Source organism: Dendropsophus ebraccatus, chromosome 5 (genome assembly GCF_027789765.1).
Source record: "Dendropsophus ebraccatus isolate aDenEbr1 chromosome 5, aDenEbr1.pat, whole genome shotgun sequence".
Classification (NCBI taxonomy): Eukaryota; Metazoa; Chordata; class Amphibia; order Anura; family Hylidae; genus Dendropsophus; species Dendropsophus ebraccatus.
In genome coordinates, this window is record NC_091458.1 from 45,440,849 (window position 1) to 45,503,807 (window position 62,959).

At 41.7% G+C, this 62,959-nt stretch overlaps 1 protein-coding gene across 2 annotated transcripts; it reads left to right on the forward strand.

The window, feature by feature from the left end:
* Positions 1–17,690: 17,690 nt before the first annotated feature.
* Positions 17,691–54,165, forward strand: HTR2A (5-hydroxytryptamine receptor 2A). Of its 2 annotated transcripts, none has more exons than XM_069972123.1 (4): positions 17,691–17,867; positions 18,778–19,523; positions 30,189–30,389; positions 52,710–54,165. In XM_069972123.1, the coding sequence occupies exons 2-4, from the start codon at positions 19,073–19,075 to the stop codon at positions 53,489–53,491; spliced, it is 1,434 nt and encodes a 477-aa protein (XP_069828224.1). In that variant the 5' UTR covers positions 17,691–17,867; positions 18,778–19,072; the 3' UTR covers positions 53,492–54,165. The 2 variants fall into 2 exon arrangements, with proteins under 2 accessions (XP_069828224.1, XP_069828225.1); XM_069972124.1 differs by having other exon boundaries at positions 18,778–18,954.
* Positions 54,166–62,959: the final 8,794 nt, after the last annotated feature.

The following is a 62,959-nucleotide window of genomic DNA, read 5'->3' on the forward strand; positions in this document are numbered from 1 at the left end:
AAGTTCAGGTTAGTGACAGACCATGCCCCCCTAACATGGATGAAGCTTAATAAGGAGAGAAATGCAAGGGTGACTAGATGGTTTCTGTCCCTACAAAACTTTAATTTCAGTGTGGAACACCGGCCAGGAAAATTACAGGCAAATGCTGACGCCTTATCAAGGATACACTGTCTGTGGGGACAAAACGCTCAGCCCTCCGGTCTGAAAAAGAGGGGGGGGATATGTAGACATGTCACTGGTAAAGTCTTCGAGGGGATGTACATCTCACCTAGGTTGCTTCATAGCGTGAGATGGTAAGTCCAGGAGGGATCTGTGCTCAGCAGTGTTATACTGCTGAGCTATTATTTACTGTTTCCGGGCCTGGATTTACTGGAATGGCGGGTAGGTTGGTAGTGGGACCTGCCATTCCTTCCCCCCGATCCAGTTTGGGTTTTGCCATCAGGTGAGCAATCAGCCTGAGAAGATAAGAGCTCCACAGAGCTGCAGGTGATGGCTCTCAGCCAGGGGTGAACCGCCTGCATGCTGGTTCTCCTGGGAGCAAGGAATACTGCCGCCGCTGGGGCCTATTCATACCCTGCGATACCGCCTATTGAAGCATCAGATAGGTAACCTGCCTGTTAGTAAGTGCCCAGACAGGCAAGACATTTTTGTTTATTTTTGTTCATGAAAGCACAGTGTTGCTAAATTTCTGTTTGCTGGACTGTTTATGCTGCAAATAAACGCCAAGCTCCTGTTTTATAAAGCCAAGTCTGTTGTGAACTGTGTCCAAACACACCATCCCCCGGGAAGATCCCTACAGTATGTATATATATATATATATATATATATATATATATATATATTTTGCAATGCATCGGGATACGTGAAGCAACATTTAAATAAGTGTCCCTAGCCCTATAGCACCATGACGGCAGATTCATGTATACATGTATATACAGCACAAAAATGACATAAAAGACAAGCTGTTTGTATAACAAATGCTTTAACTAACTTCTATAAAGTGAATGTTATAAATGTAAGGTGAAGTAAGTTCCACGCCCAGCTGTAGCAAGCTAAACCACAAATTAAGCGTGAGAATTAATTTCCTGCATACACGATTGCTTCTAGTATCTACCACTATTTGTACGACAGTAATTACACCCCAATTATCATTAGTATCTGTGTAGATTGTAAATAGGTTTTACTGTACAAAGCAACAGAGTAACATAACTCCTACACTCCTATGAGGAGATCAAAGGCCAAATGGTTTGTGTTAAGCATGTGAATATTTGTAGACAATACAGGGGACATTTATGAAGTCCAGCGTTTTTTACGCCAGGCTTACAAATGTCCCCGCAGCTCCGGAGCTCAGGGGATTTATGTAGAGGCACATTGCCTCTACATAAATCCCGAACGCATGGAGCCCGTCCGTGCGAAATTCTTGAAACCTATGCCAGCTCGGAGCTGGCATAAGTTTCAGTATAATTTTTCCACTAGAAAAATGAAAAAGGCGGCGAACGCAGAGGCCGCACCCCCTCTGCGTGCTGCCGCACCCCCCATAACGCCCCCTCTCGGCCCCACTGGCGAAGGTGGCGCAGATGGGGAAAAATATTCGCAAAAATCCCCTTTGCGAATATTTTTACGCCGATCTGCCCCATCTGCACCTAAAAAACTAATTTACGCCTTTTCATACATGTCCCCCTATGTGTACTTACACTCAGTGTAGGAAGTGGCTTTTGTGGGTATTGGCAGTGGTTTAGCAATACAGGTGGCAATGATGGCAATATTATAGAGCTGTGCTTCTAAAGCTGGGGGGTAAACCTCACCAGTCAGCCCCCTATAGTTGTTGAAGTGCGGCAGGGAGGCAGTTTTTACAAAAAGTTGTTAGAAACTGATATACGAAGGCTGCATTCACACATCCGTAAATTTTGCGGACCTACAGACGGTGAATTGTTTTCCCACCTGACATGATGTATTAACAACATGCCGGCAGCGTGCAAAATGTTTGAATACATTAATTAACTAACATATTTAGTATCGCTGCATGTGGAATTGTCTGCACTATTAAATTATCACATTTGATAATCAATGGCATAAGCATCCCAGAAAAAAGTACATACCTGCAAAGTGGTACTGATTTTTTAAAAGTACACTCCATAAACTAGGGTATCAATGTAATCATACTGATCTGAGGAATATAGAATATAGATAACATGAATGTTGCATATTTGAAAAATCACATTTCTTTCTGTTTTGCACCAGAAAAAAGGGTATCATGAAGGGTGTCATTACAATATATTACAGTATAATTGGTCTTCCAAAAACAGATGTATTGCTCAAAAATGCTGGCACAAAATTAAAAGTAAGCCAACTAACAACTGGTCTGAACTTAGCCTTATGCACATGTTTAGTATTTTTTTAAATACTGCTTTTAATGTGAGCAATCTGCCGAAAAATACAGATTTTGCACCTGTAGTGTATTCGTTGTAAATCCACAATCCACATTTTTTTTTTTTTGTGAATCTGTAAAATCTGTAAACCGACGATATAGAAAATACGTGGGTGCTCGGCACTACGGTGTGACTGATAGACACTGGGAGATTGGGCCTTTAAAGATGCATAAATTATTATAACATTGGTGGTGCTCTATATCGTATAGCAGTCTCCAGCAATCATACCCAACAAAGATTTAAAGAGATATGGCACTCACCAATTGATGTCTTCATAAAAAAGATATGCTTTATTTCACCCACCTGGGATAACAGACAGACACAAACATTGTGAGAGGACACAATCAGCGCTAACTTTTTTACAGAGATTTTTAATATCTGTAAAATCTGTACTGTATTAGTTTAAATAAAGTTGTTCAGGTTAAAACAAGATGTAACCAGTTTGCCTATTGCAGATCCACATTTTTTTGCGGACGATACAGATGCCAAAAGGTTACAATGTGTGAAAAATAGCGAATCCCATTGACTTCTATTGGTGAATCCATAAAAAATGGATCTGCACTAGGACATGTTTTTTGATGGTTTAGAATGTGAATCTACTGATGGTGTGAATAGCCCTATAGAAATCAATAGGTAATAATTTAAGTATGTAACTGCGGATCTGCATTTGTGGACACAATTACGAAATGTGTGAAAAGGGTTTTAGAGGCTCTAAAAATGTGCCAACACCATTATACAGCATTAATAACCCTATACATATTACACTTTTGTCTTCTGTAGCAGTAGGTTCAGACGTTAGCAGAGCCGGCTCTGGGTTTTTGCAGGCCATCAGGCGACAGAGCCTCAGCGGGCCCCTCATTCATCCCCTATGCACCCATAATCCACACATTATGCACAATCGCTGGCACTGACTGACACAGACATTGACTGACTGACTGACACTGACACACACAGCACTTACAGATCAGACGTTTCCCTCTTTCTCTTTGTCTGACTGCTCTCCACACTGTGAGGTTGAGGACCTTCTGGTCATGTGATCAGGTCCTTCACTCTTTTCTCTCTTTGTGCAGGTCCTACTCCATCTCCTGTGTCTTCTGATGTTCAGCCCGCTCAACCTGCGCTACAGTTAGTGGGCTGAACATTAGAACTCTGAGCTCCTCTCCCTCTCTGGGCCCCTAGAGACACTGTGGGCCCCGACACTTGCCCAGGTAAGCCCTGTGCTGACGCCGGCCCTGGACGTTAGTATAGGGTTATGGGTGTCTCTCGACAGTCCACTGACAGATAATGTTGCTTTTTTTGGGAATATGTTTCTCTTGGAAAGATAAGCCACAGCGAGAGCAGTCTGACTGCGGACTAACCCTCCCCATAGAGAACCCAGGAACGCTCAGGTGTTCTGAACATTGCTGTATATGGGTATTAGTCAAAGTTTACACTAAATCTAAAAGAAAATCTTGATGTTTCTAAGTGCGTGTATCTTCTACCACAGCTGTATTAGGAGATGATGCATTTGAAACTTTTATTTCAATATCTTTTCTATCGTTAGATAAATAAAGTCACTGAATTATTTTGTACTTAATAATAATCTGTTTAATATCACATTTTTACATAAGCAAATCAAATATTCTCTGCTTAAGGTCATCCAAGGGCGAACAAACCCTACAAGTGTACTGGGAACAATACAGACTGACACATGTAACAGAATGTTAAATAGGAAATTCTGCAAATGAGAACATTGTTTTACAGATAATGAGGGAAAGTCGACGGCTTCATTCCGCAGATCTTGTTAGGAACCATAACAGATAATAGTATATCGTCAGACAAGTACATAATTACAAGCTTATTAGTTATATTAATACACATGATGTTTCCTTTTTTTTTTTATTATTATTATTATTTTCTTACTTTATACAATACAGATTGTATCATTCTTTAATACAAACATGATAAATGTATGTATTATATACAAAATGTATCACACTTCAGAACATTACATTATACATACATAAAATACATAAAACATTGCCCCTTATCCTCCTTACATCACTAGCTGAGCGGGCAATTGCTAAGACGGGCCATGACGTTGCAGCAAGAAGAGCTGGGTACGTGGCGGTTTCCAGACAAAAATGACATCCGGTGTCCATCAGCGGGACCCAGGAGCGGTGAAAAGAAAGCACAGGGACAGATTAGTTTACATAGTTTATTATTTACCCGCATCCCCCTGCCTTCCTGCCTTTTTGAAATTTAGTGTGGCTTCTCCTTTAACAACTCCTATTGAGTCACTTTGCTTTGTTAAAGCAATTTCTTCTTTTAAAGTAATTTCTAACTCCTAAAGCCAAATATCACCTGCGTATTATCCGGCTCACGCTGTGACTTCATCTTCCTGGAAATCTTTTGATAACACAATCTCCTTCCATCCTTTACTTGCTTTTCTGATTTTGCGTCTTTATTGTACTAATTGAAATTGCCTATATTTCTATACATAGAATAATTTTCTACTGGAATTACTTAGGCTCATCCTCCAGGTAAAGGCACATGGATATGGGCTATTCGGCAGTGCTTTTAATATTTCTTATCTCTTACGTCCACACTCTTAATAGATATCCTTATCATAATGCTTCCTATTATACAGTTTGATTTCGCTTTTGTTAATTTTTTGAATTTTATGAGGGCTGTCAAAAAAGATATACTCCGAGCCAAGCTGTAATCAGCTATAAAGGGCTGTCATTCTTATGCATTTCATTTTTAATTTGGCCTTGTCCTCGACCAGAATTGATATAATAGTCTGCAAAGGGATAGCACTACGCTGGGGTCTTCATAGGTTACTGTCATATATTAGTGTGCGTGAGTGCACATTATTATATGACTGCACCGCAATAATCCGTTTCTGAAGATTTTTTATTTTTTTTTCATGTAAGGCAAAGTAAATTGGGTCATGTCAGCCACATGCTGCTCAATTATTTTTAAATGGGTAGACTACTCACTGCAATGGCTATCTTATTCTCTCCTACATGCTCAAATCACAAGTATATACAAATCCCAGGTCTCCTTACCTGAATTCTATTTGTTACGAGCTTGAGTGGTACAATTGGTGTAACCAGTGCTTATGCAACCTGTGCTGAACCTAGGACCTGGTTACCACTTTAGAAAACCTGAAATTAAAGGATTATACCAAACAGAGAAAACATAGGCAGAAACATGAGTTTTGCATTAGATGCTTTTTTTCAGGGCCATCTAACGTGAAATGCATGTCGGAGCTGGCACCATTCACATACAACACTATGGGTAAGTTTCCATATGCTGCACAGTGGAGACAATGGTTATGACTCCTCATTTCCCAATGACTGCAGTGCTGCCACTTGTATAGGGCTGATTACTGCTTAACATTAAGTGGGAAAACTCACTTAGTTTACCATTTTCTGGGCAAGATGCCATGTCTGCTCATGTTTTGCCCCTCCCAGCTGATGGACAGCATGCTCAGCCAGCCAGTGACTCGAGTGGCGTTCCGCCCCAGTCACTGACTGGCTGAGCATCCAGTCCATCAGCCAGGTCGTGACGTCGGCATAGTCGAACCGCCACTCTGGGACCCCCACCGGGCTCTGAGATCTGTACCCTACTGAAGGGCAGCCCTATCTAATAGATGGTGGGCATTGTACCTACTGGGGTACAGCCTTGTCTGCTAGGGGGGGAAATAACCTACTAGGGAAAGCCATATATACTGGGGGGGAATGTGTGTACTAGATGACCACTCTACCTACAGGGGCCACTATACCTACTGAGGGGACAACTCTGCTTACTAGGGGACCACTCCACCTATTTGGAGAGCAACTCTATCTTCTGGGGGAACTATATCCCTACTGAGGGGACACTACACCTACTGATGGGCACTGTACCTATGAAGGGGTAAAATCTACCTAATGTGGGACACTGTACCGAGGGGGACAGCTCTACTTACTGGAGGGCAACTCTACTTACACCTCAATCTACTGGACCAACTCTACTTATTGTGAGGCAACCTTATTTACTGACGGCCACCTTTTTACCTACTGGTGGCATCTTCCTACTGAAAGGGACACTATGAATTGGCAAAGGTAAGGATGGTGGTGAAAAAGTGTAGGGTCTAAAATGTTTGCCTGACAGATTCTCAATGATGGCTGGTAGAAATCTTTATAGTGAATGGAGAAGACAAGAAAAGAGAACTCAGATGAGAGAAGATATTATCCATAAGTCACCAGATGTAACTGCACTTTAACCACAATATCATTATATTATGAGCAGAACTGCAGACTGCTGAGGTTTGTAGTCCAGGCTTGGATATGCCACTCCTCAGTACCCTGACTTACAGTCCACAAGCAATTTAGTTACATGCACACCCTAACTACTATATTATCTCTGTATGGGTGAATACTGGACTGTGTATTGTGGTTTTTGGTCAGTAGCAGAATTGGTGGTACCATTCAATCATTGGACAATGGTAATGTGTGGTCAAGATTGGCGGTATTATATGTCCCCTATATAGTGCTGTTATTAGAAATATTAGCTTTTGTATACTGGGTTTTATTCAGTGCCAAATAATGGCTGGTGTTTATACGTTGTGTGAACATAGCCAAATAGTGATATGTGTAATAGGTATGGTGGTATTTATTTCTTGTACAGTGGTAGTATTGGCAATGGTATAACTAATATATAGAGATAAACAGTCTAGTTTACTAATACTGGTTTACACCATAGATATTCTTCACTCAAACCTTTCCTTATGATTCAATCAAGGGGTGCCATTTTAGTTTTTGCCACAGGCCACAGATAAGCTCCAATCTGTCTATGATTTGCAGTGTGTAACTTCAATAGTCTTGCCCAAACTTTAAAGATGTCGGTATTCCTTTAGCCTAAAGATCTTTTTATTTAGTGTTAGTTTAATAATACACATACAGTAATAAATAGAGATGAGCGAAGCGAATCTGGCAAATCAAGATTCCCTGCGAATGGAGCTGGCAATTTGCTGTGTTCTGCGAAGCGTATGCCCACCGACTCATTAAGGAATTTCACAAAAAAGCAGAATGGTGGCCGCACATGCTGTCTGGAGTGTCCCTGGGTGGGAGAGAGGGATTAACCATAATCCCTAGTGCCCGTCCAATCAGCTGCAAGCCCCTCTGTGATGTCAGCACCTACCCCTCTTTATAAGCAAGTTCGTTAACGGAAGTGGCCAGTCGGCTATGTGTGGAGGAGAGAGCAGGATGGCAGCAGGCAGTTAGGGCAGTGCAGGGAGAGACTAACAGAGCGATATAAGGACACAGAGGAGAGGAATAGCAGAAATTGGATGATTGGCTGATTGACTTTTTTTTAAATAGTGATTTTCCGATTTTTGACACTTTTACAACAACATTAAAAAAAAATGTATTTTAATTTTTATTTATATAGCACCAACAGATTCCGCAGCACTTTACAATTCCGGGGGTACATACATAGACAAAAATTAGACGTTACAGAGATACTGTAACGCCCGGAGTAGTGGATCCACTGGACCGGCACCAGCGATGGCACAAACCTCACCAGGGGGCGGAGTCTAAGGGGCCGCTGGTTTTCACCAGAGCCCGCCGCAAGGCGGGATGGACTTGCTGCGGCAGGCGACCCCCAGGTCGCTACCCCTGGCTTGGTTGCTGGTGTCGGCAGGCGAGGCGTGGCTGGAGATGGCACAGGCAATAGTCTGCAGATGAGAGAGCACGTGACAAGCTGACACAGGAACAGGTGGAGTGACAGGGGAACAGGAACCAGGAACAGGGACTAGGGACCAGGTAACGGACAGGACTCAGGAACAGGGACTAGGGACCAGGTAACGGACAGGACACAGGAACAACAGGGAGCTGGGCCAAACGCTATGGGAAGCATGTAGAGGCTCCAACACAGGGGACAGGGCATGCTGGGATTTATAGGGGAGTGATTAGGTGCAACTACCAATTAGGAGCGCACTGCCCCTTTAAATCTGAGACAGCCGGCGCGCGCGCGCCCTAGGAGGCGGGGACGCGCGCGCCGGCCGGCACAGCGGGAGACAGGAGCGTGGAGAGGTGAGGCGCCCCCCGGGGCCGAGGTGATAGCAGCGCCGGGTCCCCGACTATGGACACCGGCTGCTGCATGGGGCAGGAAGCGGTCGCGGCGGCGGCCCGGAACGCGGGACGCCGCCGCGGCCGTGACAGTACCCCCCCCCTTTGGCCTCCCCCTCTTTCTTGCCTGCAGATGGCACAGGAAGCCACAAAGTCTTTGACATCTTGAAACAGACTAGGCCACCAGTAGTGGCGAGAGATCCGTTGGCCGGTCTTACGGACTCCAGGGTGCCCGGCCTCCAACGAGGAATGACCCCACTTCAAAATACCTCTTCGAAGCGCAGGGTGAACATGAGTCTTTCCGGGGGGTACTCTCCGAAGCGAGGAGGTGACGACTGGTGCTAGGCGATCAGGCGGTAAAACATGGCAAGGGACTGTGGGTCTGTGGACGAGGACCTTCTGTAAGTTCTCCCGGTGGTGAGAGGACACGACCTTAGTCTTGGGTACGGAGAGAGGGTACACCTCGGCAGAGAAGGCATCCGCCGAGTCTTGGTCTTCTGCCGGTAGGTCGGGTAGAGGCTTGGCTGGGACAGGAAACGACATAGTACACTTGGTCTGAGGTGACCTGAGACACTGGTTGGAACAGTCCTGACCCCAACTGAGAATCTCCCCGGTTCTCCAGTCCAGTTGAGGGGCATGTTCTTGCAGCCACGGGAGTCCCAGGAGGACCGCGGGGGAAGAATGGGGCAGGACGTAGAAGGATATCTCTTCTTGATGTAAAGGACCCACCTGGAGGACTAAAGGTGCGGTCTGGTAGTACACACGGTCGGTAAGAATTTCGCCTGTGACCGAGGAGATAGACAGGGGCCTGGCTAGTCGGGTCACGGGTAGCCGCCATCTTTGGACCAATGTTGCCGCAATAAAACTGCCTGCTGACCCAGAATCGAGGAAGGCAGTAGTCTGATGATTTCGTCCTGAGAGAGTCCGGATGGAAACTGGCATAGACAGACTTGGAATGGTGGCATTCACACCTAGGGACACCTGTCCCACCGGACCTAGGTGCGAGCATTTTCCGGATGTTTGGGGACGTAGGGGACATCCCAGCCGGAAGTGATCGGAACCACCGCAATAGAGACAGAGATTCTGCTCCAGGCGCCGGATTCTTTCATCAGGCGTCAGGTGAGCCCGTTCCACCTGCATAGGAATCTCAGGAGAGGGTTGGGCCATCGAAAGGTCAGGATTCTGGAAAACCGGCGCCAGCTGGGGATGGCGACGGGAACGGGTTAGTAAATGTTCATGCCAAACCTCCTCCTCCCTCTCCGAAAAACGAGTATCAACTCGGGTGGCCAGTAGAATGAGTTCGTTCAGGGAGGTAGGCAGGTCTCGGGCAGCGAGCACGTCTCTCACACGACTAGACAGGCCCTTCTTGAAGGTGGCCAATAGGGCGGCCTCGTTCCAGTCCAATTCGGCTGCCAGGGTGCGGAACTGGATGGCGTAGTCACCAACAGAGGAGCTGCCTTGAGAGAGGTTGAGGAGAGCAGTCTCGGCTGAAGAAGCACGGGCAGGTTCCTCAAAGACGGAGCGAAACTCGAATAGGAAGGCCCGGAGATTGGCAGCAACTGGATCATCACGGTCCCACAGTGGCGTGGCCCAGGCCAGGGCTCTACCTTCTAATAGGCTGATGATGAAAGCCACTTTAGAGCGCTCGGTGGAAAACTGACTACTCAAAAGTTCAATGTGCATGGTGCACTGAGTCAAGAATCCTCTGCACAACTTAGAGTCCCCAGAGTACTTGCTTGGGAGGGCCAGTCGGAGTGAAGAAGAAGCGTCAGGAGGTGGTGTGCGCTGGGCAGTAGTCTGCTGCTGTAAGGCGGCAGTGAGTTGCTGGATCTGCTGTGACTGCTTCTGGATTTGTTGCGCCTGCTGAGTGACCACTCTGGCGACATCACGGAGATCAGGCACCTCGCCGGGATCCATGGTTGGAGCCTACTGTAACGCCCGGAGTAGTGGATCCACTGGACCGGCACCAGCGATGGCACAAACCTCACCAGGGGGCGGAGTCTAAGGGGCCGCTGGTTTTCACCAGAGCCCGCCGCAAGGCGGGATGGACTTGCTGCGGCAGGCGACCCCCAGGTCGCTACCCCTGGCTTGGTTGCTGGTGTCGGCAGGCGAGGCGTGGCTGGAGATGGCACAGGCAATAGTCTGCAGATGAGAGAGCACGTGACAAGCTGACACAGGAACAGGTGGAGTGACAGGGGAACAGGAACCAGGAACAGGGACTAGGGACCAGGTAACGGACAGGACTCAGGAACAGGGACTAGGGACCAGGTAACGGACAGGACACAGGAACAACAGGGAGCTGGGCCAAACGCTATGGGAAGCATGTAGAGGCTCCAACACAGGGGACAGGGCATGCTGGGATTTATAGGGGAGTGATTAGGTGCAACTACCAATTAGGAGCGCCCTGCCCCTTTAAATCTGAGACAGCCGGCGCGCGCGCGCCCTAGGAGGCGGGGACGCGCGCGCCGGCCGGCACAGCGGGAGACAGGAGCGTGGAGAGGTGAGGCGCCCCCCGGGGCCGAGGTGATAGCAGCGCCGGGTCCCCGACTATGGACACCGGCTGCTGCATGGGGCAGGAAGCGGTCGCGGCGGCGGCCCGGAACGCGGGACGCCGCCGCGGCCGTGACAGATACATATAATTATCCATACATGAGGAGTGAGGGCCCTGTTGGCATGCATCAGCTTACAGGAGGGGGTTTAAGACAAAATGGCAGAGGGGCAAAGTGCTTCATTGTTCTTATGGTCCGGCCATCTTTTTAAATAAGGCAGTGCAGGTAAGGGTGGGTGAACCAGTCACAAACCAATACCTGCATGCACAGGTCTAAGTGCTTAAATTCTTGGTGTGTGTGTGTGTGTGTCTGTGTGTAGCAGTCAAATTAGGGAGCCTGGAAATCCTGCTCGAACAGATGTGTTTTGAGGGCACGTTTGAAGCTTTGGGTATTGGAGGTGAGTCTGACAGTCTTGGGTAATGCATTCAATAGAACTGGTGCAGCTCGGGTGAAGTCCTAAAGACGGGAGTGAGAGGTGCGGATTAAGGTGGTTGTTAGTCGTAAGTCGTTAGAGGAGCGTAAGGCACGGGTAGGGCGGTAGACAGAGATGAGGGAGGAGATATAGGGAGGTGCAGCACTGTGGAGCGCTTTGTGGGTGAGCAGGAGGAGTTTGTATTGTATCCTGTGTTTAATAGGGAGCCAATGTAGTGACTGGCACAGGGGGGAGGGATTGGTATAGCGGCTGGACAGGGAGATGAGCCTGGCCGCTGTATTGAGAATGGACTGGAGAGAGGAGAGTTTAGAGGAAGGAAGGCCGATTAGTAAGGAATTGCAGTAGTCTAGACGATAATGAATCAGAGCGACAATGAGAGTTTTAGCTGAATCGACAGTAAGGAAGGGACGCATTTTAGAGATTTTTTTAGATGCAGATTACAGGAACGTGAAAGAGATTTAACATGAGGAGTGAAAGAGAGATCCGAGTCAAACATAACCCCAAGGCAGTGGGCTTGTTGTGTAGGGGTTATGGTCGCACCACAGACAGAGATGGAGATGTCAGGTGGAGGGCGGTTAGCAGAGGGAGGGAAGACAAGGAGCTCAGTCTTAGCAAGGTTTAGTTTTAGGAATAGGGAGGACATACCGTTAGAGACGCCAGACAGACAGTTACTGGTGTTCTGTAGAAGTGCAGGGGTGATATCACGGGACGAGGTATATAGCTGGGTATCATCAGCATAGAGATGGTACTGAAAACCAAACTTGCTGATGATTTGTCCGATGGGTAAAGTGTAAAGTGAGAAAAGGAGAGGGCCCAGGACTGATTCCTGAGGAACCCCGACTGTAAGGGGGAGGGAAGATGAGGTGGAGCCAGACAGTGATACACTAAAGGAGCGGTCGGAGAGATAGGAGGAAAACCAGGAAAGAGCAGAGTCCTTGAGGCCAATAGAGCGGAGCATGGAGAGGAGCTGGTGGTCTACAGTGTCAAAAGCTGCAGATAGGTCCAGGAGAATGAGCAGAGAGGAGATCATTAGAGACTTTAGTAAGGGCAGTTTCTGTAGAATGAGGACGGAAACAGGACTGAAGGGGGTCAAGGAGAGAGTTGTCAGAGAGGTAGCGGGTTAGGCGGGAATAGACCAGGCCTTACAACAGTTTAGAGATAAAAGTGAGATTAAAGGCATGTCGATAGTTGGCTGCACAGGATGGGTCTACAGAGGGTTTTTTTCAGTAATGGAGTGATGACGGAGTGTTTGAAAGTCGAGGGGAAGATGCCAGAGGAGAGGGAGAGGTTGAAGATTTTAGTAAGGTAAGTAGTGACAACAGAAGAGAGAGACTGGACAAGGTGTGAGGGAATAGGGTCACTAGGGCAGGTGGTGGGGCGAGAGGAGTCTGGAGACTTCCTCCTCTGTCACTGGTTCAAATGCTAAGAGGGAAGAGGAGGAAATACAAGAGGGAATAGGATTAATATTACCTTCTGTAACAGTCCCAGTATTGTAGCGACTATACTTTTGGCTTAACAAGTTTGATGAATCTTAACGAGTTTGACTGAAAATTCTCGAAGCTTGCAAAATGAATTTCTGGCTGCTTTGCTCATCTCTAGTAATAAACTATCAATATTTTAGCACTTCCACAAGTCTTATTCTAGTCGGTTTTCTGTTAAACACGAAGGGTATTCTTGACTCTGGCAGCTGGACCACCAACAGCTTAAACACATCAAAGAATGAAGTAAATAAAAAGCATGGCAATATCATCTTACAAATTAAATAAAGAAGAAATTATATAGAGGTAGCATATATGAATTCATAGCGGGACTGCCGTTATAAACGCAGCTGGTATATAAATAACCAGCGCACTGGTTTTATAGGTTATCTCGTGGGTGCAACATTTTTACGATATAATAGCTCGTCTATCTGCTGCGTTAATGCTTTGATAATTTGCGTAGTCTATATGCATGGTTAAAAAAAAATTATGAACATTTAGTTGTGAGCACATATGGTAATATCAGACACCCAGCCTAAATCTACACCTACTGTGTAGTCAGTCGTTGGATCATCTGCTTTAATGGAACTCTAAATCTAAAATGCAAATGTATGCAGATAAAATAGCTGCACTAATAAAGAGCAAAGTAAAAGTTTGAGGAGCTTATTAAAGTTAAATATACTTTAATAAAATTTTGAATAAGACAGAGGTATTTTCAAAGGCTTTTTCTCAGCACACCCATTCAAAGGGGTTATGCAATGAAAATCTTTCAAAATCAATTGGTATCAGAAAGTTACACAGATTTGTAATTCATTTCTATTCCCAAGTCTTCCCATACTGATCAGCTGCTGTATGTCCTGCAGGAAGTGGTGTATTCTTTTCAGTCTGACACAGTTCTCTCTGCTGCCACCTCTGTCCAAGACAGGAACTGTACAGAGCAGGTAAGGTTTTCTATGGGAATTTGCCTCTGCTCTGGGCAGTTCCTGTCTCAGACAGAGATGTCAGCAGAGAGCACTGTGTCAGTCTGAAGAGAATACACCACTTCCTGCAGGACATATGGCAGCTAAAAAGTAATGGAAGACTTCAGATTTTTAATCTATATAACTTTCTGAAACCAGTTAATTTGAAAGAATAAGATTTTGCTGTATAACCCTTTTTAGAGGATTCCCATAAAAAAAAAAAAAAAACACCAGCATTTTGGTGTTTATACTTTAGCCACCATGCTTTAGCGACAGGAGCAGAAAACCTTTGACCTCCAGCTGTTGCAAAATTAGAATTCCTCTGATGCCTGGATGGCCAAGGCTTTGGCATTCCATACTTGATGGGAATTGTAGTTTTGCAATAGCCTGAAGGCCAAATTAGGGCATGTAAACAGTATTAAAGTGATGGTCATCCTAAAATTGGTTGGTGCATCATCAGTTTTTTTTTCTACACAAGCTGCATTACCTCACAATTTGGGGTACATTTATTAAAAGAGATGTCTGGCGAAAATATGTATTAAAGTATTGTATTGCCCCCCAAAAGTTATACAAATCACTAATATACACTTATTACGGGAAATGCTTATAAAGTGCTTTTTTCCCTGCACTTACTACTGCATCAAGGCTTCACCTCCTGGATAAAATGGTGATGTCACTTCCTGGATAACATAGTGATGTCACTTCCTGGATAACATGGTGATGTCACTTCCTGGATAACATGGTGATGTCCCTTCCTGGATAAAATGGTGATGTCACGACCCGACTCCCAGAGCTGTGCGGGCTGTGGCTGCTGGAGAGGAGTCCAGGTAGTTTGTGTATTTGCGCCTTTTCTGTGGTGTACACCAGAATGCATCTAGATAAATGTGCCTTTAGGTTTATGAGAAAAAAATTTGAATATATTGAGAACACAGAAGCGCAGAATAAAAAAAGGGGGGGGGGAGATTGAGTTTGTCAGTCGTTTTTGTAAAGACTGTAAACGATCTAACAGAACTACCTAGTTACAGACCCATCTTGCTGCGCCCCCTCTGCCCATCAGGTGAGCTTGGGTTACAGCAGGTATACGCCACGGAGAAGGTAAGAATATGCACCTTCTCTGTGGCGTATGCCAGGCGTGCAACAATAATAAATGTCCCTGTTTTTGTATACAGCCACTTTTCAGGCCTATGTATCTCCATGGTAACAGACAACAAGCTAATCTTGTGTAGTCTGATCCTGCAGTCAAACTACCTTTTACTGGTCCCCTACCTCCTAAAAAAGTGTTCAGTATAAAGTAGGAGATAAATGATAGGGTACATGGCTCGCACTACACGGCGTTTGTGCAATTGGTAAGTGATTCTCTATCAGCGTCACAGGCTGGTTTCCTGACTACTGCGTACCTGCAGTGATTCACTGGCATTTATGCCCCCAGCTATTCATCTACAAACCAGTTGTGGGGGCCTCATGACAAGAACAACAGGAGGTGGCTCTAGGACCACAAGAAATGCATCATCAGAGACCAGGGGGCAGTGCCAGTTAGGTGCAGTAACTTTTTACATGTCCTCAAACATATCAAAAGTTACTGCCTGCACCAGGTCTCACTTCAGTGATCCTGAGATACAGCCAGGGTGGGAAGGTGAGGGGGGTGATCCATTCCCCAGCCGATGGGGACATCTGACTCCAGTCCACAGACTCTAATATAGTAAATGAGTCAGATTTTATTGACAGCCAAGGAGAGGAGCATGCTGCTCCACACTTCCCTGGCTGTATCTCAGGACTGCAAGCGGGACCTGGTGGGATCAGTAATGTTTGGCATATCTGAGGACAACTATTCAAGGACCTCTACATTTACCTTTTCAGCAGAAGTCCCCTCATGTTCCTTCCCCTGGAGAATTTAACATGGTTAAAGACAAGTTTTCCTAAACTTTTCCCCAAAAAACTATATATCAATCTTTTAATTTTTTTTCAGTTCTATAACATGATGCCTGTAGATTGGACTGCATTTTTAATGTCACAGGTCCTTGGTGCCAGGTATCACCGGACACCTTCCTAGATTTTGTGGCATCTATATGCTTCAATGGTTCAGGGCTGTTTTCGTGGCATGAGGAGGACCAATACAAATAATAGGGAGTGGTTTTAATGTTATGGCTGATCATTATGTGTTTGTATTCTCCAAAACAAAAAGCATCACAGCGGCACAGTGAAGAAAAATAAAAGTTGATGCAGTATTAGGCTATGTTCACACAAAGTATATTTTCGTAAAACCACGGCTGTTGTACAACTGCCGTGATTATTACAGAAATAGTATACGCTCTGGCCGGGATCCCTAGTGGCGCTGCAAACAACTGACATGTCAGTTTCCTCCGACCGCTATTCACTGAATAGCGGCTGCAGAAAACCATATCAGTGCACACTATGGAGCGAGCGTCTCTAGCCGCAAGCTCCATTGTGTGCTGTGGGGAGTTCTGATGCGGGTGTGCACGGATGCGCCCTCATCAGAACTCTGCGGGGCTTTAAGAAACCGGCTGTTCTGTGACCCGGCCGGGTCACGGAATGGCCGGTCTCTTACTGTGTGTGCATATAGCCCTAGAAGGATGTAATTTTCAGTCTTATTTTAAATCTACAAAGAAAAGAAATGTCACGTTTAGCTTTAAATTTAACAAAAATTCACACAGGCGTACAACTAAATCTGTGGATTCTGTCAATATGTGCGCCAACCCTGCATCTCCCAGGTGTCACATACCCTCCGCTGAAAGATCAAGAATCTGACAAGATGGATTTCCCTTTGCAATTTTTTTTTTATTTCCCTGATGATCAATGGTGCGAAAGATGATACTTATCTCCCATCGCTTCACTGAAATAAGTATATCCTTCTACAATATCAATGGGAAATGGTTAAGCTGCCACAATATAAGCCAACTCTATTGGCATTTCTTAAAAGCTGCCTCACTTCCTATCCTAATGCCCGTTAAAGATTATTTATGAAAGTCCCCCAAAAAATAATAGATTGGGCATTTCTTCAACTACTTCGTACCAAACGTCCTCTTTGGCGCAATCGTCTTTTCTGAGAATAGTAGCGATCACAGACATATTACTATACCGCAAATGAGCAGATTGCTGGGGACATACGCAATAACTCATGCAACATACTTGCAGAGAATAGATCGTTCCCAGATCCGTTACTTATATCATTAGTCTTGGACGGGGATCTGGCATAAATAGCCGACTGTTAAAATTAGAACTATTTAAACAGAGAAAGAATAGAGAAAAAGCTAAATATCCTGCATGGACACGACGTAAGTGATGTGTGCTCGCTGTGATGTATTGAATTAACCTTTTGCTATGTGTCATTACTCTGCATGGGGTTATTTTTAGCTATTTTTATTTGCAGATCCTCCACGAGCCATTCTTAAATCGTGCCGTGTAAAAATGAAGAGAGCACAGATTGGGGAGGAACACAGAGCATTATTGTCAGTTTACTGTATTCTGTTGCTACCTAGCAGTCTATGACATGGTTTGTAGTGGGAGGTCTAAAAGACTGAACCCAGGCACTCTGAAAGAAATGCCATTCCTGGTTAAATCACTATGTAATCTCACAGTGGAGCTGCGCTTTCTGGTCACCAGGAGCTGCTGCCATGTGAGTTTTAATTGCAAATAAAACTGTCCATTTGTTCAGGGTTTTTTTTTTTTTTTCCTTCTCTTGGATTCTCATCTGTTAGTTTTCTTCTACAATGTGGTGTTGGAAAGTCAACAAGCTGAGCAGATCTCTGATGGGGAAGCAAGATTCCTATGGCATGGATTGCCTTTAATCAGGAACATAGGAGGTCCATCAAAACCTGCTGAAATGTTATCCGACAGATCACCGAGAGAGTAAAGAAAAGACAAAGACAGCTCGGGGTGGAATGGAATTCACATTGTGCAACTCCTGTAAGTGTTTCTTCACACTTTCTTCAATGTTGTGATATAGTTGTGTGCTTCTTGTGCGGTCATTCCTTTCAGTGCTATTGTATTGTATTCCTTATTCCTATTTACAAGTTTTAAAAATTTTAATAGGTCGCATGATTACATATAGTATAGTACCCTATTACCTAGTAAAAAAAAAAAAAGACAAAAAGTATCACCCTATACAAGCATCTTGGTGTAACATCTTGCTTATTTCTTAGTTATTTTAATAGGTCACATGATTACATATAGTATAGTACCCTATTACCTAGCACAAAAAAGACAAAAAGTATCACCCTATACAAGCATCTTGGTGTAACATCTTGCTTATTTCTTAGTTATTTTAATAGGTCACATGATTACATATAGTATAGTACCCTATTACCTAGCACAAAAAAAGACAAAAAGTATCACCCTATACAAGCATCTTGGTGTAACATCTTGCTTATTTCTTAGTTATTTTAATAGGTCACATGATTACATATAGTATAGTACCCTATTACCTAGCACAAAAAAGACAAAAAGTATCACCCTATACAAGCATCTTGGTGTAACATCTTGCTTATTTCTTAGTTATTTATATGTAAACTTGCCTGATGAAGAGGCCTATGTTTATTAAAATCTTATAACCTTATAATATATCTTATAACAGGTATCTTATAATACAAAAGTATTTACCATCACATGGCTGCAAGGTGAGATACCAGCCGGTGAAGAGACTAATAATACACCAAGCTACTGTAATGACTCCAATGATTATTGATCAGGCATAACATATAGGGTGATTCACATTAAGATAACCATATCAGCAGGGAGACTTTGCCAGTTTAAGGGACAGTGGTGTTCTCTAGTGGCTCCTACTAAAATGCATTAGTATTGCAATTGTTTTCCTCAGATTCCTCAGGAGGTGAAGGACTTAAACACTGGGAGAAAGATTACAGTTTAGGATGATTGTCTCTGGCTCAACACTTCCTAATGCAACATCAGTTCCGACTGGATTAAAAGCATTTGCTATCTGATGCCTGAGTATAAAAGGAACCGCAGAAAATTGCTTTAGTGCCCTGCAATTATGGTAAGGAATCTATGGATCTTAAAGCGAATGGACTTAAGGTGGACACCCAAGTGAGCTTCTCAGCAGAATGCTGGACCAACTCTTGTGAATCTCTTTAGCGTGGATTAAAAGCAGACCAATGCTTGAGAAAAGTTACTCCCTCCTGTTCTTTCATGTCATTTCTCTGCAAAACTCAGGATTAAATATGGATATTCTTGAAAAGGAGAACTTTCTGAATATCTCCAAGAGCTCTCTCTTCCAACTTAACCCCGACAAGGTATCCTACACCAGTGACCCTACGGCAGGGGGGGCTAATTCTACAGATATTTTCAACTGGACCTTGAATGCGGAAAATATAACACATCTCACCCCAGGGGGAAGTTCTTTTTCTTTAGAGAAGAACTGGCCAGCTCTTTTGACAGTCACAGTCATTGTGGTGACCATTGCTGGGAATATACTGGTGATCATGGCTGTGTCTCTGGAGAAAAAGCTTCAGAATGCAACCAATTATTTCCTTATGTCCCTGGCCATAGCTGACATGCTCATAGGCTTCCTTGTTATGCCCATCTCTATGCTAAATATACTCTATGGTAAGTACATTATAACAAAGATTATCATGTATAATTACAAGTGTCCATATACAAATACCAAATAGTTATCACATGGGATCAAACATATAATACGCCATCATGCCCTTAGTGTTTGGGATGGATTGCATTTGTTTTATACTACTCCAGAAGAAACTTTTTACAGTCACAGCACATTGTTACTAACATATTAAAAAAAAAGTTATCAAGGTCCAAGTTCATAAATTTATACATAAAACCTCCAGAAGACTATACAGGGCATTGAAGAGTTTCAGCTAATAATAAAGATCCTCACAGAGGACAGAATGAGGCGTAAAACGTAATACAATATAGTTTATTATACAGAAGGAAAACATATGGTCGAAACAAGAACAATATAGCATTGAAACGTTTTATCGTGCTGTTGTATTTTGTAGCTTAATGAATAGTGGTATTCATTGGTAATGAAGAGTAAGGAGACTATAGTGTTAGTTAAGATGCATGCAAGGAATAGGGAAAGTAAAGAAAACATTATACACAAAAATAAATAAATAAATATATATATTTGTATATATTTATAATATATATATATATATATGTGTATATATATATAGTATATATTTTTAATATTATGTTAATATAAATATATATATATATATATATATATATATATAAAATATATATATATATATATATATATATATATATAAAACTTATGTAAATTTTAAGAACAATATACCAGTATATGCCATGCTTGTCAGAAGCAGCTGTTTGCAAAATATTGAGTGAATTTCTGCAGCCCTGCAGCTCCCCCTGCTGCTGACAGATAATTTATATTACTACAGGCAAAGGAAACACATTGATAGTTTTAACCCCACTGTATAACGCATTCTATTTAACAATAAAAGGAAACCGACCCGTAGAGGGAAAGATATAGTGTCATAAAAATATGCACACAAAAAAAAACAAAAAAAACAATATGCTCTCCTAATGTATGACCTTTACCTCTGTAGCAAGTAACATTAGGTTATACTTGGCGCTAAACAAATTTATGACCCTTTAATTTTGATAAACTAGTAGAGCCCTTTCTAATCTGTGTTGTATCCATTCATCAATTCAGCAGGCCCCTGGCTATCATTGTCCTAAATCGGCCTGTGTTCTCATAGCAACTCTGTTTTGTTTTTTTGTTTTTTTACCTTCATGTGGATAAGAGGTTCACAGAGATAACAGACAACCCCAGAAACCAACAAGTGGGACCCAATGTCTTGTTCAATAAGTGTGAATGTAGTGGGACCATCCAACCGCAACCAATATAAAGGAAACAGAGACAAGCAGAGGTGGCAAGCTAAGGTTATCAGTGCCTGATAGACACATGTGTACATTTATCTTTAGCCCATGCAACCATTTAATGTAGCAGATACAGTAAGAGCTCTTCCTTCAGTACACTGCAGATTAGAATCAGAAGGGTATTATACTGCACGTATCAGAGGAAGGTAATGCAGAATATTCAGAAAGTAAGAACACAAAGGTTGTTCTCATTATTATTATGTACCATTTATAGCTGGTGTCTTCATACAGTATGTCTCTTTTAGGCTCCAGGTCCTCAGTGCAATTGCTTTCTCTGTACCACCTAGAGTTACACCCTTGGTCATTATTCTGGTCATATCCTGGTCTCATCACCACCTATAGTTACGCCCCTGGTCATTATCCTTCACTCATATAGCAGACTCACACAGTCCTGTATCGTTTCTATTTACAAGTGCAGTCTTAAATTAAGATATGTTTTAAGATTTTTTTTCTTCCCATTTTCCATTTCACTGTCTATAATATAAAATAATTTTAAAGTATTGCAGTTTTCATTTTCACCACTAGGTCTATAACTGAGATAACACTTCCTGTTCTGTCTGTGGTGATAAGAGGAGGCAGCTGTACAGTAATCCTGTCTATTACTACTCTGTCTATCAGGCTTATGTTGTAAATGTTGTTAATGACAGCTTAGGCAAGATGGCAGCCCCCATATCAATGGACAAAATAAAAAATTACTTTCAGAAAATTGGGGGGGAAAAACATGTTTTCGTTTATAATCAGTAAAAGAAAATCTCAACAATACATTCCCTTTAAATAAAGGTAAAGAGAGACACAAGATAAGGCCAAATTCACATGACGATTCTGTCACTGGTATTCTGTATACCTTTATAATGGTATTCCGACATATACCGCAGCTTTCCCCAGCATGACCGTAGAATTAAATAGACCGCATGTAGTCTACTAGTGGCTGGGTCTGGTCCATGCTTGTAGGTCCAATAAAAAAAAAAACATATACACTTGAAACAGGCTAAATGTAATCACTAGTAGGCTATGTTTGTATGCCTCCTTGTATACTAAACTACCTTTTTGAGGATATCCTGATGTATAAATGCGAGAGAAAGGTGTGTGGAGAAAGGTAATATGAGAAAACACTCTAGATTTGTAGGCGTTCCTTTTGTATCAGGTATATTTGTAGGATCACCTGTTATGTATGTACATGAGTAGCAGGACTATGTCTGTCCATTACATAAGTTGTATATGGCCATGGCTCCTGAATTCATGGGTGGAGAATAGCCTCTAGGATGTCTCCCATTCATTGCACTGTTTAGACTCTATAGAGCACCCTTAGGCCTCCTTTACGCGTTCTGTAGAATGTCCGTAGCCACAGACCCGTAGCTACAGACGGCCTACAGAAAGTGCATCTGTTGGTAGCCGTATGTTGTCCGCAATGCATAGACCTATTCTATACAGAATAGTGATCCGTGCAATTATTGCAGGTCTATACTAGGACCTGTCTGTTATTTTTGCGGAGTGGGAATGGGGCTATTTAAAATGAACGGTTCCTTAGTGCTGCCTGTAATTGCGGGTCTGTGTCAATGTGGCCTTAGAAGCAGCAGCAGGATTTAGGGCATTACAGAGCAATATTTATCAGTTTAAGGCTATGTTCACACTACGTAACAGACCGGCCGTTCCGTGACTCCGGCCGGGCCACGGAAGGGCCGGTCTGTGCCCGGATCATCACGGCCGGTACTTAAGTACCGGCTGGATGATCCGTCCGGCTGCAGAGCTCTGATGTGGGCCCGCATCAGAGCTTCCCATAGCCCACAGTGAAGCAAGCCGCCGGAGCTGCTTGCTTCACTGTGTGCACTGACAGGTCTTTCTGCGGCCGGAATTCCCTGTGTGTACGCTCCAGCCGGGATCCCATTGCACATAAGGCTATGTTCAACTCCTCAAAACTACGGCCGTAGTTCTGCGGCGAGAACTATGTCCGTAGTTTTATGTAGTGAGAACATAGCCTAAAGGTGGGAATGAATCACTGGGATGAGATATAATACTCATTACAAGCTCCTATCTGCTCTTTTTGTCTCTTTTTGCCTCTTCAATCTCCAGTCACTCCCCCTCTTTCCACCTCCCCTTTCCATAGACTTGTATTGCTGGCTGCAATTTCATACTTTAATGAACTGATCTACAAGTGGCATTCAAATTAGAAGCAAATGTTTCCCCTTCTGAGAGTGTCTGTACTTGCATAGCATGCTGTGACATCTACAAGAGGAACTATGACAAGGATGGAGACAGTGTAGTGATGTCATAATACCATCTCTCCCTTTATTATATTAGCAGGAAAATAGGGACAAAGTGGGTGGTTAGAAAAACAGAACCGTCAATCTTCTGAGTAGAAACAATGGGACAGAATCAGGACACTGCTTCTCAGTGTGGGGGCAGAAAAGCAGCCTAAGTGAAGAAAGATCAATTTTTTCTGCATTCTTATTATTAGTGCTTATATGAACTATATGAAAATTAGCACTGCTTTCATCCATACAGCAATTGCGTCTTCTAATACTCTGCAGCCAATCACTGACCTCTGTCTGGATAGCACCTTTTATTATATCATGAAACCAGGAGATGCAAAGGTAAAGAGACACACATGATAGGGCCACAGGCTGGGAAATAATCCTAAATAATTAGGAAATTGGAATGACTGGAGGTTACTCCAAAAGCTTAACATTAACACTTTAGACATCAACAGGCACTTAAAGAGAAAATATGAGCAGGTTAGACAAATCTAACCTGCTGACATGTCCCTGTTGCGCATGGGGCGCTGAGGATGAAGGTAAGTTTCCGTGCAGTGTGTAGTTAAATCCATAGGTGGTTTGGTGCACCCCAGTGTACCAATCTGCCCCTGACTGTCCTGGATAGTCCCGCCCTCAGTGCACAAAACCACCTTATTAGCCTATGGATTTAACTACAAACTGCTCGGAAACTTAGATTCATCCTCAGTACCCCATGCGCAATAGGGACATGTTAGCCGGTTAGACAAATCTCAGTTTTCCTTTAAATCGGTATACATTAGATGATAGTGGTTTTACTGTGTTCCTCCTATAAACAATCCAGCTTAGTGAGAACAGGCTATGGATTAAGGCTTCCCTCAGACACAATTTTCTCACTAATGCATGAATGCTAATTCACTGTCCATTTTTCATAGCACATTGTAGTGACACATATTGTGCTAAAGTATAGCTCCTGGGGCCATAGGTCAGACATATTGCTGAACCCTTGGAGCCAGTTACCAGAGACATTGTATAATGCCCTTATGCCAAGTAGATATAATACTAATCTAATACAAGAAATATGTTCCATGGGTCTCTATGCAAGGCAATAGATGACAATATCCCTAATATATAGCATGCAAGTCTTCCAATCCTCTTATGAGTATGTGCTCCTTCCCTTATAATAAGAAAAATTTGAAGTAGTATTCATGCTGAATTTCTGTATGTTAGTGGTATACAGTATGTTGGAAGTTCTCTCCAACATACACCTACAATGTATATCCCGGACATATGACACTGTATAGCCGTTAAAAACAATGCAAAAAAATATACTGAAAGTATACTGCATCTATCACCCCTCCCCCTTCCCTGTATCCATCCCCTCCTTGGTTGAACTTGATGGACATGTGTCTTTTTTCAACCGTATTACCTATGTATAACTATGTATAACTATGTATAACTATGCATAGAATACTAGAATGGAGACAAGAATAGCCACCACTATGGTACACTTATCATGGAGAAAGGAACCATATGTCAGATGGTAGACAGTGATCAATAACGTTGATAGACTGGGGTGCTCAGCAAGTAAAGTGAATGCATAAACAGTGTGTACAACCAAGAATGCAGGAGCGGCACTCACCAGTAAGAAGCAACTTCACTGTATTTCACTGTATGCTATGCTGGGAAGGAGGAAGATGGATGGAAAAACTGCTTTCCTGACCTGACGAAGTGCCGTGGGCAGAAAAGCGCTTGTCCTTGAACTCGCCTGCCAATCCATCTTCCCCCTTCCCAGCAGAAATCTAATAATGATTGAAGTTGCTTCTTACTGGTGAGTGCCACTCCTGCATTCCTATTCATGGCCCATTGTAGGTCAGAAAAGATAAAGTTACGTATGTTGTTTTAAAAGGTATTTTAATGAGACTTTCTGTATACTGTAAAAAAATCAGAAGCCTTTTCTGGACCTCAGTCTCATGATCCCAGGGTCCCATGATTGGTTGTTCTCATAGCCATAGAGTTTTCCTAAACAGACTAACTGAATGCACTAAACCCACAGAAAAAAGAGAGGAATTAATCAAGACTGGTGGTTTTTAGAAAGTGCTGTTTGAGGTGCAAAAATGCAGAAAACTTGTGTATGTTTACACAGATGGGGCTTGTGCAAAAAAGTGTGACTTTGTGCACCAGCTTTCTGGCTTTTAAGTATATGACAAATTCCCACTGAGAACCTTAAAGTACTTTTGAGTTTAAATTAAAGGGACTCAAATAAACCATTTCCCAACCTAAGGCCATGTTCACATGGCGTAAGAGACTGGCAGTTCCGTGACGCGGCCATGTCATGGAGCGGCCGAACTTTGCAAATATCATCCCGGCCGAGTTCTAATGCGGGGGCATCAGCGCGCCCGCATTGGAACTCCCCATAGCACACAATGAAGCAAGCGGCCGGAGCCTTTTCCCTTCGGCCGCTATTCACTGAATAGCAGCCGCAAAAAACTGACATGTCAGTTCTTTGCGGCGCCGCGAGGGGTCCTGACCGGAGCGTACATGATGTGTATACGCTCCGGCTGGGATCCCATAGAAAGCAAGGTAACGTATGTTTTCGTACAAAGTACGGCTGTTGTTGCCGATAGCAATAACGGACGTACTTTTACGAAAACATACATTGTGTGAACATAATCTAAATGTGATATCCAAAAATAAGTCCTCTTGCCCCTGTTCTGCACTCAGTTCGGTGTCACTTGGCAGTAAATGGGTATCCCTGGCAACCAACATGTCAGATGTGACTTAGCTAGGCAAATCGAGATTGACATCACTCATACAATGTCATTCCTTATTCCTATGACATTAATCAAATTTAAGTAAAATAGATAAACATAGAGTCTGTAACTAGGTAGTGCTGTCAGATCATGTACAGCCTTTACAAACGCGACTGACAAACTCAATCTCCCCTTTTAACAGCATGTTATTTTTAAGTCTGAAATTCCATGCTAATTCTCAATATATTTCAATTCCTTTGCATAGACCTGAGGGCACATTTATCAAGATGCACCCTGGCGTGCACCACGGAAAAGTCACATAATTTTGCACAAACCACTCTGTGCCTTTACTGTGGGGTAAGGCCGGCTTGTCTGATGGGCGTGGCAAGGCAGTGAGAAGACATGGCATCCTCCAGCAGTTGTGCCCGCGCTGTACGTAATGGACTAAAGTCTGCTCCCTGTAATTGCAGACAGGTGTCAGTTGTAACATACAGCTGAGACCCATCTGCAATTACTGGGAGCAGACTTTAGTCCGATCCCGGATATTTAACCCTGTGCATGCCACATTCAATACTGTTTGATGCATGCACAGAGAGCCCTGACAGGTATTGGACCTGTCAGGGGTCCAACCGGCACCCCTACAGCAAAAAACAAGGGTGCTGATCGGTGGCTGAGGCTGCCGGTGGTTTATACTTAGGGACCTATTCCACGGGACGATTATCGTTCACATAATCGTTAACGATAAACGATCCAAACGAGCGCTATTGTGAAAGACCTGAAATCGTTCACCCATTTACATGGAAAGATAATCGTTACTTATGATCGTTCTTGCGGTCGTCTTGTTGTCGATATTGCGTTCGTCACTACTGCGAACGACCGAATGACGTCTTATTCAATGCGAACGATTTGCAACGATAAAAATAGATCCAGGTCTTATTAAACGATCAACGATTTCTCGTTCGGTCGTTAGTCGTTAACTGCTATTCAACCAAACGATTATTGTTTAGATTCAAATGATTTAACGATAATCGTTCCGTGGAATAGGGCCCTTACCATCCATGGCAGTCCTGACCTCTATGCTGATTGAGTCTACCTCACTTCCTCCACTAATTAGCTCCCTCTACTATTTTTATTACTCTCAGTTCCCCATAAAGAGCTGATAGAGAAGTTGGAGAAAATTGGACTTAATCCCTGGATAGTTCAGTGGATTTGTGGTTGGCTGAAGGATAGATATACAGAGGGTTGTGTATTCCGAGCAAAGACTGGTAACAAGTGGTGGCCACAAGGGTCTGTTCTGGGTCCTATTCTTTTTAATATGTTTGTAAGTGACATAGGAGAAGGGTTGGTAGGTAAAGTTTGTCTGTTTGCTGACGACACAAAAGTGTGCAATAGGGTTGATATTCCTGGAGGTGTCAGTAATATGGAAAACGATTTAGCTTTGCTAGATAAGTGGTCCAAACAGTGGAAATTGAAGTTCAACGTTTCCAAATGTAAAATAATGCACTTGGGGAGGAGGAATCCTCTATCCGAGTATCACATCGGCAGTACTGTGTTGGAAAAGACTTCAGAAGAGAAGGATTTAGGGGTAGTGATATCAGACAGCCTTAAAATGAGTCACCAGTGCAACCAGGCGGTGGGGAAAGCTAATCGTATGCTGGGGTGTATAGCTAGAGGTATAACCAGTAGGAAGAGAGAGATTGTGATCTCGCTGTATAGAGCTCTGGTGAAGCCACATCTGGAATACTGTGTCCAGTTCTGGAGACCTCATCTAAAAAAGGACATTAATAAAATTGAACGGGTCCAAAGATGGGCTACAAAAATGGTGGAGGGTGTAAGGCATAAACCATATCAGGAAAGACTTAAGGATTTGAATCTGTATAGTCTGGAGGAAAGAAGGTAAAGGGGGGACATGATTGAAACCTTTAAGTATGTTAAAGGACTAAATAAGGTTCAGGAGGGAAGTGTTTTTAGTAAAAAAAACTGAGCTCAAGAACAAGAGGACACAGTGAAAGGTTAGTTGGGGGAAAGATCAGAAGCAATGTGAGAAAATATTATTTTACTGAAAGAGTAGTAGATACCTGGAACAAACTTCCAGCAGAGGTGGTTGGTAAATCTACAATTACAGAATTTAAACATGCCTGGGATAAACATACATCTATCCTAAGATAATAAGAAAGAAAATACTAAAAGGGCAGACTAGATGGACCCAGTGGTCTTTTTCTGCCGACAATCTTCTATGTTTCTATGTTTCTATTATGCCCTCCAAGCTGCTGCTACTGCTTGAAAATATCATAGTAGTTAATCTCCTCCCACTAGCTCTGGGACATTACCGGAGGAGCCTAATTAGAGGTCTGAAGAGCAGAAAACTGGTGAAAAATGTAATATACCAATTAACCACCAAATTTACTGTACATAGTAATATATACAGTAGTAACATATGGATATAATTATCGATATGATGTGACAACAGCTAGTACTGTCCAAGATGATTATCACCCTAAAAATGTTAAACGGGCCATACTGTATATTAGATAGATTAGATATTGTGCAGAGATGCTATATGTCATTGTATATCATCCATCCTCATGGTTGGTGAAGGAAGTTTACTGGCAGGATCATACTGATTGAATTGTGCATCAGCAGATGCAGAGCCAGAGGTTTATAAATAGGCTGCAAGGGGGATGTCACATAGAGCTTTTTGGGGGGAGAGGGGGGCTTAGGTTCCTGCACTTTTCATTCAGTTTTTTGAACCAAGGCAATTCTAAAGAAATATGAAGTATACAGAAAGGACTTACACTTCTTTTTCTTATTATACATAACTGAAAGAACAGCATAAAAACTGTAGTGAATAAATAAAAAATTTTAAAAATTGCATATGGAACCGCCCCCCAGAGCAAGGGCTGATGTTGACACGACGCGTTATTTTATACAAAATTATTGTTGAGGTGAATGTACCATTAGGTACATCGCTTTAAGCTTTTTTATTTGAATAGACCAGCTGGTGCCGGGATGCCGATGTTACAGTACTTTTTTTTAACCATGGCCTGGTTCCCACGCATGGCGCCGGTCTATTCCCAGACACCAACCCAGTCTGAAGCACAGAAGGCGGGCCCGCTGGTCTATTCATGTAAAATAAATGGCTCCTGTACCACCACAAAGTAATATTGCTTCTTGTGCCATCATTCAGGAACAGTGCTACTCATGTTCACATACCGCTATAATGCCCTCTGTTCCCCTATTTTGTTATAATGCCCCCAATGGTAAAAATGCCTCCTGTGCCCCAAACGGTAATAATGACCGCTGTACTCCCTTACTATAATAGTGCCCCTTGTCCCCATACCTTAATGGGTCCCCTATACAGTAGTAGTCCTCCCCTGGGCCCCTATACGGCAATTGTCCCCCCTGGGCCCCATACTGTAATAGTGCTCCCTGTGCTCCCTGTGCTCCGTGAATAAGCGTAGGTAGCTTACGGGCGTAAGTTTGCGGACCGTACATAGCCGGCCGCAACTTGCGTAAATCCCGGCTGGAGTTTTACACGTATATGTCCGGCCGCAAAAAATATGCGGCCGGACATATACGTAGCGTGAACATAGCCTAATAATGACAACTGATTGGCTGAGCAGGCCTGCCACATCACATCACAGCTCCATTCTCACACTGAAGGAAGCGACTGGGGACCAGAGGGATGGACTGTGGGTGTCAGTGCTGGAGCCGGGGAGGTAAGTGAATTTTATTGTTTTCATCTACCCCCTGACCAACATATTGAAAAAAGTGTCCTGCTCTGAGTTCTCCTTTAATCATATTTTTTAACCAAAACCATAACGCAGGGGTACAGTAATTCTTCTGATTATAGGTTTTCTTTGTGTCAGTTCCACTCCTGGTGTGTGCACATAGCTTAAGCATTGGTAAACATTCACGATCCTTATATGACATATTCTACAATACAAGCTATAAGTATAGGATATAGCTGATTTATAAAATATTAAGTGAATATTTCTATATTATTTATTGCCTATTATTTAAATATTTAATATAGTAAAATGTTTAGTATATAGTTATATATTATTCACTATATATATTATTATTTATAATATAGTAAAATATTTAGTACACATTTATATATTACTTATCATTTATTTAGGTAATATGGTGAAATATTTATGCCTTAATATATATTATTATAATAATAATGCTAGTAGAAGTAGTAATAAACTATAAATATAAATGGTGGTTTCCAAAAAATGTTTCGTTTTACTCTTTTTTGATTCCTATTATCTGCATAAAATGGCTAAAAATGATTGTAAATGTAAAAATATATTCATGACATTACTCAAAAAAATATTTTTTATATTATCTCATAGATTATGAATGGCCTTTACATAGGAAGCTTTGTCCTGTCTGGATATATTTGGATGTATTGTTCTCCACTGCTTCTATCATGCACCTCTGTGCAATTTCTTTGGATCGGTATATTGCAATACGAAATCCTATCCATCACAGCCGCTTCAACTCAAGAACCAAGGCTTTCACTAAAATAATTGCTGTATGGACTATATCTGTGGGTAAGTGCAGTCGTATTTCAGGCGTAGGAAGCTAATTATAAAGACAAACTATGACAGAATAACAGCCACCTAACCGATGCCAAAGACCTGAGAGATTGCTAGTCGTAGAGCTCTTCTTTCTATTAGCATTGCTAATATTTCTGCTGTATTGTGCCAATTGGAAATGGAGAAATGAGCTATCCTATACTATAGTAATGCAATGGTTAATAAGTATCTTCACTTCATCACAGGATACCCAAACATTTATATATGTATTTTATTAATTTATGTATCTGACATATTCAACATCTTTGGGCAGAGATTGTGCTCATATCAGTATCCGTTGACATGTCCGTAATACGGCTCCCATTCTATATTATAAATGTACTTATCAGTTTGGATTTTTTGGGCCTGTAGAAGGACAAGGGGCCAACACAGGAGACTTGAACCCAGGTCTACAATGTTTATCACTGAGCCAACATGCTGTATAATTGCTTATATACATAAAAATGTATATAGTAGGTGTTATCTTCAGTATAGCATACAATAGTGTATATTAAATAATAAAAAAAAAATGTAAGCAGTGATACAATAATGGGAGTCTCTAGGACCAACAAATAAAGTGGCAAGTGAGTGGTGTAACAGTTTTAGCCCGGGTTCACACACTGTAAAACACCGGCCGTTCTGTGACCCGGCCGGATCACAGAACGGCTCGGTGTCAATGAAGTTCATCCTGGCCGGTACTGCAGTACCGGCCAGATGAACTTCTTCTCTGGTGAATTGGGATGGGGAACACATCTATGTGCGCCCGCATCCCAATTCACCATTGCACACAATGGAGAGTGCGTCCGGAACTGAACTATCCATTGTGTGAGCTGTCAGGTGTGTGCGGCTGCTATTCAATGAATAGCGGCCGCACATAAATGACGTGTCATTTTTTCTTGCAGTCGCTAGGGATCCTGGCCTAGCGTATATACTCCTGCCATGATTTCCTCTGTTTTCAATGCAATGCATATTTTGAATTGATCATGACCGTTGTTGCAAATCACAACAACGTCTGTGATTAATTCAAAATATAAGTTGTGTGAACGTGGCCTTAAAGCGAATGTATCACTTTAAGGGCAATGATAAGAGTTACATACCACAATATTAGCACTGCTGTGGTAAATTAGCTGGCGTGAATCTTTTTGAACCAGTGGGCTGGTTCCCGTTATCTTTGCCAGTATTCCTAAAGGCACATGAGGTCCGTTGTACACCGGAGTGCTCTGATGGCAGCGCTCTAGATCAGGGCTCAATGACAGGCTGGGCAGGAAACTGTAGGCGAATATGCGAATATGCAGAGGAGTTTGCACGTCATCAGGTGGGGTGGGTGCTCATGCTAAGTCTGCCTCCAGTGCACAACGGACCTCATGCATTTGGACCAGGGGCATAACTAGAAATGGCTGGGCCCTATAGCTAACTTTTGATTGCCCCCCCACACGTGGCCACTGGGTACTGCAAATGACGACTGCTCAGGAGTGCAGTGTGTTTGTTGCCGGAGCGAGGTACCAGGCCCCTTGATGTGGCAGGCCCCATAGCAGCCACTATGGCAACTACGGTGGTTGTTATGCCTCTGATTCGGACCTGCAATAAGGAATACCGGCAAAGATAACGGGAACCAGCCCACCGATTCAAAAAAGATCCACACCAGCTGATTTAACACAGCAGTGCTTATAATGTAGAATACAAATCTTTTATTGCTCTTAAGGTGATACATTCGCTTTAAGTACAATTTGGGGGTTTTGAATGTCTAAATGTAATTATTCACTACATACACTATTCAGAGCAGGCCTTGAAGACCACAGCTATAGACTAACTGTTGTTATGTGTACATATCCCATAGACAGGGCTAGCAAGGACTATGTGCACACATAACTTATCCGTGGATGTACTCATTGGAAACAAAGTTGTGCCAGCCGCCTCTTCTGTGCCAATGTCCTGGTGCCTACAGGGTACCTGAATCCACTAAGTGGCTACTCATTTCTCACTCACATTGCATGCCTATAGCCATCATGCTGCAAAGTCCATAAACCGGATAGCCACCTCTTTATAAGAAGCTCTCTACCTGTGTTGGAATATGACAACACACAAATCAACTTGGCAGCAGCAACTCTATTTACATCTCTTTTGCTGTGGATTATGGAAACGACTATCGCCATCAGGGGCGGATTAACTTTACCATAGGCCCCGGGCTGTTCACCAAGCCTGGGCCCCCCCCACCCCACTGTAACTATGGCAGCACTAGCCTGGCGTTCATAGTACAGGACAGATAATGTCATGATGTCCTGATTTGTGCAAAATTGCCATAAAAAAAAGTGATCTTTTGCAAATCATGGCAGAAGTGTAGCCAGGAGCCAGTACACCACTGAAAGTATAAGTCTTTTTGGGTGGTCATGGGCCCCCCAGGAGCTCAGGACCCCGGGCTGCCGCCCGAAACGCCCCTATTATAATCCACTACTGATCGCCATTCTTTACTTATAGAGGGAGAATAACAGCTTGGGTTGGGCTATCTTACTGAGGTGTCAACTAGTAGATATGATCCATGGCTTTTTCCATAATATACATTTCCTCTATTAATGCTACATTTACATGGAACGATAATTCGCCCAATCGTACGATTAACGATGTCGGAGTAACAATTTTTTTTTCATAACGATCATCGTTTAGACGGTACGATATATCGAACGGAAATTCGTTTTGCGATCGCTTAAGCGTATCTCACACATTGATTAAATCAGCGAACGACTGTACACACGGAACGATCTGCGAATTTTTTGCGAACGATCAACAACGATTTGAGAACTTGAAAGATCAAAATGAAGGATTTCTCGCTCGTCGTTTGATCGTTCGCTGCGTTTACACGTACGATTATCGTGCGAATTCGATCGTTATCATGCAAATTCGCACGATAATCGTTCCGTGTAAACGCAGCATTCGATCAGCATTTGGGGCACTCAGAAATAAGATGATGCAGCTGACCTTGTTTATTACTATGCTCTTTGGGAACAACAGACAGCAGCCTCTTTCTCTCTTATGATTGACCCTTGTGAGGGCTTCCAGCTCAGAACTTCTCTAACTCTCTCTAACCATCCTATTACAGCAGGGATGGGGAATCTGCAGCTCTCCAGCTGTTTGGCTTTGGCTGCCCAGACATGGAGGGCCGCAGGTTCCCCATCCCTGTCTTACAGGGAGTAGCTTTGACTTCTCTTCCCCTCAAGCTTCAGAAAATTTCTTTTCTCTCCTCCTCCCTCAGCTCCACTGATGTGTACCTTGGTGGCTGACTTTACCTGCACCTTTGTTCACTGTCAGGTGCCCACAGTTTACCTCCCACACATGACAGAAATTCAACTTCAATCATTTCTACTGTGTTTCTATAACATAGAAAAATGCTTTCCTTTTATATTAAGAAGAGTCAAAGAGGTGTTCCCGAGCCACTGACGTGCAGCAATCTGTAACACCTCCTTTCTCCCCCTCCCATACCTGACCCTGCTTGGGACTCAGCTTTCATGTGTCAGTCAAGCAGGGAGGGGGAAAGAGGAGACATTCCAGCCTGCAGCTATTCAGAAGCTTGGAAAAGCCTTTTTGGCTCATTGTGCCAGAGAATTAAAGCATTTCCCTACATAATGGAAGCACAGCTGGATATTTGAAAGGTACCATGTGTCTCCCTGGCATCTACTTGTAACAGTGTCAGCAGTTTAGAACATGAATTACAGCTGACAGATTCCCTTTAAACGAACCACACTTATACACTGACAGCTGTCAATCACTGAGTGAGACTGCTCACATGACTACTTAGTCTGTTTCTTTAAAGTGTCACTGTCGTTATAACTTTCAAAACCTAAATCAACAGTAGATGTGATATAAAGCAAGTTTGCAATACACATTCATATTCATTGTTATCATGGAAAACACGACACTTCCTGCTTCCTGACAATTTTTTTCTAAAAAAAACGGAAACATTCAGAAAACAGGAAGTCCTGTGTTTCCCAGGCCATCTGAGCGCTCACAGAGAGAAGACAGTCATGTGACTAATGGACACATTGAACCGTAACTCTCTGTACTGGCAGGGATTCCGGTGTTTAGTTTTTTTTTTTTTTTCAACCAGCACAAGTCAGAAAATCTGCCTTAAGGAGACTGGACCTGGATTTCTGGTAAGTACAGCTTTGTTTTACAGCATGATAACAACAACAACAAAAATAATGAATGTAAGTTGCAAACTTGCTTTATAACAATCTACTGTTGATTTAGATTTTGAAAGTTATAACGACAGGTACACTTTAACCAGATAAACCAAGAATACACTCTGAGCTGTAAACATGATATAAAACTAAATGTGAATTATGACTAAGGTCCTAAACATTATACTACAATTCATGTAACTTAAAACATGGTAGAAAAAGTAAGAGATACAGTATTTGCTAAACGTTAGGTCTGCAGTTTGTTGCATTTTCTTTTTGAAGTTTCATGTCAAATAAACTTTTTTTTTTCTTCATATGAAATAATAAAGTCACTGTATTATTATTTATAACCCATTAAGGCGCACTTTCTAAATATAGTTAATACTATGGAAATGTAGACCAGGCAGTTTAAAAATGAACAAAAATGATAATGCAATGTTTGGACACAGTTATCTAATTTTACACCACCTATTGGAGGATTTACTTTATACCAATACAATATTTTGAGCTAAAATATTGGTGCATAATTATGTATCTGAAGTAGAGATGGTACCACCCTTGGGTTCATCATTGGGTTAAGTTTAGTCCAGATTCCTATACAGGAGTTAAAGCGACTGTACCATCAGGTACATTGCTGTACATTTTTTACATGAACTGCTGACACGGGGATGCAGGTACCGCAGCCCTTTTTTTAACCATATCCCAGTCCCGCGCATGGCGCAGGTCTATTACCGGGAATCGACCCAGCCTGAAGCACTAGGAATGGGCCTGCCCACCCCCAGTGTGATAATTTGCCCTCCCCTTTGTGACGCGGCTCCATTAAAATCAATGGAGCCGCATCACAGACAGGAGGTGTTTTGTCACACAGGGGGCCCGTGGGCCCGTCTCCAGTGTTTCAGGCCGGGCCAGTGCCTGGGAATAGCCCTGCGGCCAGCGCTGTGACCAGGGGCGGATTAACTTTACCATAGGCCTGTTCAGCAGGCCTGGGCCCCCTCACCCTAGTGTAACTATGGCAGCACTAGCGTGGTGTTCATAGAATAGGATGGGTAATGTCATGATGCCCTGATTTGTGCAAAATCAAGGTAAAAAGCAACACTTTTTAGCAAATCATGGTAAAACTGTAGCCAGACAACAATACACCACTAAAAGTATAAGTCTGTTTGGGTGGCCATGGGCCCCCCAGGAGCTCAGGGCCCCGGGCTACCGCCCAAAACGGACCTATTATAATCCGCTACTGACTGTGACAGGAACCAAACCACAGTTAAAAAAAAAAGACCACGGCACCGGCATCTCCGCGATAGTACATGGTACATTGGCTTTAATGTGTAAACACCAGGGGATTTCTTAGGGCCCTATCACATGGGGCAGAACAGGCCACTTATTGCCCTGTTTAATAGGCCCAGTGATCGGCTATGTTTACATGACGTTTTTCTTTCCTCTTTATTTTTTTTTTTTTTTTTAAATTACGTCCGTCATTTTGAGTTCAAAATACAATAGCTTCTATATGCAAGGGCATTCTTGCATATAGAGTGAGGGAGCAGCATATTATGCATATTTAATACCTGTATCATGTACCTATCTGCACCCTATATCTATTTGCATTAGTTTACTTTATTTTGTCTCCCCCATCAGGGACATTGGCAGTACATAATTGCTGTTCTGGACAGAGTTGTCAGTACACCTTATTATGGGTTGTACTATATGTTTGTATGTTTTTAAACGTTTTTAATATTTTTTTGTGCTCTAATAAAATTATATAATTTTTGCTGAATAACGAAGGTGTGCTGGTTTAGTGCTTTCTTTTTCTCTTTTTTCTATATTGTGATTTTCTCTGGCACTATAGCATCCTGTCTCTTATTATTTGGTGGTGCCCTCCCTACAATCTACTATTAGTATCTGCGAATAATTGTCATGATCATTATTTAGACGTTTGCACAAACAACGGTCGTTATTTAATAGACTATGTGCATTGGGCGGTCGTCATTCCACTGACTTCAATGCATTCCATTAAGGTTAATTAAAATGTGATAGTAATGGACGTCTTTTTAAAAAGAAAACGCAAACTTCTTTTCTCTTTTTTTAACTAAGTGTGAACATAGCCATCAGCCGGCAAATAAGCCAAGATTCATTTGTTAGCTAACTACATGCTTTAGACATGTCTTTCATAGACCACACGTCTCCATGTGTAACAGGGCATTTCAGGTCAATAAACGATAGAAGTAAAGGGCCGCCCATTACTGATCAGCAAACAAGCACTGACCTAAGGGATTGGTGCATGTGTGTATTGGGCAGGGGTCAGGCTGTGTTCAGTTTAGCCTTACACCAAATCTACAACAACCCAGGGGGTTCACATCATTGGTCAGGTAGGCTTTGTGTCACAGACACTTCTGGTTTGGTCTATCTACTATTAAAGGAACAAGTTTGTTGAAATCCACCATGCCTGATCATTCTTCCTAATATGTACAATCAAGGGAGAGTCTCAACATCCCTGTTCACATGAGATGTTTAGCTTATCCTGTAAGAATCTAAAGCCATAGGCTGTATCCGCGTATACCTGGCAGCCCAAGAGCAGCCTACAACTTCTCCAGCCGCCAAGAGTCAAATGCAAAAGCGTTTGAGTTCGGGGAGCGTTGCCAACCCCGAACAATTTGGCAAGTCACTCACCACAATCAAAGAAAGCAAAAAGGCAAAGGAGATGGCATCCACCATAAAAAACAACCCTTTATTTCTTTAAATTTCAGGGCATAAAAGCCATACTAAGTAGAAGTAGACAGTACGGACGCCATCACCTCGCTGATTACTTGTTATAGTCTGCTTCCACTTCCTATGGCCTTTATGCACTGAAGTTTAAAGAAATAAAGGATAATTCTTATTGTGAGTGCCATCTCTATTGCCTTTTTGCTTTGTTTGGACACATTTCCACTACTGCCTCTATACGGAGATTAACCCCCCCCACCCCCAACGCAGTAAGGTCCTTGTGTGTATCCTGACACCCTGTACTGACACCACATACCGCCATAGTGCTGATTACTGCTGCTATAGTTTCACACTATCAGGCTCGCTTCACACTGCTTAAAAATCTTGGAAAAACGCCAATAAAAATGACATGGCGTTTTTTGTTTTATTTTAGCAAAAATGCCAGTGGGCTGCCAGTCAGTAGACCCGGACCAATCAAAACATTGGACATGTCAAAAGTTTTGTGACTTGACAGTAACTCTTTAATGGGATTGTTCTGGTTGTCTCAAAAATGCCATTGCTGTGTGTATGGCTTTTTTTTCCTGGCGTTTTTATCACCTTTTGTTTTTGTCAACATCATGGGATGGCAAAGGAAGGAAAAAAAGAGTTTAGCACATAAAAATGCTTAAACTACAAAAAGACTATTCGCACATAAAGTCAAAAATGCTAGAAATGATGCCAGAAAAAAAACACAAACGCATGAAAAAACGGCATGTGCCATAATTGCATTTTTGTTTTTGGCAGTTTTTTTTATTAAATGCATAAAAAAACGCCAGACAAAAAGTGTATGTGAGGGCACTCTCAAAAAAGCTTTCCCAAGCCTCTGAACTGCTGGGACCTGCAGCTAGGGCACACTTATGGCATATCCTAGAGAGGTATACCCCTTAAACAATTACCTAAGGGTCAATTTACACAGAAAGATTATCTGACAGATTATCTGCCAAAGATTTGAAGCCAAAGCCAGGAATTGATTTGAAAAGAGGAGAAATCTCAGTCTTTCCTTCATGACCTGATCTCTGTTAATAGTTCATTCCTGGCTTTGGCTTCAAATCTTTGGCAGATAATCTGTCAGATCTTTCTGTGTAAATAGACCCTAAGTGTCAGACCTTTGGAATCTGAATAGAAGCTGAAAGATTCACTTTAATGTGATCTTATTAATAATTGTTACTGCATAAATAGGAATAGGAGAAATAGCTAAAAAGTTAGCTAGAAAAAAAACTACTTTTAATTTTGTTTTGCCTTCATTCATGCGGTAAGTACATAACAATCTTCAAAACACTTATGGGAGATTTTCATCTTGGAAACATCATTACCGCTGCTTTCCTTTGATCATCAGAATAAATCCAGAGCATTAAATTTTCATTCATCACACTTAACAAGTTTCCAAAAAAGATCTAAGGGAACTGTATCTTTTCTAGGCAGTGAAGGGCAGCATTTTAGCAATGTAGTTATAAGATAATCTGGTTTAACATGTACACCCACACATTCTGGATCGGCCCCATACTGTGCTACAATAGACCTTTAATTCTTTACCATCAAGAAGGTTCCACAATTGTAATTATTGTAATTATTATACTGCATTACCTTATAGATAAATGAGGTACGCCGGCCGGCGTAACAAATCAAAAGTGTTAAAGGAGCTTTTCCAACTTGTAAATATGGGAATTAATTCTACATCCCCTTCATCCTCCAAATTCTAGAAGTCAGACCCCCACCGATCGTAAATTGGCTGCATATCCTAGAGATATATGATATGATGATATGAGTTAGGAGTACCCTCCATAAGAGCAGCGACACAGTAATGTAAATGCCTCTTGAAGAGGAAGTCCCAAAAATGTAAAAAAAAATTACAGGCGGGGGGTGTGGGAAAATAATAAAAAAAAGTATACTTACCTGTTCCTGTGCCCCTACAGTGCCGTTCTCGGACAGCTGCACATCGTAATTCCAGCTAGCATTTGGGTATGTCACGAACCCGGCTCCTGCTGCTGAAATGTCATGTACCCAGATTGATTGCCTGTTCAGCTAGTTAGTGTCCTGCCCCATTAACTAATTGGCTGAGCGGGCAATCCATCAGCTGTATATGTGACGTTTCAGCAGAAGTAGCTGGAGGAGGTCGGTGGCTGTCAGAAATCGGCGAGCAGACTGCAGGGATGGGTAATTATACGTTCTTTATTATTAGAGATGAGCGAACCGGGTTCGGGTTCAAGTCGATCCAAACCCGAACGTTCGGCATTTGATTAGCTGGGGCTGCTGAACTTGGATAAAGCTCTAAGGTTGTCTGGAAAACATGGATACAGCCAATGACTATATCCATGTTTTCCACATAGCCTTAGGGCTTAATCCAACTTCAGCAGCCACCGCTAATCAAATGCCGAAAGTTCGGGTTCGGATCGACCCGAGCATGCTCGAAGTTCGCTCATCTCTATTTATTATGTTCCTGCACACCCCCCCCCCCCCCCTGCCTGCCAGTGATTTTTATTTGGCGAGCAGCACTGCGGAGGCACAGGGATGGGTAAGTATACCTTCTTGATTATGTTCAGGCACCCCTCTGCCTGCTGGGGATTTTTAAGCTTCATAGGACTTCTCCTTTAATTTTTTTTTTGTTTTTGTCGTTGGGGGGGGGGGGGGGAATAAATGGGGTAAAAATAGGGTAGAAGTTGGGTGACATGATAGGGACAGAGTAGGAATAGGAACATAGGTAGATGAAGGAGAAAGGTAGTTGAGGAGGTTGGTTTGAGTTTTTTGTAATTTTGTAAGTATTTGTAAGGGAGGGCAGACCTGGCTGGGTAGGTAGTAGGAAAGACTAAGAGGTGGAGATGAGTATAAGGGAGGGGCACCTCCCCGCTCCGCATGGTTAAGATTTAAGAGGGAAGGAGGTGTGTTGGGGTGGGGGGTAGGGGGGGGGGGCGCGTGAGGGGGCGAGATAGAGAATGCGTGGAAATAGAGTGAGAGACCGATTGAGACCCCATAGCGAGTGGTTTAAGTAGAAATATAACAATGCGGTAATGAGAGAATAGGCTGGCCAGTGGCTTCCGTTGGGGACGGGTGACCTTAATACAAGGTTATCTTAGTGCCTGGGGGAGGACTAGGTGGCGGCCTTATTAAGTGACATGGGCCGGGGGGGCGTAGCATCCCTGAGGGGGGCCTCCTGAGAAGGGGGTGCCAGGCAGGGGTGCTGGTCCGAACGGGCCAGGATAATATTAAGAGGGTGTAATAGGGAAAAGGGGCTCAGTTGGTGAAAGGTAGTTATAGGAATGTGTTGCTCCTTGCGCGCCCCTTGCCTCCTCTGCCACATACATACCATCCAGGGGTGGTTGGAAAAGGTATGAAGTGGAAGGTGGGGGTGATATGGGAGACCTTTGGAGTACAAAAGAATTAAAATGCGGAGGGGGGTGGAGCCTCGAGCAATGGAGAGAGGTTTAAGAGGGTGGGGGGGGGAGGGGGGGGTAATTAGATATTTTACGCTAAGAAGAGAGGGATGTGCTGTGCCTATCCAGGTCTGCCCTTCTAGAGGGGTTGATGGTGTAAAAGGGGGAAAAGGGAGGGAGGGGGTAGGTTTTATTGGGAACTGGTTGACCTCCCCATGGACTGAGAGATCAAAAGGACTAAAGCCCTACCTTATAAAGGTTGTCTGGAAAACATGGATACAGCCAATGACTATATCCATGTTTTCCACATAGCCTTAGGGCTTAATCCAACTTCAGCAGCCACCGCTAATCAAATGCCGAAAGTTCGGGTTCGGATCGACCCGAGCATGCTCGAAGTTCGCTCATCTCTATTTATTATGTTCCTGCACACACCCCCCCCCCTGCCTGCCAGTGATTTTTATTTGGCGAGCAGCACTGCGGAGGCACAGGGATGGGTAAGTATACCTTCTTGATTATGTTCAGGCACCCCTCTGCCTGCTGGGGATTTTTAAGCTTCATAGGACTTCTCCTTTAATGGCATATGACTAAATTTATAGTTTTTCATCTCATGCAAAGCTCCTGTAGTGTTATAAAAGTGGCTGCTTAAAAACAGCATTTATGTTTTTGTGGACCATGTTGATGCTGTTCATTGAAGTCCGGCTAAAACACAGCTATTAAAAGTGATTATAGCTCTCTGTGTAACAGGGGCATTTAAAATAACATTGTATCCTATGGAGAAGCTTTGCACTTGAGTGCTTTTCTATCTTCCCCAGACACTGTAACCTGCATTTAAGCTGCTGTAATATTGTTGTTCAGCTTCACAGTAGCTCAACATAAAATGTATCTCCAACCAATGGACATAGTTCCTCAATTACTTGTTACTTTATCCCTGGTTTACCTGTGCAGCTAGTGTAAATTTTTCATGAGGTGTTCACAATATCCATCATATTTTAAAGTGTTGTTTTTGTCTGCAAAACAATTTTGTATATACTATTACAGGTATTTTAAAATGTTTTATATAGAACACACTGAGGTTTCAAAAAATATCCAAACACTGCAGCAGCATCAAGAAATATCGAAAATTTCTGAAACTTGCACAGACGCAAAAGAAGTACTATGGCTTGGTACCCCCTCACTGACTCTCTGAAGACAATGGGGGAGATTTATCAAACTGGTGTAAAATAGAATTGCCTCAGTTGCCCCCGGCAACCAATCAGATTCCACCTTTCATTTTTTCGGTGAGAGTCTGTGAGAAATTAAAGGTAGGATCTGATTGGTTGCTAGGGGCTATTACATTTTTATCAACCTGGTACTTTAGTGATGCGGTATCAATGAGGTTTTACACCTTACTTAAAAGATTTATCCGACGAGGGAACAGTTTTTATATTTTGCTGAAAGTATATAAAAAAACAATAAAGAAGCTATGTTTATTTCTCTGTACTTCCCCGGAGTCCTCCTTCCATAGGCCTCTGGGTCCCCCACTAAACGATCCCACCTCCATTTTCGAGACAGACGCCTCACCAGTGACAGCTTGGTTAGCCAATTCCTAACTGAGATGGGACAGCACCGCAGCCAGCGGGCTGACACTACTGAGACCAGTCCATCGCAGAAATGGAGGCATGATTGTTCAGCGGGCAAACATCGGAGACCGATAGGAGGACACTGGGGGAGCGTGGAGAGGTAAGCATAGCTTTTTTTTGTTGTTCTCTCTATACTGGCAACTATATATACAGTATACTTTTGCCTCACCAGATATCCCCATTCAAGGCTATAAAAAAACAGCTGTTTGGTTGTTGTTTGTTTTTAATAATGAGGGCTGCAATTAATGTTCATGAATATAAATTGCAACCATCATTATAAAAAAAAAAATGGCTCTTATTTTGCCTAAAAAGACATTGTGGGAACATAGCCCAAAGGTGGTTTGATCAGTTTATCTAAAAGCTGGCATTATGTATGTTCCAGTGAGTGGTCCAGGAAATTATATATTTTTTTTACTTTTTTCAACTCCAAACATTGGTGTGCTAAGTGGGATAGTAAATTAACATTTCTGTGCTGATCTCTCTGACATAAAAAGAGCCATAATTTGAATAGCAAAAGCAACTTGTAGAATAAAATGTTATCTACTTATTGCATAAGTAAAGTTTTTCTTTCCACCAGTGCTGTAGTCATCCATATGTGGACTTACTATCTATCTACTATTGCCTAGGGGTCCAGCATTTGGCTATGTTCACAAAACTTCAATTTAAAATAACGTCCGTTATTGCCGCAATTTAACTGATTGCAATGCATTGAAGTCAATGGTAAGACAGACGTCCAATGCGCACAATGTATTGAATAACAAACGTTATTACCGCAGACGTCAAAATAATGATCATGACAATTGTTTTCCTACGTCTTTTGCAAAGAGCAAACGTACAGTATATTGATTGTTCACACATAGTTTTTCTTTTTTCACCGTTCTTTCTCCGCTTTTACTATTAAATACAATAGGCTTTTCAATTAAAGACACACCTAAAGGCCAACTAGTCCACCAAAACTAGAATAATGTACCAACAGCCGCCACTGCACTAAGGGAAGGCCAGACAGCTAAATAACGTCCGTTATTTTATGTGTATACACTCCGGCCAGGATTCCATTGAAAGCAGCACTATGTAAGCTACGTAGTAATCACGGGCTGCTTACGAAGTGTGAACATAACCTAATAGTATACACTAAAGGAAAATTTTATCTAGAATCATTACATTTCATTTTGCAGTATTTATATTGTTTTTTTATCCATTTTAATTAGATGAATTAATGGAATCTAATGACCAAAAAGTCCTTTGATCAATGAGTTTTCTGCCTCTGTTTTTCTGGTTTCCCTTATGTAACCTAATATCTACATGATTTATGTTCCCGATACGCTATACATGCCTCGTGCAATAATAAACACAAGCCTTATATACAGCACATGAATTGTTGCAGGGAAGATGTGATAAATACAGTTGTTTCCCATTATATAGTGATCTTTGTAATGGGAAACCTTGCTGAAAGAAGAAGGAACAGTAATATTACTTACATATAAACAATAGCTGCTCTGTCGCCTCGGTGGTAAATGTGTTAAATTGCTTTTTGCTGTGAAGGGAAACACAAATTATTGCAACAATCACTGTGTAAATGAGCAAATCTACAAATGATCTGTTTGCTAAAAAAAAAATTCCTCTGATCTCTCTTTCTGCTAGAATTCCACTGTTTTCTGTAAAATTGGATTTTAATACCTTATAATGAATGTAAGGTTTTACTACAAGCAAAATATTCTTCATAAGGAAAATTCTTATAGCTATATGTTTGATCAGTGTTAAAGGGGTTATCCAAAAGAAATTATCTTATGTAAATACTATACTTATAAAGAATAATTTTGCTACTGAAATCTATCCTGCTTTTGAATTTATGCTTAAAATTCACACTCAAACTGAAGACAAGAGTGGTGCTGTTTCTGGATGAAAGAGGCCATTGGATGACCCCTTTAAGGCTAGTTTCACACATGGCAGTTTTTTTTTGTGTTTTTTTTAAACTGCCACTGCAGTTTTTGAGCCAAGGCCAGAATTGGACCCAATAGGAAGCAGAAGTCTTTTCTTTATATTTCCCGTTCCTTTTAAATGCACATCTGGCTTTTGGTGAGATCAGTGAGGGTCGGGGCAGTTGGACCCCCCACGCCCCACCCCAGCGATCAGCTAGTTATCCCCTATTCTATGGATAGGGGATAACAAGCCCAGATGGAAATACCTCTTTGGCTATGTTCAAACAACGTCAAAAATTGAGAAATGGCGCCATATTTTGATATTTAAAAAAAAGTCTGTGATTTAACTGACTGCAATGGCAATGCATTGAAGTCAATGGGAAAACAGTTGTCCAATGCAAACAATGTATTTAATAATGGACGTTTTTACCGGGGACGTCAAATAATAATAAACATCATTATTATTTTTAGAGGACTTTTGCAAACAGCGGACGTTTTTTAATAGTTGTTCACTAGAGATGAGCGGACTTTTTGGATATCTGGTTTGTATGAACCAGAACAATCGGCCCCGGATTTCCGCTGTCTGCCGACTCCGTGCAACGGGTGGATACCTCCTAAGGAAAAACTGGGATACAGCCAATGCCAATGAATTATTGTTTGCCTCAGGTTTTTACGTTACACATTTAAAAAATAATTTGGTTGACATTTTTTCTAATTTTCCATACTAATATTTTATAAAATATTCCTGAAAACTTGCAACCTTTACCCTGACCACTAAGCCTATTAATAATATGACACTTTCTGTTCTGCACAGATGTTCAGCAATCTCCTTGCTATCAACACAGACAGAATTACAATTAAAGATGACGCCTAGATAGATAAGATGGGAACAGGCTGTTCATAATAGGTGACGGACAATGGTAGTTTTCAGGGGAAAAACATGTAGTCTGTATGAAGAGAAAACAGGGCTCATACAGTAAGCTGTAGAAGCAAAAGTAAGCACAATATGGAGAAAATGTTTTTTTGCACCATAATTAGTAGAAAGCAAGAATAGACAAAATATTGCTTAAGGCTAGGTTGGCACTGCTTAACGGATCTGTTTTGTAAATGGGTACTTTTAACATACAGAAAAATGTAATCAACCATGTTTTTGTGTACATTAAAAATATTTTTTTTTTAAAAAGGGTCCGTTTTGATCTCTTTTTTTTAAATAATGTAAGTCAATAGAAAAATAGATGGATTGCACACAATTGCATCCATTTTTCACATGTTTTTGCTCCATAAAACAGAAACGTTAAACAGAATGTTAATGTTAAAATGCTAGAATGTTCAACAGAGTGTGAACTTAGCCTTACCAAGACACTTCTCCAAGTTAATGGCTCATACTAACAAAACATGTCCCTGTATTTATAGTAAACTCTGACATCCATCCTAATGTTCCCTATCATCCAACAGTCTCACGAGATGCAAACTATGTCAGATTAGAACTATGCAGAGTTATTTTTTTAACTCAACTTCACACCCAAGCCAAAGTGTCTACTATAGGGCCCATGGAGTAAAGTGTTTGTGTGTGTGTGTGTGTGGGGGGGGGGGGGGGGGGGGGGGGGGGTCTGGGGAAACCCAGCACAATACACAGTGGGGGAGATTTATCAAACATGGTGTAAAGTGAAACTGGCTCAGTTGCCCCTAGCAACCAATCAGATTCCACCTTTCATTTTCCAAAGAGTCTGTGAGGAATGAAAGGTGGAATCTGATTGGTTGCTAGGGGCAACTGAGCCAGTTTTACTTTACACCATATTTGATAAATCTCCCCCAATGTCTTGTGCTAGGATTATCTATTCAGCACTCAGGCTAAAGGAGAAAAAGGGGATAACTTGCAGCATAAAACTTAGAAATTACCTTGAGGGAATGTTGCAGTTGGACATATAGATTATATCAAGATGATATTTAGGGCTATGTTCACACAATGTATTTTTTGAATTAATCAGGGCTGTTGTTGCAATTTGCAAAAACGTCCATGATTAATTCAAAAAGGTACTTTGCATTGAAAATTAATGGGATCCTGGCCGGAGTGTATACACATAGTATACGTTCTGGTCGGGATTGCAAGTGGCTGCATGGAAAACTGACATGTCAGTTTTCTGCGGCCGATATTAATTGAGTAGCGGCCACACAGAACTATCAGTCCACACAATGGAAAGTGCGGCTCCAGCCGCACTTTCTATTGTGTGCTATGGTGAATTGAGATGCGGGCACACATGGATTCACCCGCATCCCAATTTAACATTGATGAAGTTCATTCGGCCGGTACTGCAGTACTAGTTGGAATGATCTTCACTGACACCGGCCATTCTGTGACACAGCCGGGTTACAGAAGGGGCAGTGTCATACAGCGTGTGAACTCGGCCTATTCCTGTAAGAAGCCGAAATATTTCAGAGTTTATATTAAAACTATCAGCAAATTAGATAAATCTAACCTGCTGATAGCTTCCTATAGCATACAGGGGCTGAGGATAAAGGTATGTGTCTTACCTTTATCCTCGGTGCCATTTCTGTGTATTTAGTAGTTATATACACAGGCTAATTGAGCGCTTTGGAGCACTGGGCAGGACTACTGTCCCCAGAGTACCATTCCACCTCTGGCCAGCCTGTCCTTCCTAATGAATATCAACAGAGCAGGCCAACCAAGGGAAGGTCAGTGCTCTGGGAGGTGGTAGTCCCACCCCCAGTGCTCCAGAGCATCCAATTAGCCTGTGCATGTTACTACTAAATATGGAAATGGTGCAGAGGATTAAGGTAAGATACATAACTTCACCTTATTAGCAGGTTGGATTCATCTAACCTGCTGATGGGTTTCCTTATTTTTTTGTGTGTTCTATGTGTATTATGTAGTAATGTGTTCATGTATGATTGTAATGCACGTAACTATTCCTCTTCAATCCTTTTATGACACCGCATTGATATGTAATCCTTGCTATGTTTTAGGGCACAGGTGCTGTCTCACTACTGTGGAGCCCACCCTGCTGAATCTAAGTAGAAAGACTAGCTTTATACACTTCAGAATTCATCCTGCTTCATCTATTCACAGTCACATAATCAATAAACACCAGTGACCCAGTTCCATTGGAAGCCATTCATGCCTATGCCATAACACTGCTTGACAGGTGATGTGATCGGATCATGGGCCCTTCTTTTCCTTCTTCATACTGTTTTCTTCCTATAATCTTGATTTCATTTGGCCAAAGACTCTTCTTCCAGAGCTGTGTGTTTTTTCTATATACATAGTATAGTGTAGCGTTATGAGGGCTTGTTTTTGTGCAAGGCAAATGGCACAATTTAGGTAATGTTTACATCTGCATCAGATGCTCCAGTTTTTTGTTTTCATCTGCTCCATCTGAAAGCAGAAAAAAATAACAATGGAGCAAGCAAATCCTCTGCACTACAAACACCAGCAGAGCCCAACAGACCTCATTAACTTAGCTAATGGGATTTCTGGTATTTCCAGCTTTCTGTTTATCATCTAACTGGACTTTAATGGACAAAAATTCTGTAATGGCTGCAAATGTGAAGATAGCTTTACCTCCATTCTGTGGGTTGGTACAGATCCAGTGATGGCAAATATGTATAGCTTTTTTTTTTTTTTTAGTGTTTTCACTATTTTAGTACTTTGCACAATAAAATTTGTTATACAAAAAAAATATTTTGTATAGTTACATTAAAAAAACATTAATTTTTTTTATGTTTCCACTACAGTGGGCTGACTAAGGTAAAGGTAGTGTACAATAGAGCTTCCTACCCGAAATCAGGAGATATAACTCTTATTTCAATCCGTCACTCAGGCGCCAAGATACAAGCTTTAAAATTTTATGCAGATTGAGATATAAAGTCCATGGGCTGTTCTTCTGTTCTGCAAAAACTTCTTGTTGGGTTTTTTACGCCTAGTCTTCATCTCCTAATTTGCATATAGATTGTAAAGCTTATATCTCAGCGATGGAGTGACATATTGAAATAAGAGTGAATGAGAATGATTCAGGATAGAAAGCTTTATTGTACACTCCCTTTACCTTAAAGTGATATTGTCACCCATACAAACACGGCTGCTACACATTGCAGATGTACCCTATTTAGGGATGTCTGTGGCTTCCTAATGGTCCATTTACACAGAAAGGTTATCTGACAGATTATCTGCCAAAGATGTGAAGCCAAAGCCAAGAATGGATTTGAAAATAGACAAAATCTCAGGCTTTCCTTTATGACTTAAAGCGTAACTGTCATGTTTTTTTTTATTGCAGAAATCAGTAGTATAAGCGATTTTAAGAAACTCTGTAATAGGTTTCATCAGCCAAAAAAGCCTCCTTCTGTACTCAAGAAGCAATCTCCCAGCCTCCCCCCCTGACTTCTTATCTGTGCATTATCAGGCAAACACGTCTTCATTACAGAGAAGCCAGTGAAGACAGGCTCTGCTCTCTCCATTGTAAGCCTAGGAAGGGGGGAGGGGCCGAGGGAGACGAGGGAGCAGGAAGAGGTGACATGAAGGTCAGCTGTTTGTAGACTCTCTGGGCACCTAAAACGCTGGATTCTGGGGTCAGAAAGGTCAGTGCTTATCTATGAACTTACTGAGAGAAGATTGCAGGGTGTTGTGCTGTGCAGGACTGCTCCGTGCTCAGTCACTCCTAACAGCCCCTCCCCTCTCCATAGCCACATAATGGAGACAGAATTCCTGCTTCATTTGATGTGAGGGGGGAGGCTGGGAGATTGCTTTTTCAGTACAGAAGGAAACTCTTTTAGTACATAAAACCTATTACAGAGTTTCTTAAAATCGCTTGTACTGTTGATATTTAATGTTTTCAGAAAAATGGCCCTGAAATGACAGTTACGCTTTTATCTCTGTTTATAGTCCATTCCTGGCTTTGGCTTCAAATCTTTGGCAGATAATCTGTCAGATAATCTTTCTGTGTAAAACCCTTAGCTGTAAAAATGTTTTTATCATTGGTTGGTGGACAGTTACACCAAGGCAGGGCTTCTCTGCCGTTGAGTCCCCTCTCTTAGTTTTTAGTGGGATGAGTTGTAGGTTTTCTTGTTACTTTTTTGAGGTTTGTTTTTTGAGGGGGGTGAAAAACGTCCTAATATTTTTTAGTTGTCACAGTGTATATTGTTTAGGTTGTTTGAATTATAATTATACCATATTTTACATATTTGCGTTTTTTGCACACTTTAAAAAATAAAAACACTTTTTTCATATATATAGAAAAGGGGATTTAGTTAATTATTTTATTATTTTTATATTATAGTTTTCTATTTTGAATAGAAAACTATTTTAAATATTTTAAATGTAACCTTTTTTATAACAAATAATACTATATATATATATATATATATATATATTTATTTACAAATATCATTTACATTCGTATATAACTAGGAAAACAATATGCAGATTTTATAACAGAAGATAAATGTTAGCCTGCTATATAGTTATTACATTTACACAATTACACAAATATGATGTATTAGAGCCCTAAAGTAGAGAGGCATACATGTGTTCTTTTACCTCTATTCTTTAGAAAGCTCAGGTTACATAATATTACAGCAGGGCAGATAACAAGTCCAGCACATACAGGTTATTTATTCCCTGATGCATTCTACAACATATTTTTGAGGAGGGAGAAATAAAAGAAACTATTGACATTGTAAGTAGGACTCATGAAGCACTAATGCTCTACACTGCACAGGGATTTCACATTGCGACTTACTCTAGATGACCTAAATCTTATGCTTTCCACAGCCCCCCCTTCCCCGCTTCGTGACTCATGCCTTAGTGTGTTGCCGCATGAAAGGAAAAACTGATAAAGATAGGAAAAGAAGAAACGATGATTTGGGAAAGATAAATACAAGAGTGAGAAATCTCTTTTGTGGATTATTTTGTGATGTTGGGCAGGAAGATAGCACCAAGGAATAGGAAGTGCGCTTTAGCTCAGCACAATGGAAGGCAGAAAATAGACCAAAAATAAAGCAGAAGATCTATTATGGTCCTGGTGTATTGGTGAGCACACAATTACGGATTTGGAGAGTGCATGTACAGTCATGGCCAAAAGTTTTGAGAATGACACAAATATTATATTTTACCATGATCTGCTGCCCTCTGATTTTTATGTGTGTTTGTCAGATGTTTTCATCACATACAGAAATATAATTGCAACAAAAGCTTATGTTGACAGTTAGAATGAGTTAATGCAGCAAGTCAATATTTGCAGAGTTTTTTAGTCAATATTTGCAGAGTTGACCCTTCTTCTTCAGGACCTCTGCAATTCTCCCTGGCATGCTCTCAATCAACCTTTGGGCCAAATCCTGACTGCTAGCCGTCCATTCTTGCACAATCAATGCTTGCATTTTGTCCGAATTTGTTGGTTTTTGTTTGTCCACCCGTCTCTTGATGATTGACCACAAGTTCTCAATGGGATTAAGATCTGGGGCGTTTCCAGGCCATGGACCCAAAATCTCTATGTTTTGTTCCCTAAACCTTTTAGTTATCACCTTGCTTTATGGCAAGGTGCTCCATCATGTTGGAAAAGGCATTGTTGATCGCAAAACTGCTCTTGGACGGTTGGGAGAAGACTGGCGGTAGCGCTCACCTTGTCTTCTCCGAATAAGCTGTTTTCCAGATGTCCCAAACAATCGGAAAGGGGATTCATCAGAGAAATTGACTTTACTGTACCCTCAGCAGTGCACTCCCTGTACCTTTTGCAGAATATCAGTCTGTCCCTGATGTTTTTTCTGGAGAGAAGTGGCTTCTTTGCTGCCCTCATTGAGACCAGGCCTTGCTCTAAGAGTCTCGCCTCACAGTGCATGCAGATGCACTCACACCTGCCTGCTGCCATTCCTGAGCAAGCTCTGCATTGCTGGTAGCCCGATCCTGCAGCTGAAACACTTTTAAGAGACGGTCCTGGCGCTTGCTGGTCTTTCTTGGGCGCCCTGGAGCCTTTTTGGCAACAATGGAACCTCTCTCCTTGAAGTTCTTGATGATGCAATAGATTGTTGACTGAGGTGCAATCTTTCTAGCTGTGATACTCTTCCCTGTTAAGCCATTTTAGTGCAGTGCAATGATGACTGCACGTGTTTCTTTAGAGATAACCATGGTTACCAGAAGAGAAACAATGATGCCAAGCACCAGCCTCCTTTTAAAGTGTCCAGTGGTGTCATTCTTACTTAATTATGACAGATTGATCTCCAGCCCTGTCCTCATCAACACCCACACCTGTGTTAATGGAGCAATCACTGAAACGATGTTAGCTGGTCCTTTTAAGGCAGGGCTGCAATGATGTTGAAATGTGTTTTGGGGGATAAAGTTCATTTTCTAGGCAAATATTGACTTTGCAAGTAATTGCTGTTAAGCTGATCACTTTTTATAACATTCTGGAGTATATCCAAATTGCCATTTTAAAAACTGAAGCAGTAGATTTTGTAAAAATTTATATTTGTATCATTCTCAAAACTTTTGGCCATTAGTGTACAGACATTTCCCAATATATACTTGTTATTGAAAGGAGTTAAAGGAGTCCAGGATTAGATACATAGATGCTTTCTTCTAAAAACAGCACCACCTCTGTCCTCAGGTTGTGTATGGTATTACAATTCAGTTTTAATCACTTCATTAGAACTTAAGTGCAATACCACACCCAAACTAAGTACAAGAGTGACGCTGTTTCTGAAAGAAAGCAGGTATGTTTGTTTCTAATCCTAGATAACTCTTTCAATGTTCAGAGAATATATTCAAGGAAGCCACAGGTAAGTCAAAGTCATCAAAAGTAAAATGCTTTTATTTGCTGGTAACAAGTGGCTTTCCAGAGTCCCTCATGTACTAAGGACAGTAACGCCTCCTCGCTTCTCCTCCCATCGCTTTCCCTGCTTGGTTGAAGATCAGCTGAAACCTGAGCCCTGCTTCTAAATCTCTCACTTCACACAGTTTGTATGTACAGCACAGAAATTAGATTGAGAAACAGGGCTTGGCACTGCAAACTAAGCCCTGACCAGGATGGAAGGGGTAGTAACTAGAGATGAGCGAACCGAGTTCGGGTTTGAGTCGATCCGAACCCGATCATTCGGCATTTGATTAGCGGGGGCTGCAGAACTTGGATAAAGCTCTAAGGTTGTCTGGAAAACATGGATACAGCCAATGACTACATCCATGTTTTCCAGATAGCCTTAGGGCTTTATCCAACTTCAGCAGCCACCGCTAATCAAATGCCGAAAGTTCGGGTTCGGATCGACTCGAGCATGCTCCAGGTTCACTCATCTCTAGTAGTAACAGTATTGTAATAAGAAAGCAATGGGCAATATAAAGCATTCGTGCGGGCCAGGAATACCTGCAGTATATAGAGGGGCTAAAATAAAGGGACTGAGCTTAGAATTCTACTGAACTGGTTTCTGCCAACTCCAGTCTACAGACCATTCAGCGTTAACACTTTTCTTGTCTTTTGTTAAGGTATCTCCATGCCAGTGCCTGTGTTCGGACTACAAGATGACAGCAAGGTGTTCCACCAAGAAAACTGCTCCCTATCTGACGAGCACTTCATCATCGTTGGCTCCTTTGTAGCTTTTTTCATTCCCCTTATCATAATGGTGGTCACATACTTTCTAACTATAAGATCGCTGCAGAAAGAAGCTGACCTGTGTTTTAGTAACATGGGGGCAAAGAGCAAGCTGGCTTTGTTTAGTTTCCTCCCACAAACATCTATTTCATCAGAGAAACTTTTCCAGCGTTCTTTGCAAAAAGAGTTTGCGCCATATGGGAGGAAAACTATGCAGTCCATCAGCAACGAGCAGAAAGCCTCCAAGGTCCTGGGGATTGTGTTTTTCCTTTTCGTGATTATGTGGTGTCCATTTTTCATCACTAATGTGATGGCCGTATTCTGCAAGGAATTGTGCAATGAGCACATTATAGGCGAGCTGCTGAAAGTATTTGTGTGGATTGGTTACCTGTCGTCAGCAGTCAATCCGCTCATATACACACTGTTCAACAAAACCTACCGCTCTGCGTTTTCACGGTACATTCAATGTCGGTACAGGGAAGAAAAAAAGCCTTTACAATTAATTCTAGTGAACACCATCCCAGCACTGGCTTACAACTCCAGTCAACTGCAGCTAGCACAAATGAAGAACCTGAAGAAGGAAGCAAAGAGCAAAACAAATGACTATTCTTTGGTTACTATAGGATTGCCCCCATTGGATAAACCATCTGCCAATGAAAACGTTAGTTGTTTGTGAATGTGGTTACGTGACAAACGTCAATGTGTTGTATACCAACCAAACGTGGAAGACGGATAAGAGTAAAGTATGGCCACCAAACGGCATAAAAGATTTTATAATGGAAACCAGGGTTGGATTTTCTATTTGGACAATGTGGAAATAAAAATATTTTTCACTGTCTGTAAGAAGGAGAAATAGAAGATTTGAGAGAAGATTTTATATGAGGCATGCCTCATCCGTCTATTGTACCTCAAATAATTCCCTCTATCTGTGATTGAGCACTTTAATGGTCTATGTTCTAGCCTAGGGCACCCTAACAGATATTGTGCCTATCAAAATGGAATTGTTCACATTTACTGAAGGTGGCCACACACATTTTATGGAATAATCATTGAATGAACGGCTGTCTGATAAATTACCATCAATGCAACCGTAAACATATTAGTCCTTTATGCCTATTTTAGTCATTCATGCTGGTCATTCATGATACAAGACACTGGGCAATGGTCTTTCATGAAAGGAATGTTAGAACGCTAGGAATTAAAATGTAAAACAAGCAAACTTAATTTAGAAGAGAATGATCATTTTAATTGAAACTGGACATTTTCAGCAACTTTAGGCTGGGTTCACACACAGTATATTTCAGGCAGTATTTGGTCCTCATGTCAGGTCCTCATAGCAACCAAAACCAGGAGTGGATTAAAAACATAGAAAGGATCTGTTCACACAATGGTGAAATTGAGTGGATGGCCGCCATATAACGGTAAATAACTGCCATTATTTCAATACAGAAGCCGTTATTTTAAAATAACAGCACATATTTGCCATTAAATGATGGCCATCCACTAAATTACAACATTGTGTTAACATAGCCTTTCTGTGCTTTCAATCCACTCCTGGTTTTGGTTGATGAGGACCAAATACTGCCTGAAATATACATAGTGTGAACCCAGCCTTAATGTGTGTGGCTACCTTAAAGTGCTATTGCACTTTTTAAAATATTCAAAGTTTAAAATACTCTTGGTACTGCAAAAAATGAAAGAAAACATAGTATACTCACCTGCCCTGATCCCTCACTGTTACTTCCACTGATGTACAAACCCTGCAGGAAGTGACATTTTCATTTTAAAAAACACTTTTGTCAGAGAGACATGCCAAAGGTTTTGATGGATCCAGATCTGTATGTTCAAACCCTGACCGATCATGAGAAAGCTCCCCGCACTGCCACATGGTCCACTCCCCACTCTGTGTCAGTGAGAAAACACAGCCTCATAGACTTTTATTACAAGTTCGGCTTATCAGGTGACACCGAGCCGGGAGAGGATGGAGCACAGACTTCTCCATGCTCATTCTACTGATTGGTACAGGTCTGAACACTCAGACTGATCAAAACTTTTGACATGTCACTCTGACATGTCAAATGTTTTTTTAAATGACAGTGACACTTTGACACTCAGCTGATAACTGTCTGAGACTGATCACCTCTGACTGAACTGGCAGTTCCTGCATGGTTGGCTAGTCATCAGAAGCAGGAAGAAGCAAAAAGCATTAAAGACCAGTTGGAACAGCAGTTGCAGGGAATAATGGCAGGTGAGTATGCTTTATTTTTTATTATTGTAAATTAAACAAAACAAAAACAAAAATAGAAACCTTTAAAGGGGTAGTGCACCCAAAAAAAATTTCTTTCAAATCAACTGCTGCCATGAAGTGCCAGAGATTTGTAATTTACTTCTATTAAAAAATCTCAAGCCTTCCAGTACTTATCAGCTGCTGTATGCCCAGCAGGAAGTGGTATTATTTCCAGTCTGGAGAGCAGGAGAGGTTTTCTATGGGGATTTGCTCCTTTTCTGGACAGTTCCTGACATGGACAGAGGAGGCAACAGAGAGCACTGTGTCAGATAGGAAAGAAAATACCACTTCCTGCTGGACACACAGCAGCTGATAAGTACTGGAAGGTTTGAGATTTTTTAATAGAAGTAAATTACAAATCTCTGGCACTTCATGGCAGCAGTTGATTTGAAAGAAAAACATTTTTGGTGCACTACCCCTTTAAATCTTCATAATGTCAATAATATTTTTTTCCCCATTTTCCCAAGTGTACCTTTTCAGAGACATGCCAAAAGTTTTGATCGGTCTGAGTACCGATCGGTAGGACAAGCCAGGAGAAAACTGGCCCTCCACCAGCTCAGTGTCACATGATGAGTTGGGCTCATAGTGTCATAGAGTCTATAGAGCCCGACTTATATCACGTGACGGAGCTGCAGCGCAGTGCTCTCCTCACTCGTTCTCCTGATTGGTACGGGTCTGAACACTCAGACCTGGGTCGTTCAAAACTTTTGGCATGTTTCTGTGACATATCAAATATTTTGAATGACTCCACATATTTTATGCATGTGACTAGCTGCTTTCAATAGCCCCATGTTTACTCTTGAAAACAGCAGATTGACTCCATGCTGTAATAGTCACATAGGTTAAACGATTTATCCCAAAATGCAGCTGTGGAGGGGAGAGACTGATAGTCAGTGCCTGCTGCCAGGAAACATGGAGTTCATTCACATATATGGCTGTGGTCCATTAAAATGCAAGCCTTGCCTACAAACGTGCTCTCTGTTCAGAATTATAATATAATATCATAATATAATATAGGACATGTAGAGAGGGGTTGTCTTTATAAGATGATATCCTATATACTATATATGATTGGAAAAGACTATACATAGTGGTGCAAGAAAAGTAAAGAAAGTTTTAAGGTCACTGTAGATAAAGATTGTCATATAAATGTTATAGGTTGTATATACTTGCATCAAAATTATCTAAAATCATAGTAATTCCACTCAAAATCTGAAAATGTAGATGTGACCTTTCCTGCATTCCCATGTGGATTTTTTCTTTATTCCGAGAATTGAATATGCAGGTTAAAGGGTTCTCTGCTTTGGACAATCCCTACTACAGGGCTTCTTTAACAAAACTAATAAAGTGTTTCTCTGCTACAACTCCAGGGTTCAGATGTAAGGTTGGCATTACATGAGCGGAAAACAGCACCTGGCTATAGCTATAGAGAATAAATGGTGCATGACCCGCCACTCCAATCAGCCTGGAGAGTAGGGTGATCTTTGATCATTCTTGAGATTCTAGTGGGTCCCAAAAGTCAGACCTCCCATGATCAGAAATTATTTTTAATGGAAATCATTCCTAGACGTCAGAAATCAAAGGTTTTAGATGTCAAACAAATATTCCTCATCTTTACCTTTTCTATTATTTATATGTGGACACCAATCTGCAGAGAGTCAGAGAGTCCGGACCCTCAAAGATTGCTAAGAACAAGCCTCTCAGCTATATTACAGTATATCACACATAATATCTTACAAGGTTTTGCTAAATGACCAAGATGATATCCAGTTTTTAGAAGTGTGAGAGGGTCTAAGACGCGCTTCTTCCAGACCCATGATCTTTCCTTTGTGGCCATTTCGTTGATGCAGTGAAGCCCGCTCATTTAGCTTTGATACTGGTGCCCCAATCTGAGAAGGACCTATCCTACCCGCCCTGACCCTACAGACCTTCAAAGGTTTCTTCCATAAAATTAACATTGGAAAACTATACTTGAGTGTATGGTCTATATAAAGTCTCAGGTCACCTTTGGAGACCACTGTACAATTTATATACAACATATATACAGTAATCTACATAAACAGTTGATTGCATTACAACTCTTATATTGATCCTAAATGACAGCTTCTATTAAAGGGGTTTTAGTACAATAGACACTTATCCATCGAATGACAGGAAGGGATAAGTGTTTGATCATGATGGGAATTAAAGGGATCATCCAGGATTAGAAAAGTATGGCCACTCTCTTCTAGAAACAGCACCTCTCTTGTCCTCAGTTTGGAGCTCAGTTCCATTGAAGTGAATGGAGCTGAATTGTAATACCACACACAACCTGAGGACAGGTGTGGCGCTGTTTTTGAAACAATGTAGCTGTTTTTTTCTAATCCTGTATGTCCCTTTAACCACTGGGACCTTGAGAACAGAAAGCCCAGATGGGAATGTGAATTGAGTGACAGTGTGCAGACCTGACTGAGAGTGCCAAAAGTAACTGGGTACGGGGCTCAGTAAACGTCAGCATTTCCATAGACAATGAATGGAGCAGCGCTCGAGTCTGCACAATGATGCTGCATTCAGAGTAATGTTTGGGAGTCTCATTCTAAAGACTGCGGTGGGTGTCAGCAGTCAGACCCCCTTTTATAGAATTCACAATACTATTTGCTGCTATTGGAAACTGTCTACTGGCACATTCATACTGGCAGATTAGTTGAATACCTTTAAAGGCATTATATAAGATTAGAAAAACATGGCTGCTTTCTTCCAAACATACCACCCAAGTCTTGCAGTATTACAACTCAGCTCCATCCACTTCAATAGAAGCAAACTGCAATACCACACACAACCTGAAAACAACAGTGGCACTGTTCGTGAAGGAAACAGTTTTGTTTTTCTAATCCTGGCAACCCCTTTAATTTCGTTAGTTTTTTAGTACAATGATCTTTATAAAGGTACCACTTCACAGATCTCCAGCACAAACTCTGATCAGGCAGTGAGCCAGCAAGAAATGATCAGGCATGATGTCAGTTTTAAAACATGCAGAATTGTGAACGCAGCTTAAGATAAATAATTCAATGTGTTTATATAGTCAGATTTTATGTAGATTATTGTATACAGTATGAACATTGTACAGTGGCTTTCTTCAATGAATGAAGTCTGATGTCATATACTGATGTCATATACTGACTAGCTGAACTTTTATTCAAATACAATTTGCCCAGGATAAGGTTTGGCAATACAAGCGCACAATACTTACTTACTGGATGTCCCAGTGCTAGAAATATGGTTCTGGAAAATGATTCCATCTTTTTCTATTTATTTGAAGTAGGTGGGAATACAGATCACCTGGATTTTTGCAGTCATAAATTAGTATGTTATTTATATGGTTTTCTATAGATCATTTTGCTACATCTCTTGACCGTACTTACTGAAACGCCATATGAAGATGTCACTGGATTGTGGATTTCCTGTATACTTTAGCATAAGCTATTAATCATGAAAATTCTAATGAATTGAATGTACTTGTGGCACTTGTACCCATCGATCTGGATATCTTACAGTGTTTTTTTCCATTTGTTATTTAAAATCTCAATGTTTTTAATTTTAAGAACAAACAAATGGTTCATTTATGTGAAAATGCATTGTATATTTTTGAGCAATATTATAAATAAATCAATGCAGTTATTTTTAATACTGTGTCCTGTTTAGATCACTTGGGTAAATCTAACATACAAGTTAAACACCTTTTCAAATTTGAAATCATTGAATGTATCTTGTGGGCCTTATATTGTATGACCCACGTTAACAATACAAGTCTGCATGGATATGTCTGTCCTTTCCATGACCTCCCATTACTTCCCACATTCTAACAATATACTAGCAAGTTAATTGACTTCCAGTCAAATTGGCCCTAATGTGATATAGTTTCAGTTAAAGGGTCAGTGTCCTTTCAACAATTCAACCACCTATCAATAGTAGACGCAGCTATAAGAAATTTTGTACCAACGGGTATTATCAGAGAAAAAAAATTCTTTCTCTTCTTATCAGGCTCTTGTTTGCCCCTCCAACTTCTAAATTTGGAAAAACAGCTCAGTCCCTCCTGACAGGCAAAAAAAACTATAGGCTCACTGAGGGATCTGGTTACATGCTGCCCATATAAGGGGATAGAGAGGGGAGAGGGACAAATGTACGTTTATAGTGTTAGAGTTTATAGTGTTAGATGTGAACCCAGCTCTGAACTCACAGTTTACACAGCCTAGTACTTTATGTTGTTCTTTATGCTGCTGCTGCTTCTTAATGCAGGTACATTTGCTTTAAGTGTTGAAAATGAATGGAACGGTGTCGGCGTGGGGAATTAATGGAGCCATGTCATAGAGGGTCAGGGGTTTCCTGCCAGCCCACCTCTAGTGCTTCAGCCTAGGCCAGTGCCGGTAATAGACCAGCGCCGTGCGCGGGAATCAGGATGCAGTTCGAATGAAGTACTGCGGCACCGGCTTCCCCACGATGGTGCCATTCTATTCAAGTGCAACACTTAAAGTGAATGTCTTTCACAAATAAAGACACACCATGCACTTTCATCAAGATCATGTAAAACACCATGCATTGGAGAACAGTCTCCCCTCTTCTGTCTGTATGTGTGCGTAGTATATGGGAGACATCCCAGAGACTAGACACTAGCTCAGGGAGAGCTGAACATTAGAAGCCGGCAGGACAGAAATCTGATTAAAAATGCCATATACAAGTTATATAATGACCAGAAATAGTGGTAGTCCTCATCCTCATGTACACATATGACCTAGAAATCTCATTTACAAGCTGTGGAAAAATCTGTAAGGATCATCACCAAATTCGAGGCGGAAATTCTGGGAATTGTCAGCAAAATCCATAATTGTGGAGTGAACGTTGCTGAAAGTACTACGCCATCTGCTGTGTAGTGGTGGTGCAGGTTACTGCAGATCTACCTATTGAATTCAATAGAAGATGAGCTGCAGTAAGGCTGGGTTCACATTACGTTTTTGCAATACGTTTTTGCAATACGTTTTTTGCAAAAAACAGATGAAAAATGGATAGAAAAAACGGATGCATGTGTGTGCTTCCGTTTTTCCATTGACTTCTTTCATAAAAAAAAAAAAAAAACAGATCAAAACGATCAGGTTTTTTTAGCGGACACAAAAAATGAGGTCGACCACGTTTTTGTGTCCGCTAAAAAAAAACAGATCCGTTTCGATCCGTTTTTTTTTTTTTTTTACAATGGAAGTCAATTAAAAAAACGAATCAAAATGGATGCACAAACTTGCATCCGTTTTTTTTTTTTCCCTTCAAAAAACAGATGAAAAAAACGGATTGCAAAAATGTAGTGTGAACCCAGCCTTACCCTTGCCACCACTATTTGGTATTCCAGGACCATTCACTATGTATAGGTACAGCTCCCCTAAATAGCTGATTGGTGGGGGTGTCAGTTCGGGTGATCATCTTTTGGATAGGCCAACAATGTTAGAAACCTGGAAAACCTGGAAAAATATGGCCTTTTAGCTGATCTCGCTGATGTCCTATGGCTTCCCTGATCATTTTGTAATGAGAGAAAATTAGCTATAACCAAGGTCAATTTCCTAACTATCCATGAATGAATCCCATCTCTGTGAAGCAGTTCCTTTCTTTTGTGGTAATGAAGTGATATTGAATGGAGAACACGGCTTACAGTCCTGCTGAATGATGTCATTAGAGAACAGATGCACAGAAAAGGCAGAATGCACTGAAGAACACATGAGACTGGAGTGATGTGGCATCTGCTCGGCTAAGTGGAGTTTTCTATTACAAGCCCTAAGGACAACTCCATTTTTTACTATTGGCACTTAACCATTCCCTGATGTACACAGACTGGTGTTATTTACAATGTATGATCAGCAGGCGTATGGGGGAGGATTCAGGAGTCAGGGACACTCTTACACAATTTCTTCCATTTTCTATTTACATTTAGATATTCCAGAAAGCTTTTTTTTTAAAAAAAGGAGCAAATACCTTAAACATGAACTGATTTAAAGGGGTAGTTCACTATATATAATTTTATTTGATTTTATTTTTGTAATCAACTGGTGCAAGAAAGTGCCAGAGATTTATAATTTACTTCTATTAAAAATCTGAAGTGTTCCAGTACTTATCAGCTGCTTTATGTCCTGCGTAAAGTGGTATTTTTTCCAGTATGGAGAGCAGGAGAGATTTTCTATGGGGATTTGCTCCTGCTCTGGACAGTTCCTGACATGGACAGAGGTGGCAGACTGGAAAGAATACACCACTTCCTGCAGGATATACAGCAGCTGATGAGTACTAGAAGACTTGAGATTCTTTAATAGAAATAAATTACAAATCTCTGGCACTTGCTGGGACCAGTTGATTGATTTGGTGAACAACACATTTAATTTTATTCCATATCCGTACCCTATACAGAAAAAAACTCTATAGTCCTACTTACTAATAAAGGAGTCTTCTAGGGAAAAATATTGATTGCCAGGGTGTGACTGTGAAAGAGTTGGAACCCTAAGCTTTGTACATTGTATAGCGCAGCTCCCATTGAAGTGAATAGCATCCCCCATTCAGCTATTGATGGACAATCCTTTGGATAATATTCAATAATTTGTTACCAGAAAGCATCTTTAATTCTGAAAAAATATGCATTCTAGTAAAAAGAAATATAAGTACCAGATTTTCTAGCACATACAGGAGAGTCTGACATAGTGGAGTCCAAGCTGTCTTCCTTAACCACTTCATTGCTGCTCCATGATAATGGTGGCTCCTTTCTCGGTCTGACGGCAGTGAAGAAGTCAGCAGCCACAAACCACATACTTCATGCAGAATAGTAACAATGATACCTCTTATTGATCATAAATATTGATCATATTCTCTGAAAGAACTTAAATGCAAAAGCCAAAATCATATCCACGACAATAGGTGGAGAAGCACACAGCGGCTGTTAAGTGCAAGCAGTATTAAAAAATTTGCCATGTGGATTCATGTGAACGCTCTATTCATATAACAAAGTAAAATGGAAATTAATGTTATTATAGCTTCCCTGTAGTATAGTTAGGAAATGTGATCTCCTCTTTGCTGATTTAAAGGGAATCTGTCACATTCAAAATTGCTGAATTGCTGAAAATTTTAGATAGCTATAAGGTTAAGGAGACAAATGTCATACCGCTCATATATCCCTTTCTGCTTTCAGAACATACAATAGAATAGAAATTTTATTCTACATGAAGTGCATCAAGTTGTATTACCTAAAGGTCCTATTACAGAGGTGGAAGGCCCGATCAATATTGTAAACGTTTACCGGGCCTATTGCTTGGCCTGATAATCTTTTAGCAAGGGCTACACGAACATCATTAGCGATGTCCGTGCAGCCCTTGCCCAAACAGTTAATACTTCACCTGTCCACGTCCCGGTGTTCTCCTGCATCCTGTATGTATCCGACACCACGCGCCGCAGCTTCAGAGCTCAGCCAATCACTGCCTGAAGCGGTCCCAGACAATGATTGGTTGAGTGGCCTGGCCAATGATTTCAGGTCTGGGCCTAAAGAAACAGTGAACAATGATTATTTCAATGACCGATTGTTGTCTCTATTACACACAGAGCCATAATTGGCCGAATCAGGTCGATTCGGGCAATTATCGCTCCATGTAATGGGCCCTAACTCCCTCCCATACCTGATCAAGCAGGAAGGGGGGAAATGGGAGGCATTTCAGATTGCTGCACTTCAGGAGCTTGGAAAAGTCTCTTTGTACCAGAGAATATTGCATATTGAATAATGCATTTCTATACATTCTGGAAGCACAGCTGGATATATGAAAGGTACCATGTGTCTCCTTGCCCTAAAAGCTATCTAACGGTGTC

Bases quoted from the DNA above. Each gene is read 5' to 3' on its own strand.
- HTR2A (XM_069972123.1), top strand. From the start codon at position 19,073: ATGCTTGAGAAAAGTTACTCCCTCCTGTTCTTTCATGTCATTTCTCTG. The intron at 19,524-30,188 runs GTAAGTACATTA...ATTATCTCATAG, and splicing joins TATGCTAAATATACTCTATG to ATTATGAATGGCCTTTACAT. The intron at 30,390-52,709 runs GTAAGTGCAGTC...TCTTTTGTTAAG, and splicing joins TGTATGGACTATATCTGTGG to GTATCTCCATGCCAGTGCCT.